The 71,535-nt window shown below is 38.4% G+C and overlaps 5 protein-coding genes and 1 non-coding gene across 9 annotated transcripts in view; 4 read left to right on the top strand and 2 right to left on the bottom strand.

Annotated features, from left to right (window-relative positions):
• POL (Protein phosphatase 2C family protein) overlaps positions 1 to 6,026 on the top strand; it is a 16,344-nt gene extending 10,318 nt beyond the window's left edge. Inside the window, exons 3-4 of the mRNA XM_077365696.1 lie at positions 5,186 to 5,450; positions 5,789 to 6,026. Coding sequence (XP_077221811.1) covers positions 5,186 to 5,450; positions 5,789 to 5,904 — 381 coding nt within the window. The 3' untranslated portion in view covers positions 5,905 to 6,026. The remainder of the gene's footprint in view (positions 1 to 5,185; positions 5,451 to 5,788) is intronic.
• A 17,279-nt stretch (positions 6,027 to 23,305) lies between these two features.
• LOC143855461 (germin-like protein 5-1) lies at positions 23,306 to 26,429 on the top strand. Its single transcript, XM_077365596.1, has 3 exons — positions 23,306 to 23,510; positions 25,529 to 25,810; positions 25,950 to 26,429. Exons 1-3 carry the CDS (start codon positions 23,405 to 23,407, stop codon positions 26,210 to 26,212), a joined length of 651 nt encoding a protein of 216 aa, XP_077221711.1. The 5' UTR covers positions 23,306 to 23,404; the 3' UTR covers positions 26,213 to 26,429.
• A 1,114-nt stretch (positions 26,430 to 27,543) lies between these two features.
• On the bottom strand, positions 27,544 to 38,151 carry LOC143855322 (phytochrome A1-like). 2 transcript variants are annotated; one of them, XM_077365501.1, is made up of 5 exons: positions 37,690 to 38,151; positions 31,816 to 33,873; positions 30,612 to 31,428; positions 29,204 to 29,494; positions 27,544 to 27,975 (listed from the first exon to the last, which is right to left on the bottom strand). In XM_077365501.1, exons 2-5 carry the CDS (start codon positions 33,866 to 33,868, stop codon positions 27,684 to 27,686), a joined length of 3,453 nt encoding a protein of 1,150 aa, XP_077221616.1. In that variant the 5' UTR covers positions 33,869 to 33,873; positions 37,690 to 38,151; the 3' UTR covers positions 27,544 to 27,683. The 2 variants fall into 2 exon arrangements, with proteins under 2 accessions (XP_077221616.1, XP_077221655.1); XM_077365540.1 differs by lacking the exon at positions 37,690 to 38,151 and having other exon boundaries at positions 31,816 to 37,664.
• A 1,246-nt stretch (positions 38,152 to 39,397) lies between these two features.
• Positions 39,398 to 56,472, top strand: LOC143855109 (DEA(D/H)-box RNA helicase family protein). 3 transcript variants are annotated; one of them, XM_077365331.1, is made up of 8 exons: positions 39,398 to 40,061; positions 42,855 to 43,489; positions 48,050 to 48,244; positions 48,883 to 49,070; positions 52,006 to 52,219; positions 52,687 to 52,818; positions 53,704 to 53,876; positions 55,962 to 56,472. In XM_077365331.1, the coding sequence occupies exons 1-8, from the start codon at positions 39,692 to 39,694 to the stop codon at positions 56,197 to 56,199; spliced, it is 2,145 nt and encodes a 714-aa protein (XP_077221446.1). In that variant the 5' UTR covers positions 39,398 to 39,691; the 3' UTR covers positions 56,200 to 56,472. The 3 variants fall into 3 exon arrangements, with proteins under 3 accessions (XP_077221446.1, XP_077221517.1, XP_077221583.1); XM_077365402.1 differs by having other exon boundaries at positions 39,408 to 40,061; positions 42,873 to 43,489; XM_077365468.1 differs by having other exon boundaries at positions 39,780 to 40,061; positions 42,848 to 43,489.
• Positions 40,321 to 40,393, bottom strand: TRNAT-UGU (transfer RNA threonine (anticodon UGU)). Its single transcript has one exon. It is a non-coding gene; the product is annotated as a tRNA-Thr (tRNA).
• Positions 56,473 to 59,748: 3,276 nt separating the features above from the next.
• On the top strand, positions 59,749 to 69,973 carry LOC143855032 (VAMP-like protein YKT61). The gene is made up of 6 exons (XM_077365226.1): positions 59,749 to 60,101; positions 62,157 to 62,254; positions 63,099 to 63,203; positions 63,405 to 63,470; positions 67,504 to 67,590; positions 69,661 to 69,973. The coding sequence occupies exons 1-6, from the start codon at positions 59,912 to 59,914 to the stop codon at positions 69,709 to 69,711; spliced, it is 597 nt and encodes a 198-aa protein (XP_077221341.1). The 5' UTR covers positions 59,749 to 59,911; the 3' UTR covers positions 69,712 to 69,973.
• Positions 69,974 to 71,535: the final 1,562 nt, after the last annotated feature.

Below are 71,535 nucleotides of genomic sequence, written 5' to 3'. Positions count from 1 at the left end.
TGCTTTAGCAGTTTTGGTAAGAAAACCCACAAAAGTTTTCAGTTTCAAATCTGTTCTTCATGATTACAAGTAGTCCTCCCTTTGTAGTCATATTCCATAATCCTAAAACTGATCACAAGCCTTTATTTTCTTTTTTCTTTTTTTTTTTTTTGAATGTTATGCCTTTATTTTCTTCTAATCTCAGCAGTTCAATTATATATAAAGACTACCTTATTGAAAGCACTTAAGTAATAGGCCCCCACCTTTATAACTTAAGTGACATAAGTTTTAAAGTAGGCTATAGTCTCAAGTCTCAACCACTTAAATAACATACAACCAAACAAAACTCAATGAATGGCAATTATGAGAACCTTCCCTCAACCAAACAAAACTCCAATACAACCAAACCACTTAAATAACATACGGCGTAGGAGTGCATTGACCATCTATTCATTCAATGCCCCTACGCGTATAGTGTATGGATGGCAATTATGAGAACCTTCCATTGCCAATGGGTGTTTCAGGGATGCATCACTGATATACTGCTGAACTGGCGTGGAAATTTCAATGGATGCCTGCGTCAATCATTATGGAAAGCAATTCCTATTGCTATGGTGTGGCACTTATGGCGGGAGAGGAATAATCGAATCTTCCTCAACAAAAGTAGGGGTTCCCTCTATATTGCATCGGATGTCAAATTATCTGTGATTAGTTGGATGAAGGCTAAGAATGGCCTACCATATCCTGTTAGTACAATTATCAGAAATTGGTACCAGGTGATGTCGGAAAAAAAGGGAACTCTGCCATCAGGCCCATCTGGTCCCCTCCCCCTTGTGGATGGCTGAAACTAAACTTCGACGGGAGCTCATTAGGAAATCCGGGGATGGCGGGTTTTGGTGGGATTATCAGAGACTCGGATGGCAGCATCATTATGACTTACGAGAGCTCTGCAGGTAGTTGCGACGCTAACAAAGCTGAAGCAAAGGGTCTGCTGTTCGGACTTAAATGGTACACCAAGAACAATCTAGGGCCGCTGCTGGTTGAGGGAGACTCAACCAACGTTATATCGTGGGCTTTGGGAAAATGCGGCGGACCCTGGCGCCTATATCAGACAATTGATGAGATCAGGGACCTTATCCGTCTATTAAACCTCCAGCATAGGCATAAGCACAGAACTGCGAATTATTATGCAGACTCTTTGGCCAAGGCTGGCGTCTTCCTAAATGAGCCGAGAATTGTATTCCCGTTCGTGGCGCAGTTGTAATTTTTGGTTGCTTCATGGGGCTACCATTGGCTGGCAATGGTTTCTGTATTGTTATGAACTGTGGGACATCTTGTCCCCTCCTTTTCTTCTCTAATAAAATTCATTACTAAAAAAAATAAAAAAAACAAAAAAAAAACTCAATGAACAGAGTTAAAACCCAAGCAATTCCATGACCGAAATAAGATAAAAGAAATCTATTTCAGGTCTTTTTCTTCGTGGGGTAAAGGCCAACTCCATCAAACCCTCCATGATGAAAAGAGCTCAATTTTGACAAGAAGGTTTGCTGATATCATCTGCAAGTAGCAGGGTCCATCCGCTTTAGTTCATCTTCATTTATCCAAGTAATCTTGCTTGTTGGCTTGTCCAGCCTCTTGATGAGGAAGCATTCGTACTGATTTCTATGCTTGCGACATGTCTCCTTCATGTCAATTTATCTTCAATTATATCCAGAGGCTTCTTTAGAAGTTTCTTATCCCATGGACTTTTTTTCGTCTGCCTAACCACCATGATCGAACCCATAGAAGTCATATAAGTCAGCCACGTTGAAATCAGATTGATATGAAGACGATCCGACAAGTCAATCATGTATCCATTAGATTAGAGCTAATCTTCCGAACAACCGTACACAGCTCAACCTTTCTCGCTTTCAGCTTGTGATATGCGCCATGTGGAAATCTTTCTTTTCGAAGGTACTACATAACCTGGTCTTCCTGTTTAAACTCCATCAAATGCATAGGTGACATTCGATATGTTGCTTGGTTCGGTAAAGTAGCTCTCATCGCCAAGTCAATGGAGTGTTGGATAGACCTCATGGGTGGTAATCCATGGGGTAACTCATCTGGCACCAGTTTCTCGGTAAATGTCAGTAATTCCACATTTTCGTGTGGTTGTTCTGTGTTGTTTTCTTCTCCTTCGCTAGTAGGTGTGCTAACTAGCGCATATACAATTGCCATCTCCTTACTTTCGTCTTCAAGTTGTCACGTAAAACGTACAGTGACAGATTTATTACTTGACAGATTATTACTGCTGCCCTTTGAGCTAGTCGGCACCTCTCATGGGATTTAAAATTACTTTCTTTCCCTTCCACCGAAAGATCTAAGTGTTCAGTATACTTTGGTGGGTCGTACCATGGTCGTATAGCCATATTCTACCTAATAGGATATGACAAGCATCCATGGATGCCATGTCACACCAAACTTCGTCTTTGTATTATTTTTCTCATTGAAAATTTAACTAAACATCTCGAGGTGATGGGAACTTCAATACCTTTTTGAAACCATGCAACTTTATAGGGATGCAAATACTTTCCATTGGCAATTGTAGATTTTCTACCATATCTTTCAACACGATGCTCTTGTTGCTTCCTCCGTGTAGATTAACATTGCAGGCCCTTTTTGCCACATGAGACCCTTGTGGGATATGGTGCTCCTTCGTCAGTCTTCTTCCTCGAGTTTAGTGGCTGTCTTTAGTCATTGCACCACAGGACTTTCCTCCTGCACGGGCAACAAGTATTTCTTCCTCATCATCATAGAGGCCATAAATTGGTTGAGGTTCTTCCCATAATTCTTATTCCTTGTCACCCTAGATCAAGTTGACACGCTTCTAAGGGCGAGCATAGGAAAAAGGAGAACTCTATGGGATCGACACAGCCTAACACAAAGAGGAAGGCTTTATGAAAGCCTTGGAGCATCCAAAAGCTTTGAGGAGATCAACAAGGTTGAGAAACAAGTCCACATAACTCTTTTTAGAGGGAGACACACCATATGGTATGGTGCATCACCATGGCCGATTGGTGCCTACTTGCATTCATCGACTTCTTCCTTGCATGGGGGCGTGAAATGCACTTATGCAACATTACAATTGTGAACTCTTTTGAATATAGCTATCGGTTAGAGCTAGTCTTGCAATTTTTGCACGAACTTTTGAAGGAAAATCTCGCCTGAGACTTCCATAAATATTACAAGATCATTTCCTGAAGAAATCTTCCAAGATTTCTCAAGAAATCCCAGTCCCATTGCCTTGGCCGAATTCTTTAAAACGCCTACAACACAGTCCTAATGCCTTAGAACTTCATAAACACCTATGATTCTAGGCCTTTGCTAGTTGAATTTCTATTGCTTCAGTGAACTTCTCTTCTCTATTCCCTTCCATGACGCGCCTCCTACATCAACTCATTCTCCACATGAAAAACACTTTGATGTTACCGGTTTTCTCTTTTAGTCGTGCTACTGTTTGCGTGACTATCATAGGTGTCTCGCGTCAATCACTTCCATGTATCCACCACTATCGCCATTGGCCGATTCATTGATGAATGATTTCAATCATTCATATACGAGATCTGATCAATCTGATCATTTCAATCTGCACCAAAACTCTGCGTACTTCCTGCTGTTCTTGTGTGATTTGGCAGGTTTCTCCCGTTCATAAATCATGGCATGCTTTTTCCTAGCGTGAAGCGCATTTTGATATGAGTCTTCAAGGTTGAAGACTCGGAATATCCCCATCTCATCCCTAATAATCGCATCCTTTAGCCCTGAAATGTATCGTGTTGTCAACTGCTCATTGGTTTTGCTCAAGCCCATGTAGATGGACAAATTATTGAATTCAGATGTGTACTCATGTATGCATCCCTCTATTAAAATTTGGTACCTCTATCTAAACCCTTCCAGACTTAAAGTCCAACACCCTACCCAACCATTATTCAAGGCATCCGTGCTCAGGATAAGCACGATATACAAGCTCATGAAAGGGTTTTTCCCATTCGTGACTATCCTCTCTGTCGTTGCCTTTCAGATGGTCAATGGGTTCTACGTTGTAGTTGATTTTTTTAAATCTCTATATGGGGTGCCACTCGCTCACACTACGCCGTTGGTTCTGCAACTCAAGTGTTAAATTTATTACAATTCTCTGTAACTTTTGTATTTCTTCTTGTTGCCTTTCAGGAGGTTGGGGGAAGGGGGCATACCAAAATAGGGTATTTTTGCTGCTCTAGCAGTTTCAAAGAGAAAACCTACGAAAAGTTTCAGTTTCTAATCTGGTCTCCATGATTACAGGCAGTCCCCCTTTTGTAGTTACATTCCATAAACCTAAAACTGATTCTAGCACTTTATTTTCTTATAATCTCAGCCTTCCAAATAGAAATAGATGCTACCTTATTAAAAGCACTTAAGTGATAGATCTCACCTCATTATAAGTTAAGTGATTTAAGTTATGAAGTTTAATAATGGTCCCCAACTTTATAACTTAAAGTGACTTTTAAGTTATAAAATGGGCTGATGGTCGCCACCACTTAAATAACATCCAGCCAACAAAATCCTACCAACAGAACTGAAATAAGATAAAAGAAAGCTCTTTCAGGTCGTCTTCTTCATGAGGTGAAGTCTCGCTCTTGCATCACAAGGTTTGAGATTGTTTGCATCAGAAGAGGCATTGGATATTTGCATGACCCCATGTGTTTCTTAAGCTTGAAGTGTGTTTTTCCACACTTTGATGTGACAAGATATTCAATTTTCATGTCCCTGGCAATAATTTCTAATGTTTTTTTTTTTAAGATAAAAGCATTTATTGATAGCTGAATGAGAAATACATCGTAGGGGACGAGAAGTCCCACCCAATACTTTTTAAGGTTGTTGCATACAACATGTTGGGTGGCAGCAATTTCAATGGTTGTATCTTATTTTGGGTGGCAGCAGCTATTCAGTTGTTCATGTATATTTGCTTTTTGGGCCTGTATCAGTTAAAGTTATCTGCCTATCAGAAGAATGGAGAAGTGGTTGCTGCATGTGAAACCTGTAGTTTGTCATCAAGCACTGCATTTTCTTAGCTTTTGCATTCTTTGATTTAGCATATGCTTTAATGTTACTGATGCAATTAGCTATGTAGAGGACTTGCTTCCTTTTATTTGGAACTAATATGGCCTTATGTTTGATTTGTTTGGTGCAGCCGAAATGCAATGAAACTTTACTGGAGATGTTTCGGATTGATTACATTGGAAACTCTCCATATGTAAGCTGCATTCCTTTTGTTGTTCACCACAGGCTCCGCTCAAATGATCGTTTCTTAGTCCTTTCATCCGATGGACTTTACCAGTACTTCAGCAATGAAGAGGTGGTTTCCCATGTTGCTTGGTTTATGGATAATGTCCCCGAAGGTGACCCTGCACAGTACCTAATTGCTGAACTTCTCTTTCGTGCTGCCAAGAAAAATGGTCAGTTATTGTTATTTTCATAATTTTTTTTTCGATCTTCATTTTGATATTTTCATAAAAGATGCCTGCCTAGGTTACTCGCTTTAATACCCAGATTTGAATCCATCGATGCGGACTTGGTTTGTCCAAAAACCTGATCAAGACCCAACATCATTGTTATGTTGTTATAAACTTTTTGTTGCAGCACTGATATTTTGTGACAATATTTATCTTTTCTTCCAACCCAAATGCCTCTTATTTGTTTGATTATTTTTAGAATATTTTCAGTTTTGGAAATCCATGACTAATTTCTCACTTCAGTATACAGTCTCTGAAGCACTTCTTTTCATATTTTGTAGGGATGGATTTTCACGAGTTGCTGGACATTCCTCATGGTGATCGCCGAAAATATCACGATGATGTTTCAGTTATGGTAATTTCTCTTGAAGGAAGGATTTGGAGGTCATCAGGGTGATTGTTTCCACTGTGGATCTGTCTTGCCTTATCGAGATGTAACAATTTTCAGTAACGAGAAAATCATCCATGTTCTTCCAATTCGAAATATCTCAGCATCTCTATAAACATTCTATTGTTCTTTCTCTTGTCCTTAGGATTTTCTAATGTTCTCCATGCATCTCTTCTTTGAAGTTCTTGATGGAAAACAAAATCTCCCTCAAGGGATAAATATGACAAATAAGTACACATTACAAAGAGTTGAAGCTCATAATTTCAAGAGAAATGCTATATATTTCTCTGATCTTAATCTCCACTGAGCTATATCAGTTTGAGGAGTTGAAATCTATATTTGTTGTTTTCTTCTATGGTACTTATAGGCAAAAATTAGAGGGCGAGCCTTGCCACAATGGTAAGGTTGCTACATTGTGACCTGGTGGTCACGGTTTCGAGTCACGGAAACAGCCTCTCTGCAAAGCAGGGGTAAGGCTGTGTACATCTCGCCCTCCCCAGACCCCGCAATGGCGGGAGCCTCGTGCACTGGGCCGCCTTTTTTTAAACTTAAAGGCAAAATATGACTAGCTGAAGAATTGGTTTCCATTAAGGTTGCATTTGGCAACCCTTTATTGAAGGGGTTATGTGGAGTTTTTGCTGCGGAAATTGAAAACAAAATCAAAAGAAATTAATTCCTCGCGTTTGGTAAACCTGACCTGCAATGCCTATTTCTGAATAATTCATAAAAGGTGAAGAATTGAATTTTTTGAAGCTATGAAGAGTCTTTTGTGAGATTTTGATTCTCCTATTTTTGCCTGTTTCTTCAGTGAATTTGAATGGATGGAGCACTGCTTAAGTTATCAATCTCTGCAACTTTCGTTCAACATTACCCTATAGTCCACTGATAATTTGAATGGTTGAGCTAACTGTTTGGACCCGGGTAGATGTCACCTTTAAAAGCTAGCCATTAAGGAGAGGGTACCCAAGTCCTTATAAGCCCATTCCACATCCATTCACTTTTCTGATGTGGGATCCTTGCTTTTGTAATGAACCCCAATAATAACTAACCCATAGTACAGCTCACTAGTATTATGAAGATGGAGTACACTAAATTTCTCGGTGCCAAAACGTTTTAGGCCACTAAAATCATTGTTACAGGCTGTGGTGAAAGAGATAGTGTGGACTGTTTTGAGAAGGAAAGCTGTAAAAAACTCACTAGTATTATGAAGATGGAGTACACTAAATTTCTCGGTGCCAAAACGTTTTAGGCCATTAAATCATTGTTACAGGCTGTGGTGAAAGAGATAGTGTGGACTGTTTTGAGAAGGAAAGCTATAAAAAACTCACTAGTATTATGAAGATGGAGTACACTAAATTTCTCGGTGCCAAAACGTTTTAGGCCATTAAAATCATTGTTACAGGCTGTGGTGAAAGAGATAGTGTGGACTGTTTTGAGAAGGAAAGCTGTAAAAAACCATAAGAAAAGGATTAAATGTTGGTGTAGCTGCTCTTCACATGAGTGGGGCACTAAATGTAGGACATGTCTAAAACTGCTGCTGGCACCCTTTGCTCAAACAGGTGGGGGGTTAGGTATTTTTTTTCTGTGGCGCATTTTCTCAAACAGGTTGGGTGGGTATTTTATCAAACACGTAGGGTGTGAATTATCAAAAAGGCGGGGGTTCAATTGAGTCTAGCCCTGAGGGCATTATTGGGAACGAGGCACACAAACTCGTTGTCCTTCTACCGTTGAGAGCGGGAGGTAATCGCTGCTCTGTGAGACCAGCCTGGCGCGTTGCCCTCCACTCTAGGAACCCAGTAACTCAAGCCTTCGCTCGAGTCACATGACTCAGCTACCCAACTTAGAACGGGTGAGTCAGATATAAGAACCAAGTCCCAGCCAAACAGGACCAGGAATAATTATCCCACCACCTTAAAGCCCTCCACATGGAGTTACAAGCCCTCGTGACTGAGCTCGGCGTTCTAAACTCTGTTTGGGAGCCTTATAAATGCGTATATCTTTTATGTTCTCTCCGATGTGGGACTAAAAAGAATAGCTCTGTTTTGATGATTCTTTAGTAAAATTACTAAAAACCCCTCCTCCTATGACTAAAGAGGAAGATTGAAACTGGTGTCAATGGATCCATACGGTCCGATGGATCGTCCGAATCCGAACGTTAATGAACGGGATCTAAACATATGAATAGGATCCATGGGCATATTTCGGATCATCAAATCTAGGATCCAAAAAATTTCGGATTGGATATGGGCACCCCATAGATGCCCATTAGATAGTCACGATCCGAAATGTTTTGTAAAAATATCCTCCAAATTTTGTTAATGCTAACTGTTCTATGAAGGGTATTTTGGTCAAAACTTCTCTTATCACTTAATGAAATATTATTTAGAAATGATTTAGAAGAGCAATACTATTTTTGGATGGTTCCATGTCAGGTTGATGAGGATTGTCATGGTGAGTCTTTTTTTCTTGATTCATTTTCTGAGTTTTTACTTTCATTATGCTAGTCTATTGAACATATATGCCGTCATCAATATATTATTAGTTCATCATTTTTTTATTACTGAGTGTTATTGTTATGCATCATATTCTTTGATATACAAGTATTATTTTACACATAGATTAAACATAGATAAATTTTTAATTTAGTTGAAGAAAATGCATAGAGACACTAAAAGTTGACTGCCGTTCTAACTCTTTTTTAAAAAAAATAATTGTTTAGTTAGCTTAGTGGGGCATAATAGGACACTCCGATGGACGGTCCGAATTAAAATAGATCGTGATCATGACGTGGAAAGTAGGATCCGAAGAGCAATCCGGATCTGACTTGACCGATAAGGAATTTGAATGGATCGTAACTGGGACATAGGTGGATCCGACCCAAAGTCGATACGTTGACACCCCTACTTTCAGTTTTCCTCTTTAGTCACAAAGCTCACACGCTTTAGGGAAATGATATCACCACTACCGTATTTTGATGATCGCACTCCTCACATTATTAAAAAAGTGCAGTATGGCCCACACCATAGGATGATCCAAACCGTCCATTAGATGGACACACAGCCTAAATAGGTTGTGCCCCAAAAATCATTTCCACAGGTTGATCCTAACCCTCCGATCTATAGAGGTACCGAATTGATCCTAACACACAGTTTTTTGACTATTTCTTTATGTCAAAGAACTCATATATGAAATGATTTGAAGTAAATGAATATTATTCGAATTTGAGACAAAATAAAGCACCCCCCTTTGATCAATCAATTATTTCCCTTCACCCCAGTACTTGAAAAGGTCCCACATGTGTTTAGCTTCGTTCCATATATAGACACCTTCGTTAGTGGCCTCGAATTTGCACTCGTTATGGCACTTTTCATGATCAACCAAGTATACATAAATAAGCATTGGAGTGGGACTCAACATGGCTTGCCATTGAACTGAACAGATAGTAGATTCTGGGGTCTGAGATTCCGGTGAAAAATTCAAGGAAATACTTTGCTCGAAAGCGAGGAGGTGCGACGAGATGGATGCACTTTCACAAGACACAATAAGGAACTCATTGGCTCTTATTTCGTTATTGACAGTCATCAAATCACAAGAACCCATTTCATAGAGTGAGAATAAGAGGAGGAGAGCAATGGTGGAGGGAAGAAACTTCATGACTCTTGTCTGTGTATAGGACTGTGTGTTCTTCTCCTTCTATGTCTTTGTGCATTTCTCTTAGCTATATATATAAATGGATTCTTAATGCATAGCATTTAGATGAAAAGTGTAAGATAAAGAACGCGTTAAAAACACGTATATTGATGGATGATAAAGAAGGCATTCAAAACACGTATCTTGATGGAAGGTTTTTGGGGTTGCATCCACGTATTCATTTTGATTTGGTAACTATTTAGGCAGGTTTGTCTGGCATTGATCCTTTCCTAACATGGGTCGCCATCAAAAAAAAGTATTCAATAGAATATTTGTGGCATTTTCCTAAACTTTCACAAATAGAATATTTGTGGCACTTGTATTGGATTGATGAACCTGCCGAAAGCCACAGCCTAATAGATCAAAAGTTACCAGCCGTGATAGAGGACCCAGACATTACATCACACCACATCTGCCTTCTATGGTAGTTCACTTTGTAGCGGTTTCTACTGTCACTTTTTTTGTTTTTTACTCAAAGTAGCCCTTTCCATAGGCCACCACCCCCTCTACGGTGGCCCATTCTGTGATAACTTCGCTCTGGCTTTTCTGTTGGGGATTCCAGCGACATACATTGGGAAATGGTATGGATGTGAAGGACTTGGGCACTCTCTCCTTACCCTCCTTACCTACTTAGCTTTAATTTTAAGGTTGAGTTCTACTTGGTATCGGAACCAAGACGTAGAGGCCCTAGTGCACCTTTTCCTGAGGGAAGATCTTGAGTAAACTAAGTGTACACTCCACGAGAAATATCCTTGAGGAAGATTGCATAGTTCTGTTGGTGCTTCGGGCATGTGTGAGCTAGGGTGTGTATGTGCAAGAGTGGCAGGCTCTCTCGAGGCAAGAAACCGGAAACTCAATTCGATGGGGTCAGAGACCGAAACCTTTCCGTCTCCTAGGATTGGATTTCAGGCAATTGAGAAGAAGAGGGGAACGACACTTCTTCCTTGGGTTCCTCTACCTTTGATGGAAGGACATTTTAAGTGTGAAGCGCTACATTGAAAGGAAAAGAAAGAAAGGGGCTCCCACACGCGCGAGGCGTGGAAGACACTCAGGATCGACAGACTCTCCAACTCAAACCAAATGACAAAACAAGCACAAACCAGACGCCAGTTTGAGTGATAAAACAAACTAAAGAGACAGAGTCGCTTGGGAAGATGAATTCATTACTTCCTTAATCCAAGTACAAGCTACAGCTACAGAAATGTAAAGGGGGGCGATAGTGGAATCGAATGAGCTAGTAGAAACCATCCCCCAGTAAAGGGAAAGGCCCACCTCAACCAATAAGAAAGAGGCTGTGTAGCATTGGAACTGCTATGTAGGCTTTTGTTTATCGAGGGTTCGAATCCTCTCTCTCTCTCTCTCTCTCTCTCTCTCTCTCTCTCTCTCTCTCTCTCTCTCTCTCTCTCTCTCTCTCTCTCTCCCCATACCTTCAACTAAGATAAAATGCTCATACATGTTTGGATTGATTCTGGAACCTCTTATTTGGAGACAGATGACTCATATAGTTTTATTCGGGTAACCGCTGCTCATTACCCCACGTACTGCTTGGAGGGAAACTTTTTGGTAACTACGCATAATGGGTTACCTTATTTTCATTTCCTCCATAGTCCGCGTGGTTATCTTCCACCTTGTCACGATTGGCAACAACCATGCCACATCATTGAGTCGGCCCAAACAGGTTGCATCGTGCTGATTCGGTCTAACTTGACCGATTGTCTTTCTTAAGATGAATGTGGCCTAGTGAAATCTTCAATAACTGTCCACCTCCATGGGTTCTGGTACATGCACGTTCTCCTATATGTCAATCAAGTGCCACCGTGGCATACAATCCTATTGACTCAGTCCTTGTGGATTGTTACTTGTTAATTCGGTGGACTGACTAAATCCCCAAAATGGGTGTAAACAAGTTCTCACTTTGCCGCCGTGTGGAGGGGCGAGATTGTCCACATTGCTTCTGCGTGGAGGCGTAGATTGTTGGGGTTCCATGCGAAAGCAGAGATCCCACATGGCCACATCAGAAAATTAATGGATGTGGATGGGAAAGGGTAGAACTCACACTTAAAAGCTAGACACTAAGGTGAGGATGCCCAAGTCATTCTAAGACCAATCCACATCCATTCACTTTTCTGTGGGATCTTTGCTTTCGCAATGAACCCCAATACTAACCCACCCTGAGAGCAGCTCTCCAGTATTATGCTGTAAGATGGAGCAAACCCAATTTCTGGGTGCCAAAATGTTTCAGTCCAAATAAGAAAAATAAAATCAGGAGCCATAAATTATAACGTAGGTGCACTATGAGCCCTTGCAGAATAGGAGAATTTTTGGTAGCTTTCCCAAACCTTGCTCTCGTCCTTTATCGGTTTATGGGGGGTTAGTGGGGGCGGATTTAGGGGGTATTTGGCGGATTCTTGAAATCCGCCGTTAGTCGTAGGCGCTTTTTTTGGGGAACTATGAAATGCACCGTTAGTGGAAATTTCGTGATGTCACGACCTTTCCCCGGGCGCGCGAACTTGAAGTACCCACTTATAAGAAAAAAAACCCCATTCAATGTTCAGCCTACCGAGGTGAAACTTGAAGTCCATGCCTTCTCATCGTGTATCACGGAAAAAAAACCATAGAAATGGATTATGAGGTATGCTCCTCTCTCTCTCTCTCTCTCTCTCATTCATTTTTTTCCATCCCCATCCCTGTCATTTTCCCTTCTCCATCTCTCATTTTTTACCTTTTCATTCTTCAAAAACCAATCAGATTGGTTTCGTTCATGGCCTCACTAGAGAAGACGAACTTTCATTTCTGAAACCCCAAACCCTTTATCTTTCCTTCTCTGAAACCCAGCACCATCCCTTTCTCTTCCCTTACCTCTAAACTGGAAACCCCATTTTCTGTATTTGTATATAAAACCACAACCAAACCCCTTTCCTCTCTCTCTCTCTCTCTCTCTCTCTGAAACCCAAAACCTCCGTTCCAGCCCATCCTTCTCCTGTTTTCCGGTTTTCCACAATGGGGTAGGGTTTTCTGAACAATGCTCTTCCAAAATTGCCTTTTCTCATTCATCTTGTCTTTTTCTTTAAAAAATCCTATGCAAAGTCCACTTCTATGCTCTGGTTGAATTGGATTCCCATCTGCTTACTACTCTCGAAGTCATTTTTCTCACCATTTCTAGCAATTGAAGAACCTAAATTAGGTGTTCTGTGCATAGAAACGACTGCTTTAGTTCAGGTTGGTGTTTCAGGCCTTTTCATTAATGGAAATGGAGTGCATCTTAGATGTTTGCTCAAAGTCTTGTGAATTGAGTCCTAAGGATTTTAAGTAGAAAGCTAATCCAAGCTATACTATCCAGTTGGCTATTTAAATACTTGGTTCAGCTTGACTTGTTTGGGGAATTAAGTCCTAAGGATTTAGATTTCAATTGCAGAGGCTAAAATTTAAATCCGAGAACGCAATATGTTTGAATAATTGTCAAAACCATAGCTATGGTGGAATTGGATTGGGATATGTGTTTTTCGCTCTTAACATACTGCCATAACTCCCTGGGCCTGTTTGTGTTTTGGTTACTTGATAAATTTCAGAGATTAGCACATAAGGCCTCTTGAAAAATCTCTAAAATTTGCTGCCAACTTGTTTCCAAAATTTCTATGACAAGTTTGACTTTACTCTCAGTTTCAATGGTTGTCGAGTTGTCCAATATTAGTTAGTCTTTTTGAATAGTGGAAATCTAATCGGTCAGTTCTATTATAAATGCATAATGAAGTCCCAGAGTCCCAAGTGTCCGCACATTCAAGTCCAAGTCCCCAAAGAGTTATGGACATTTTGTCAAAGTCCGCATATTAAAGTCCGCATATTAAAATCCCGTACGACTAAACGCCCCTTAATGAATTCTAAATCACATGCAGCTTCATTAGGAGTTAGCAAGTAAGCTCCTTCCACCTAATTTTATCAAAATAAATATGCATATAACTTGCATAGGAAACTCATTTCCAATTTCCCATCAATCAAAGGAGGCCAATTCTAAAAAGGAGTTTTTATATTCTTTCTATAGTAAAATTACTTAAAAACCCACCTCCCCATCCTTTGAAGACGGGGATGCTCAATTGATGAAAAAGAGGGCATTCTCGTCATTTAGAGGAAGACTGGGAGATGTATTAAGAGATCTTTAGCCACAAACCTCACACGCTGTCGATTTCTAGCCAAAGAAGATGAAAAGACTGATATAATTTTTGATATGATATCTCAGATATATCACCTGTATTGCTGAGAAATTAATGATTTGTGGCCGCGTGAAACCGTAATTTTCAAAAAGTATGGTACGGCTCACACCATATGATGATCCGAACCGTCCATTTGATGGGCCACAACGTAAATAGGTTGTGCCCAAAAAAGTCAATTCCATAGGATGATCCTAACCCTCCGATCTAAGAGGGACTGCACAATTTGGAAACTTCTATAGATCAGAAGGTTATGATAATCATATGGAAGTGATTTCTGGGGCACAACCTATTTACGTTGTGGCCCATCAAATGGATGCTTTGGACCATCCTATGGTGTGGGATGTACCGTACTTTTGAAAAATATGGGTTTGTACGGCCACTCATCATATAATTTCACCAGTATTGCCAATCTTGTGCACCAAAATGTAGTGTATATTTTTGTTTTTCACGAGATGTGCTAGTTCCAAGTTACCACCGTAAATCTAAAATATGGAGTTTACAATCCTAAAAATGTACAAACCAGGTTTTAGCTCATAAAAATCATGTTTTAGCTTATAAAATCCAGCTTTTAGCTTATAACATGCCTTACTCTAATGAAAGGTAAGACATGATGGACATAATGTAAGAAACCATCTACCATATTTCTTCCAGGAATGCATGCCCTGATCCAAAATCCTTGTGATATGGTAACTGAGAATAGGCCGATGGGAGAAACCAACAATTAGAATGCGCCATGTGTACATAATATAACCTTTTTGTGGGCTTCCTGAAACAAAGGATGAGTATTATGTCAGTTGTCACTTGTGATATGGTGGCATGAACTGATTTGTTCTGTTTTCTCCTTGGTTTTAAAACCGGTTTCCCTATCATTACTCTTGTTACATTTGAGAAGTAATGAGACGAGATCATGCATGTTGTTGGACCGAAAATCGGTAACAGGTACGACAGTGACGTAAGAACTGAGCTGGGTGACCAGAGGAGCTGAGTCCTGAGGGACCGGAGTGAAGGGGAGCGAAGTGGCTGAGTCCTGCTATGAGGGCTGAGTCCTGCACAAGGCAAACGAGGTCAGAAGACCAACCCGGGTTTTACTCCGGACAGGCCCTTCGACACTCAAGTCAGTTTTGGATGGAGAGAGGGTTTTTCCTATTACCCGTTGGTTTGAGCTTTGAACCCCTATTTATAGGGAAAAACCTGGTGAGGTGTCCAGGACAGGTGTCCTGGACAGGTGGCGGCCTGTGAGAGGCTGGAGCTCACCTACTCTGGGACAGGTGGCGGCCTGTGAGAGGCTGGAGTTCACCTGCTCCAGGACAGGTGGCGGCTTGTGAGAGGCTGGAATTTTTACACCCCATCACATGTTATCAGAGACTGATCTTCGGTTGGACAGAATTGATGTTTAATACGTCCAATCCTGTAATGAGAGAACCAACCTATTTGAGATCGATGTATACCTAATGTCCCACAAATGCAGTCATGGACTTACATTGAATGTGGCGAATTATGAAAATAACATCCACTAAACAATCCTAACAATTTGATTGCTAGAATTATTCCTATATAATCTGGGCCCAAATGACTCATTTTGCTTTATTTCATTCATCTAAATGCTAGAAATAATTAGATGGCTAAGATCGTCCAACAATAGTATTTTGTTTTTTTTTTATGATCACGGGTTCAAGTCACAGAAACAGCCTCTCTGCAAAGCAGAGGTAAATTAAGCTGCGTACATTTAGCCTTCTTCAGACCCTGTAATGGCGGGAGCCTCGTGCACTGGGTGATCCTTTAGGTACGCCGGAATCGCCGGAATCGAACGTGAGACCTGAAGGTTGAAATACAAAGACGTCCATTGAGCTACAGGCCCAACCATTGTCCAACAACAGATATTTGTAACATAGCCATTCGACATCAAGGCCCGCTTAGATCGGGTATACTGCAGCGAATTGGCGAATTCACCGTTAGATCCAGTGGGTTAGACAATTTCTTCTTGGTGTCCTGAAATGGGTGAGGTAAGTATAGACTGTACTTGTGTGTGAATTGCTAGTGGTTTAGATCGATCAAGTCTCAGCTGGAGATAGATTGGCACATGTTTATATAGTGGTCTCAGCTGGAGATAGAATGGCACATGTTTATGTAGTGCAAGGGATTAAAGCTAGGAAATGGGTTATGTAACTTTTGAGTTGCAAACACCTTACCCTAATTGTATAGCAAGAAAAACATTTTTTGAAAGGAAAAATTTGCTCAGAAATTTTTTTCCTTCCATAATTTAGAGGAAAATAATGATACTTGCCTAGATAGATGGGTCCACTTGGAGGAATAAATTAGAATTTAGCAATATCTAAATTGGTTTTTGATATTAATGTGTCTGCTAGAATATTCTTAATACTTATCTATATTCGGTAGGATATGGAGATTTGATAGGACTCTTAGCATATTGGCTACTCTTAGAATAGTAAGCTATTATTTAATTATGAAATGGTTATGATTCTTATTAAGTAGAAAAGTTGCATAGGATCTGTGAGTCTTAAATAAATTATAATCTTCTATTTCATTAATGAGGAAATCATCTTAGAATTGTGTCTTTTTGCCCAAAGGGAATTGATCATTCCCTCGAAGTAGATCCAGAGGCTGATATTCCCTCTAAGAAATCAAAATCATAAGCTGATATTCCCTCTAAGAAATAAAAATCGTTACTAACTGAATTAGATTTGTAACAAATAATATGAATATGGTTGATTTAGAGGGACATCATCATGAATTGAAGGTCCCTCTAAATAAAAATTGAATAGGGTTGGTCGAAGTTGTATTTCTTCGAGTGTAGAAATGTAAGGAACTTTTAGAAATACTTTTCCTTCTTTTGTTGGGTAGGTAAGCTGGATCGAACATGCGGCCTCAGTTTGAGAAACAAAGCCTCAACCATTGAGCTACAAGCCCAACCCCTAGAAATATTTTTCCTTTCCAAATATATGGAAGAAGGTCCAGGGCCTAAAGAATAATCCATTTCAAATGGAATTTGTCCATTCCAACCGCTTGGGTTTCTTTTTTTGACACAAAAGCCCTTAGATCATAACAAATTCACCATTGGATCCGCTCGGACGATTTCTTTATGCCCATCAAGGGACACTCAGAGGAGGTAATCCGGAAAAAAAAAAAAAAAAACCACACAAGAAATGCCAAAGAACTCATATATGAAATGACGAAGTAATGAATATTATTCGGATTTTGAGACAAGAAAAACAGTCCAAATAACTCATATACCAAATGACTTGAAGTAATGAATATTATTCAGATTTTGAGACAAGAAAAACAAACACCCCCCTCCCCTCTCTGATCAATCAATTATTTCCCTTGACCCCAGTACTTAAACAGGTTCCACATGCCTTTAGCTTCATTCCATTTATATACACCGTCGGAAGTGGCCTGAAATTTACACTCGTTGTGGCACTCTTGGTGATCAATCAAGTATGCATAAATAAGCATGGGAGTAGGCTTCAACATGGCTTGCCATTGAACTGTGCAGATAGTAGATTCTGGGGTCTGAGATTCTGGTGGAAAATTCAAGGAAATACTTTGCTTGAAAGCGAGGAGATGCGAGGAGGTGGATGCACTTTCACAGGACACAATAAGGAACTCATTGGGTCTTATTTCGTTCCTGACAGTAATCAAATCACAAGAACCCATTTCATAGAGTGAGAATAAGAGGAGGAGAACAATGGTGGAGGAGAGAAAATTCATGACTCTTACTTGTATGTGTACAGGACTATGTTCTTCTTCTTCTATGTCTTCGTGCATGTGTCTTAAAGGGTGGTGTTGCTATATATGGATTCTGGACAAATAGAGAGAAAAACTCGTGTCTTGGTGGAAAATTTTCAGGGCGTTACTATTTACTATTTGGGAATCCACGTGCTCATCTGATTTGGTTACTATTTAGGCAGGTTTGGTTGGCATTGATAGTTCTTTCCTTTCATAACAAGCCTTCTTAGCTGAAAATTGGTGAGACTTAACCTTGATCTCTCGGCACCTCTACAATCCCTCTTCACGGCACTCCTATTCGCCATCAGATTGATGAACATGGTGAAAGCCATGGCCTCAGGTATCTCATTGTCAACAAGAAATTCAAATCAGAGGGTGTCTCGGTGATGGGACAAGTTTAAAGGGCCTACTCTAACACATTCCGTCAGCTCTGGAGCTTTTGGTGTATTCGTTAGCTAGGTACTCAACAACCACCATGTCACGGAAGGGGCAATATTCTGTCAAGAGAACCACATGAAAAGGGCTACTTGGTAAAAAGCCAAAGTGAAAACCGTCAAAGTGAAATTACCACAGGGTGGGGCCATCATGAAAGGAGCGACCTGTGGAAAAGGCTGCCTGGGAAAAAGTCCCGAGTGAAAGCCACCACAAAGTGCATGTTTGGCGTACCGTTTAAAACACCGTTTGGCGTTTGAAACACCGTTTTGGGGCCAAATGGCCGTTTGGGAGTGTTTGGGTGTGCAGCCACCATTTGAAACACCTTTTTGAACCCTCAAAACGGCGTTTTGCAAACGGAGGGGGGGTCCGTTTGCAAAACGCCGTTTTGAACGGAGTTTTTGGGCTGTGGGTTTTTACGTGTTTGCCCTCACCAAAACCCATTTTTACGTATATGCTTGCAATTTTATGCGTTACGTCAAATACCAAAAAAGTGGGGGTGTTAATATCATTCTTGAGGACACAAATTTGTTAAATTGTTAATATTTAATTCAAAACAAGGGGCTGCTGATATCATTATATGATCACTTAATTTTGATTTTTTAAAGACAAAAGAATTAAAAGAAACCCTAGTTTCTTACTTTCTTCATCTACTTTGCAAAGTTGCAAACCCTCTCACGCCTCAGCGCCTCCACTCGTCCGTCAAATCCGGCAAATCCAGCCGTTAAGAAGAAGAAGGAGAAGAACCCCAAAGGTATAGCCATTTTTTTTTTGGCAATGATGTTTAATTTTAGTAGTGTTTGAATGAGATCCTAATGACCTTTTAATATTGGGCCTAATGACAAAGTAGTTGAGTTACATTGAGGCCAACCAAACAATGCCCTTTTGGTCATTTTACCACTAAAACTCTGTTTTGGGGCATTTGCAATCAAACACACAATACCTCCGTTTGCCGTTTAATATGCCGTTTTGATCTGGCCAACCAAACATGAAAACGCCGTTTGGCAAAACACCGTTTTTTACCAAAACACCGTTTTGCAAAACGGCGTTTTAAACGCTATTTCAAACGGTACTTCAAACACACCCAAAGTGGGATACCGAGGATGACGTATGTGAAACCATGGTGGAATCTTGCGATCCTAAGTAGGGGCCTGTCAAGATATGTAGGGGTGGCCAGAACCGAACCAGACCCGAAGAACCGAACCGGAACCGAACTGTTTAAAAATACTTTGGGTCCGGTTCGGTTCCACTGATGAAGAACCGAACTTATTCGGTTCGGTTCCGGGTCTAATGTTCTTGGTTCGGTTCTGGAACCGAAGAACCGAACTTTTGAATATATATATATATATATATATATATATATATATATATATATATATATATATATATGAGAGAACATTTCCTACACACTTGTGTAGATAAGTTACCTGCACACTACCTTAAAATACAGTGGGGGCCCACATTATTTGGGTGATCCAAACAATTCATTTGAATGGTCCTCACATAGATAGGGTGTCCACAAAAAATCAGATCCATAGGATCATCCCAACACTACGATTTGTGGAGGTAAAATGGACGTGTATAATACTTCACAAATTAGTCCATTTTTTGCCTCCATAGTTTGAATGGTTAGGATGATCCTATGGATCTGATTTTTTGTGGACACCCTATCTATGTGAGGATCATTCAAATGAATGGTTTGGATCACCCAAACAATGTGAGCCCCCACTGTATTTTAAGGTAGTGTGTAGGTAACTTACCTACACAAGTGTGTAGGAAATGTTCTCTCATATATATATATATATATATATATATATATATATATATATATATATATATATATATATATATATATATATATGAGGAAAGTGAAGCTACACCACCGGTGTAGCTAACTTAGCTACACCGCCGGCTTAAAATACAATGGGCCCACATTGTTTTGGTGATCCAAAGAACTCATTTGATTGGCCCTCACATAGATAGGGTGTCCACCAAAAATCAGCTCCATAGGATCATCCCAACCCTACGATTTGTGGAGGCAAAAATGAACGTGTAAAAACCTTCACAAATTTGTCCATTTTTGCCTCCACAGTTTGAAGGGTTGGGATGATCCTATGGAGCTGATTTTTGGTGGACACCCTATCTATGTGAGGGCCAATCAAATGAATGTTTTGGATCACCAAAACAATGTGGGCCCATTGTATTTTAAGCTATTTTTTATATTTATATTATACATATACTTAATAATATAAATTACTTATAATATTAATAAGTAATAGTTAATACTATTCTTATAATAAGAAAGTAACTTATATTATAACTATAATTAAAAGTTTTTATAAATTATAATTAATAATTAGTAATTAGCCATTAAAACCGGAGAACCGGACCGAACCGATTATGTTCGGTCCGGTTCGGTTCGATCCTATTATGTACTAAGGTTCGGTTCGGTTCTTATGGTTCATGGAACCGGGAACCGAGAACCGAAACAAAAAGTAACCAAGGACTGAGAACCGAACCGGTTGGCCACCCCTAAAGATATGGGATTACGGGAACCCATTCTGGTTTGCTACAGGTTTGTCAGGCCTACTCCACTTTGTTTCGGGCTATTGTGTGAAGCTTTGTCTCTAACGCACTAGAGCAGAAGTCTATAGAGGTCGACCTGCTGAACTATTTGTATCCTCATTTTTTTCTAAAAATGGTTTTCTGCATCCCGTGCCCTCCACGCTGCACCAAAGATTCAGTTAACCGGGCATTGATTGTACAAGTTCGGGAAGAAGGTTGAACGAGGGGAATGAGGGAGAGCACCTATCGACAAAAAATAAGAGTTTAGAGATGGCCAGAACAGATTCTTCAGACCGAGTCCCAGTGGACCTGAGCTGTTCTTAGCTAGGGAAATAGCGACCTCTAGGAGGGATGAACAATGATCCAGAGCTCTGATTCAAATTATAAGGATTCATGCCCCCACAAGGAGTTGGTGCTTTTGGTGTATTCGCGGTTGAAGGACTTCACACTCTTGGAGTGGGACTGGATGAGGTTCGAAGATGGAGGGCAAGGTCCTTGAGTTTGACAACCATCATCAACAAAAAAAACGATGAGGTTGTCAATGACTTCTCCCTTCTTCAATTTCCTTAATTCCTCCAAATTCAAAGTGAAAAGCCATTAGTTTCATCCAAGATCTCTTTGTAGGAGAAACATTTCCAAACCCAAAGCCATTGGTTTAATCATGATCCTTTGCACTGTTGCATACAACATGTTATTTGTATATGCCATTCTCAAGGTGAAATGAGTGCAAGTGAAAAACCTCAAGAAACTGTTCTCGTGTAGGGTTGTGTTCATGAATCTCGAGTGTTTTCATCGGAAAAGCGGACCTGCCACTATGGTCGGAGATCCCGGATGGAGAGGGGGATTTATCAATGGCCTTATTTTTTGATGCTGACACCCTTTTCAACGTCATGCATTGAGTGGGATCCACTATTTTACACATCATGTTTTCTAAATCTATGGGCCCGGTATAAGGGTGGGACCCACCATCTTACCGCTCCTGTTTTGATGATAGCACCCACGCCGTCACAATCTCAACCCAACCTATGCATGACATAGCCCCTGAATCACGACTTGGGTCGGGTTTTTGCCCGACCCGCATCTACCCGACTTGAAAATAACATGGGTCGGGTTTAGAAATCAAAGGTCTTGGCTAGGGTCGGGTTTTAAATTGAAAAACTCAACTCAATCTTGGGTAGGGTTGGGTTTAAAGGAAAAAAAAACCTAAAACCCGACCCGATTAATATGGGTGTAAATGTGTAATGTGCCTTTTTTAAATATCTCTTGAATAACATAGTAAATTATTTTACAATATATTGATACAATTGTTTTTATTGAGGTGATCATGTCTGTTATGTGAAAATATAGTGTCGTTCTTAAATTTATACACTTAATAACATAAATTTAGAGATTTTTGGCGGAAAGATTGGTTTTTTTCCATGTACAATCTTTAAACTTAGTCACTATCGTACGCTAAAATGTGAAAACCCGACCTGACCCGACCCAACCCAAGAAACTATCTTGGGGAGGGTAGGGTTTACGAATCTCGTGTTTTCTTGCTTCTTTTGTTTGCAGAAAAGGTTGATAGCCGTCGAAATTTGGTTGGGATTTGGCATGCCATTCCATGTTTGGTTGCCAAAATAGCACTGAACTCCCTTGGATGTCTCCCATGTAATAATTACTCGTGTGATGATGTGGATTTTGTCTCCTCTAAAAGCAAATCCTTCAAAAACTAAAGAATTTTGGTTGGATTTTCTAGGAAATGAAGCTCTCTCTTTCTCTCTCTTCCATCTATCCTTATATTAGTAATGACACCCCTACTTATTCTCCTATTTTCTGACGATATGTCGTGCAATCAAATACTGCTTCACTATTCTTCGAGGTAATTCTAGACAAATCAAAATGTTAGGCTCCTCCTGTTTGACTTCTTATGACTTCATATTCCACTACTTTCTGAGCCACCCCGAGCAACCAAATGGAGTAAAAATTTGACCTGGCCTGAACCGAGATAATTCTTGGGTAGGATAGGGTACGGTTTTGGAAACCACCACACCCCCCCACCCCGCGGAGTTGCACCCCTAAGCGTAAAGCCTGTCTAAGTGAAGGTTGCTTGCAAAACCGGATCCCGTGAGCACGGGATAATTTACCGTGTGACAGGTGCACATGAAACTAAAAAGTGGGGGGCTTATCTCAAGTAACACATTAAGTATGACAAATCCATACGCTTGAGTAGGCTTTGAAGATAAGATAAACTTTCAAGTCATTGACTTTCAAATTTGGAAAACACTTTGAAAAAGGGATTCCGTTTTTAAAATAAAAACGGGATGGACATCGCAGTTGCTTTTATGGGGATTTGAACTCCCTTCCTTTGTCTTTTAACAGACGTGGCTCGTTGATTGATGCCTGGTTTTTTTTCCCCAAAACGGATTCCCGTTTTCCTAGCAAATCTCTTCAAATTTTTAAACGTAGTTCTTGTGGGGCCCACAGTAGATGTCTCGCTTTATGCCCTTCTATAACAAAGTCAACCCTAGTCAATTCAAACGTTTCTAGATATTCGAATTTAGAACTTACCATCAAGGCATCGACTACAATTTCCTCCAAAATGAACGGTCCAGATGACGTACACCAATATCATGTGGTTAACCACTTGACCCCGATCAAGGTTCCCATGTGCATCAAGTTCCAAGAAGCCTAGAAAGCCATCTGGTCAATGTCTATCTCTCTACCTTATTTTATTTTTCCTTCTTACAAGCTTCCAAAATACAAACCAACTCCTTTATAAATACACCCCTAACTGCTTTATAAATACACCCCTCCCTCACCTTCCTCTCTTCCCTCTTCTCAAAGATCTGTTATATACCTCTTTTGTCTTGTCTTATCTTCCAACCATGGCAGTTTCAATTGCTCTCTGTTTCCTCTTCGCCTTTGTCTCTGTCACTAATGCTGGAGATCCAGACATGCTCCAAGATCTTTGTGTCGCTGACCCTTTCGCAGGTGAGCAGAAAGCTCTTTCATTTCATCATGCTACACATTTCAGAGTCTAAATGTCGATAAATTATATATATGTTAGACCTTACAACAATAAGGCCCTTGTACTGTGAATTGAAATCAACCCAACGTGATCTGATTTTAAGGTAAAAGCTCAACCCGAATTTCAAAAAATTGACCCTAGTGGCACCCCTGGATACCACCCTTGATATTTGATCAAACGGTAGAAGGGGGTTCTTCAAATGTTATTTCTTGGGTTCAAGGCAGGAGCATTGGTCCATGGAGATTAGTTCATATCCCTAGGTGTGCCAATGATGTGAATATGTAATCTCTTTTTTTTTTACTCTTAATATAGCTATCTTTTACTCAAAATATAGCAGCTTCTCAAAAAGTGGGCTATTGTTGGATCAAATATCAAGGGTGGTGTGGTACCTCAACCGTATTGTTATATGGCCTTACACCACATGAAAACTCAAGAAGGAGTAAAAGATTGAGAAGGCTATTGATATTCGCACTACCATGTTTTAATTATCACACAACCTTAGTTTGTCTTTTCTTTTTAATTTAGGTTCTGACCATTTTTTGGGAACTGTAATAATCTTTGACATCCATTTAAATAATAAGAGACAAGTTGGGTTAGTGTAATTATAAAAACATGGTAGTGCAAAAATCATTAGCCATTGAGAATTTCAAATGAAAAATCTTTCAATTTCTTCAAAATCGAACACGATTTATGAGTTCATTGACGAATTACAGTAGTAAAAATCACAATATCATTTCCATGTGAAAAATTTCTGTCTCTCCTCAAACACTGAATGAAAGTCAAACTAATTGAAAAGAAATTACATCTGGTTCTCTTAAGGTCGTTGATTGCTATTACAGTTCTACAAAACATTTAGAGAAATGATACCCCCCCCCCCCCCCCCTATAAAATCTCCCCCTTTAACGTTTTTCGTTAGATTTTAAAGGCGAAGAAAAACGTTAAAAAGGGTGAATTTATCCTCAAGCAGTGAACCACGCTCACAGAAACCGTTAGGGGGGGGGGGGGATTTTATCCGTTTAGGGAGGGCGTGGGAGAGGGGGAATATCAGCGCCCAACATTTAATGGCTTTTTGCAAAAGAAGTCTTCTACTTCGATTTATTTGTAAAACGAGTCTTCTACTTTGACAATCTGCAGATAAAGTCATCACATTTGAGTAAATTTTGCAAAACAGGTCATGCCACCAATTTCCGACCATGTAAAAAGACCAAAATACCCTTGACAGGTCAATTATATGTTTTGAATCAAGGGTGTGAGAAAATCATTTCTATACATACACTAGCATTGTTTCCCATGCTATGCATGAATATAAGGGGATAAAAAAAAAGAAGAAAGGCCCACCGGATCAAAACATGGGGTGTAAAATGGTGAGCTCCACTCTATACATGGGCTTAGGTGGAGATTGTGGGACCTACCCCATGGGTTTGAGCTGAGTTGGTGGGAGCCGCCCTATCAAAGCATATCACTAAGCACCAATTATTTTGGTTTTTTACAAAGTAATTTTCATCTTTTCATATACAAGGACATTTTTTTTCTTTTTATGACTTCAGAAAATCTAACATCGGTATTTTGGTCACAAATTGATGGCATTTATTTGCAAAATTCACTCAACTGTGATGACTCTATTTGCAAATAATCAAACTAGAGGCTGCTTTTGCAAATAAAGCAAAGTAGAAGATTTTTTTTGTTTTTTTTGCAAAAACCCCAATATTTAATTCTGCTCTTACTGCAAAAACCCAACACGATTGTTACACGCCTAGATGGGTCCCACTTAGAGTGGAATGCAAAAAACCAATACGATTGTTACATGCCTAGATGGGTCCCACTTAGAGTGGAATGAATTAGTTTGGTTTTTTATATTAGTTGTTTGGTATGAGTTAGAGAATAAGATCGGATCACATCAAGTTAGAGAAATAGGTTTAATACTTAGGATAGATTAGGATACTAATTTCATAACAATTAATGACTTTATGACAAATTACAGGAGTAAAAATGAACGGATTTGCCTGCAAGGATTCCACCAAAGTAGATGAAACAGATTTCTTCTTTTCCGGCCTAGCAAAACCAGGAGCCACCAACACCACATTTGGGTCTATAGTAACAACGGGGAACGTCGAGAAAATCCCCGGCCTTAACACGCTTGGAGTTTCCATGTCTCGCGTAGATTATGCTCCGGGCGGGCTAAACCCTCCCCACACGCACCCGCGAGCCACCGAAATCGCGTTCGTCCTCGAAGGCCAATTGGACGTCGGATTTATCACCACCGGTAATGTTTGATCATCTTGGGTTAGATTGGGCTGGTTAGTCAGCTTTGACTATATGTTTATCACATAAGTTCTCTGTATAAGCACTGTTTGATTCTCTATAAATCATCTAAGATTAATCAAATCTCTCGATTTTATCAGGTAATGTTCTCATCTCAAAAACGGTTAGTAAGGGGGAGATCTTTGTGTTCCCAAGGGGTTTGGTTCACTTCCAGAAGAATAATGGTGATGTACCAGCGGCGGTGATAGCCGCGTTCAACAGCCAATTGCCGGGGACTCAGTCGATCGGCGCGGCTCTGTTTGCGGCGACCCCGCCGGTACCAGATAATGTTTTGAGTATGGCATTCCAGGTTGGGACTAAAGAGGTGGAGGAGATCAAGAGTAGGTTTGTGACTAAGAAGTGAGAGAGGTTTGTGATGTTGCTTGTCTGGATTTGTTGATGATTTTTTGGAAAAAGATGGTGGACTTTTGAGGCATTGGGAAATAATTTAACTGTGTAAAAATTGCTACCATTATTGCTCAATCAAGTTCTAATTTCCTTTGGACACTAATATTTGCACTACCATGTTTTCGATTCTTCTTTTACTATAATAATGCAGGATCATTCAATGATTTCTTCTTTTTTTTTGTATGTTTCCTTTGTCAAATATTTAAAAGTATATAGAATTTTATAGTTCTCACAGCAATAATATATATATATATATATATATATATATATATATATATATATATATATATATATATATATATAGAGAGAGAGAGAGAGAGAGAGAGAGAGAGAGAATTTCGTTAATTAGAGTCTATCTTTAATCGGAAGTGCATTGGTTGAGAAACCAAATGATCCACTACATACAAGGTTTAAAATTTCGATTTCGGTACCGGTTTCGGACTTCCGGAAGACCAAAATTTCAACCGGCCGAAATTTTGTTACACTTTTTTTTTATTATTAAATAATTTCATTAAATCAAAATTTCAGACTGAAATTTGGTATATGGCGAAAAAAATTTCGGAAAATTTCGGTTTCGGTCCCCACCGAAATTTAAAACCATGACTACATATACCAAATAGATGCCTCCTGTCTCTCCTTTGCTTTATTTTCCAGGAAGCATGGAGATAATGTTAAGTTTTTATAAGGAAGTACCTATGGATATTTTACATTTGCAAAATGAGGATAGTCGACAGAGATAATGGTCTTTTTGGAATTGCTGTAAAAAGAAGGTCTTGGTTATAATTTCCTAAATCATGAGGATGTTGTTACACTATAGAAGGTTTGCGGTGTCTTCCTCATCGCCCTGTTTGGATTGCTGAAATTTTCGGAAAATTTGGAAAAGAGAAACTTTTTCCGAAATTTCATGTTTTTCCATCGTTTGATTACACATGAAAAAAGAAATTTCAACCATGGCAGTTCATGCTTTTTTTACAGGGACCTTCAACTTCTAATGATATCCCTAAAATGTATCACTTCCCTCTAAATTGTGGAAACAAAAAAAAATTCCTCATCCTATTAAAACAATATTGCTTAGGGAAATGATATCAGCAGATTCAGCACAGCCATTCTTTAATTATTGCACAAACACAGCTTGTCTTTTCCTTTTTAATTGGTTTGTAAGAGCTTTTTGGGAACTGTAATAACCCTTGACAGTTCTTTAAACAATAAACGACGAGATGGGTTAGTGCAATTATAAAAATATAGTTGTACTGATATCATTTCCCTATTACTTAACAAGAGAATAACTTCATGTTCAAGAGCTCATTTATGGTTGGAGAAAGTTTATACCAATATGTACAATAGAAGCAGAGGCACAACACAACAGAAGCAAAAGAAACAAGAAAGAACACACAACACAACAGAAGCAAAAGAAACAAAGAAAAAGCTCAAGATTGCATGGTGGCATGCGAGGTAGAGTTTACGCTTAAACGGTCCATAGCTGCAGACAAGACATCTCTCGAGATTTGGGTGCGTCCAGATTTCTGAGCAGAAGTGAGTTCGGCCGAAAGTACGAAGGTTGATTGGTCTTCTTCGTTGAGATAACGAACGTCTCCGTTCATGAGGGTCAGTAGTTTCCTGCAAATGAGAAGGCTAATCCCTCCCTCAGTAATATCTCCACCATTTTCAAACATCTGTGAGAGCAATTCTATTGGGATTCCCACACCCGAATGGCTGATCCTGCAGTAGAACAACGAACGTTGATCAGGAATAACATTTTGCATCTAAAAGAAAAGAAATTGAGAACAGAAACACAGTTTTTTCAAGAAGATATCAGGAATGCAGTTTTTTCAACGACATGTCTACGGGTGCCCATGGAGAAAGAAGCCAACCTCAGCCAAGATTAAAATGACATCAGTTTTTCCAAGATAGAGACTGTTAGATGAGTTATATTATACTAAGGGTATGTTGGGCATTTCACTTATTTAATAACGGGGTATTCCCTTATTCACATGTAAATCTTAAGTGCAATTACTTAAATGACTTTGCATGTAAATACCCAGTTCCCTATATTCTTCATCAGGGATCTGAGAGGCGAGAGGAAGAACGGGACGGTACGAAATCCAACGATTCTAAAAAGCCCGAAAAGTGAATTCCTACGGACCCGACACGAGCTTCCCCAAACACAGAGACGTGTTTCCCAAGAAGTGGGTTTTGGAAATGTGCTTCCCTACATTTTGGGAAGTGTGTCATTTCCCGCTTGAAAAACGAGCCCCCCCCCCCCCCCCCCCCCCCCCCCCAAACGCCCAAAAAGGTGTTTTCGGCACAACCATCCATAATGGTTTAATAATATCGAATACCTAGTGATTCATTACATACCACATTTCAGATGTATTTCAGATAAATATTTATATATAATACACCCACCCCATTTTACTTATAATTAATATAAATATAATTATATAATACACACTATTATAACGAACAACTAATGCACTTACGATTTTGGTTTTCAATATGTGTTTCGGTTTCAATATTGTTCCTGTAGGGACAAAAACGGAAACATTTTGGTAGTTTCATGTCGGTTTCGGTGGAAATTTAAAACCATGGATATTGATGTTAAGACATAGATTATTGTCCTTGACGAGTATCACTCCTCTTTTTTTTATTTTTATGTTTTCACTTCTGTTTGTTAGTTGTTGTGACTTGTGACTTGTGACTTTGTGTGGTTTTTTGATGTGGGAAATATGGGATGTAATGTAAACTTATTTAAAGAGGGAAAACGCCTTGCCTTGCACCTCCACCTTTGAAAATACTGGCATAGACATTTCTAAGAATTCTTATATCTGAATGATAAAAAAGTCATGCTAACAACCACACTAGGGGTCAGAATCCTCATTCCTTCAAAACTCAAGCAAAACCTATATAGGAAAAAGAGCAAAATGTCGATGATTTAAGTTGGCAGTACCTGAGTTCCAAATGAACAAGATGCACCCTTTCACCCAACGGATCTTTGGTTAAACTACCACTAATTTCAATCTGTCCTCCTCTTGGTGTGTATTTCACAGTAACAAACAAGAAAGCAGCCACGATCTGTTGAAGCCTCAGATTGTCTCCATATATACATTCATTCATGAATTCCTCTGAAGGATCGCAGACAATTTGAATTCCCTTTCTTTTGCTTGTAATCATGACTTGACTTACAGCAGTAATCAACACATCTTGCAGAGTAAACTCGGCAATTTCCAGATTCAAATTGCTTGCAGGCAGTCAAGAGGAAAAAAACGGATATCAGATTATGCAAAAACCCAAGGGAATACAGTAAAAATACACAAATTCTGGTCTTGACTGGCAGGGAAACATATATAACTTCAGTGAAAAATCTAAAAGTACAAGAAAATCATAGCATTGTAGAATGGACTTGGAATTCAGCCAAGTTAACCAGCTAGCCACAGATCAAAGCACTGCTCCCAAAATTCAATGTTATGTTGAATTTTGATTTCCTACGCCTTGTTTTCATAAAATCACCCAAAGGTTTTGAAAGGTAGAAACAAAGAGCTCATGTTTTGCTCAAACTACTAATCAATTTCTCATCTATCTTGCATCAGTGCAGATACAGGTATCAGAATCCGACACAAGTATCGAGCGTCGGATTCGCCATACCTCAAAAAGAAAGATTCGTGGATTTGCAAAAATATTTTAATCAATTCTGAAGTTTTATTTTTTTACATAATAATATGAGTATATAACAGGTAACATATTGAAAATTATAATATTTTAAGTAGACACGATATTTTATTTCCATTTAAGAAACTTAATATTAGGATGAGTAAAACTTATTTGTGGTAGTGGTATTCAGAAAAAAAGAAAGATAAAAGAGACCTAGAAGTGTCAAAGAATCCTGAAGTATTGGCATCCGAGACATGTCCCACATGGATTCTTCTACATTTAGAAGAATCCATGTAACATGGTTTCTCATTGATGAGGGTGTTGTGGAGTAACTTCAAGTAGTTCTTCAAAATGTTGGGAAATTATGGAGTGTTCAAAATGTTCCTCATCCTTCAAAAGAAACTAAGTAAATTACTTTTACTCTACCTTTTCTGAACATCATAGCTCCTCCCTAATCTCTCTCCTATAGATCACCTTGCATAGTAGTTTTTAATCTATTCATTGTCTGGTGTGTCTTTACAATCACGTGGCAAAAAGAGAACAAAAACAGAACTGTCCAAATTTTAACAAAAAAAAAACAGAGAAAACAAGGGAAAGTAAGAATTCCACATAATCTAACACAAGATTCTTGTAGGATAAATAGTTCAGCAATTCCAGACAGGATAATATAATAAAGTGAATGCGACAAATAAGCAATTTTAGAGTACCCGTTTGTGATATTTTCGAGATCCAAGTCATCGAGAATTTTGTTCAGCTGGTGTTGGCACTGTGTGCTAGCATATATAAGCTGTTTCTGTTCTTCACTCAAGCCGGTACCCTCCAACAGTTTCCCGGAAAATATAATGCCGGATAGAGGATTCTTGATCTCCTGCCTTATGTAAGCCAATTCTTTCACTCTATTCAATGCAGTTTGCTCTGATAATCGTTGTACATGATGTGCTTGTTGCAGCTCTTGACTATGAATACTCAAGAAGCAAAAAATACCTGTGACCACACCCTCTCCATTCACTTTCTTGTTTATGGAAAGTAGACAGTCCACATACTTACCATTGCGGCTGAAAAACGCAAATGGAATCTTCTCACATTCCTGTCCCATCATCGCATTATTGATTGCAACACCAAGGTTTACGAATGCATCTTGATTCTTCAGGCGACAACACGCCATCTGGGTCCCAAAAACCTCACCCAAGAGCATTTTATCAATAATATCATCCCTCTCCCACCCCGTCAACTTTGTCATTGCTGTGTTCCACTCAGAGCACCAGCCAAATTCATCTGCTCCGAATAATGGGGGGATTAGTGGGCTTGGATTCTGTACTATTGCTTTGTAATCACATTCAATACGAGTGAATTTGTCCATCACAATCTTATGACTCGTCATATCTTGTGCCACAAAATACACTCCCACTACATTTTCATGAAGGTCCCTAATTGCACAAGCATTAACAACTAAAATGATAGGCCCACTATCATCCAGAGAACTGTCGGTTTTCATCTCAAATTGGACATTTTGCTCCTCTTGGCCTGATCAAGAAAAAATTATTAAAAAAAAGAAGGAAAAGCATGTCAAGCAGATAACGACCAACAGAAACCAAGAAACAGCTTCCTTTAACCTGAGTTAGAAAGGATATCAAAGATGGATAACGTTATAGAAAATGAAATTAAAACCAATAAAGCCATGGTTTTAAATTTCGGCCGAAATTTAGAAATTTCAGTTTTCGGTTGGGACAGAAACCAAAATCACCAAAATCTGAAATTTCGGCCGAGATTTCGGGAAAATGTCATTTTTTTAATTTTTTCCATAGCACATTAATAAAATTAGCTTTTTTTTACCAAAATTTCGGTTTCGGCTAGGTCCGAAACCAAAACCAAAATTTTAAACCTTTGTTAAAGCAAGCCATAGCTCCATACCCTCCAGCGCCAAGTTAAGCATCCTCTTGACAGTGTCAACAGAGCTATCTTCTATAAATGTAAGCAAATGTTCTCCCATGACTTGATCAACTGACAGACCTGTTACTTCAGCGATCTTTGTATTCCACCCATTAACAAGTCCATTTACATCAACTGCCAAAATTGGTACCGTGGCCGTATAAATCAATCGGACCATCTCATTTGTCACTGCTTGCAATTCCTCTATCCCTTCAAGCTTGAGGTCACTAACCTGTGAATGTATCATGGTCTTTGTGTCAACTTTCTCGGCATCTTTGAAAGACCCCCTTAGGATAAGTTGCAAAGAATGAATGGCATCCATCTCAAAATCTAACCAAGGTAAACTCTTTGTCCTAACCACTTCGAGGAATGCCTTGAATGATGACCTTGGGTGCATTCTCCTGCCATCATCCTTCTGATTTGGATCGTGCTTTGCACCACCCCATCTAACATCGGCCACAGTATGTGATCTGAACCAGAAAAGTTTGTCCTTAGAGTTTATTCTCACAGCTGCCATCCCACAAAGTGCGTCACTGAGAGAGAGAGCCCCCGGATAGCCGGCATCATGCAGGCTCTCTGTACTCAAACCAGTAGAATCCATATGAAACTCTGAGAGCCATAGGGCAATATCATGTATCTGGGACTCGGATGGAGCCACACCAAGTCGCCAAATCTGATTTTGGTATAGGAGAGCAGCACCATCACACTTCACCAGATCAATTATACTAGGGCTCTGGGTCACTATACCCAGAGGCGCAGCCCTCATAAGCATGTCACAAAGTAGTGTCTGTATACGTAAAATGTTTTTTTTTTGTATTTGATTCTCTAATTGTAACTCCCTACTAACATGGATAGCAAACACTTGTGTCAGAAATTCACAGGCATATCGCAGAGGGAAAGGAACAAACCTTGGAGTCGTGTGATGGCAGACCACGAGCCCCCACAGCCTCTTCCTCCTGTGTTGTTGTTGTTTTGCAAGCTCTAAGTTTTCGTCTTGTTCTTCCCCTTCATTAATAACCACCGCCATAACCAGAGAAGCAATAGAGCCCATGTTCGCCATAAACTGTACGTGACAGCTATGTGGTGCTCTCAGAGTCGAACCACATAAGGTCAAATCAAATGTAAGCTTCTCATCTTGATAGACCTCGGTGGGTTTTGCATTGCAATCACATATCATTCGAACTATATTCTTCATAAACAAAAACCTAGCTGCCTGTGGAATATCCGTGGCTGGATAATGTAGACCAAGATAAGGTTCTAGACCCGGCTTTGTAACCTCCGATATGACCTCCCCATGATCGTCTTCATGGAACTTATATGCCATTACCCTGTCATACCCGGTAAGTTCATAAACCTCTTGGACAACAGTATCAACCAATCTCTTCATACTTCCACCTGGCAAAGATTGCAACCGAGCTATCGCCTTTGCCGCGAGTTTATAAGATTGAAGGGTGATATCAGAGGTCATGTGGGCTTCATAAGGCTTCACTGGTTCAAAGTCAATGATGAGACCACCAGTCACCCTATGGATGATTGCATAAAATGGCTTGTTGGAAGTTTTACAGTGGACTAAAATGGGATTCAACAGTGAAATCTCACCAAAACCAAAGGCCTTTTCCAGCGCAGCGGCACTAGGGGGTGTAAAGATAGTCCTCACATCAGTTCTGATGCCAAGAACTGGATGGTCGCTGACACTTGGAATGGCATGGTTAACCATGGTTAGCATTTCCGGGGCATTCTCACTGTAGGCTATGACCCTAAAAGTCTTCTCATCTATTGCTAACAAGCACCCAAATGGCTGAATAAGCTTCCCTTTCTGTATCTGTTGCAGGTATTCTGCAACTTTTTCTGACCTAGGTTGATCGGCCAAAACTGAGGTGCTAATGGAAACTGACCTCAAGTAATCAAAGGAACTCTCGGATTCCTCAAATTCTGCATTGAGCTTTGCATCTACATTGGTTTGAGCTATAACCCTATCACTCTGTTTGGTTCTGCCAGAACTGCTAGCAGAAGATGTGGCTTTTGAAGTAGACATGTTTACTAAAACATAAAAACAGTAAAACCCAAATCTTAAAATCTCTGATTATAAAAAGATGTATTCTACACCAAAAGTTGAGAAAACTCAAGTTAGTCTGATCAAATATTATCTTGGTGTCTAATGCATAAAGCTCTTTCTAGCAGGAACAGGAAAAAAATATCCCATTGCTTGTAGAAGAATATACACAAATAAGCTAAAAAGCACTCTAATGTTCCGACCCATATAGTTTCTCTAATGGTGCAACCGCCAAAGCCCAAAAACATAATCTACTCCTTACTATAAACATCTAAGATGAAAATTGTTACGTGCAAAAGAGTTGCAGTTTTGGGTCAGATTCTGCTGAGTAGATGTGCTGTTAGTTGCTGTTTTGGGTCTCCAAAGATATCTCATGGGTACCTTTGGGTTAGCTGCTGTTTTGGGATAGGTTAGCAGTTGTTTTGGGTAAGTAGGAGTCTCCAAAGATATTTCATTGATATCTTTGGATAGTTGCTGTTTTAGGTTGGATTACTACTGTTTTAGAAGCCTCATCTCTCACGGGTATCTTGGGTGAGTTGCTGTTTTGGGATTGGGTTATTGTAGGAGAGTCCAAATTTGGTGAAGAAATGAAAAAAAGTGAATAACGTGAATGTCATGGGGACTTTTGAAATACAACAAACAGTTTTAAGAGGGTCCCCCAGACATGGGATAAGTCTTGATATTTTGTATTCTTCTCCTTATAGTTCCTATAGTCTCTTATCATTTGGTATCAGAGTAGGAATCTTGACCGGTGAAGAAGGTGATAATGCCAAAAGGGATTAGAGAAGAAACTAGAGCACAGGATGATAGACGCAGATGCCTGGAGGAATTGATCAAACAACTTCAGAAGAGGGAGGAAAAACAAGCCGAAGCTATAACGGAGCTTAGGCAACTGGTGGCTGCCACGGACATGAAATATGATCAACTGGTAATGAAATTTTCTTCACCAGGGGACAATAACTACGTTGACTCCTCATGTCCATCATGCAAATCATCATCTTCATTTAATGGACATTACCTACCCAATTTGCAAACATTGAATTTCCTCGTTTTAATGGAGAAGTTTCCAAGGGTTGGGCATATCAATGTAAGAGATTCTTTGACTTCAGTCAAATAGATGAAGCTCACAAGGTACAATTGGCCTCCATTCAATTGGAGGAAAAAGCCCTACATTGGTTCCGTTGGCTCGAGAAAATCAAAGGATCAGTTGGATGGGTAGAGTTTGTACTTTGTACAATACTTATGCCTCCATTTCGGGCAAACGGCATATGAAGATTCAGTCAAATAATGGACCAAGTTGAGGGAGATCCGCTTAGTCAAGACATATCAGGAGAAGTTCGAAGAGCTCGCTAACTACACCCACAGGTTACAAGAGACTTTTTTGTGAGTTGCTTTGGTTGTGGTCTTAAACACAAAATTAGGGTTGGGGTCCGCATGTTCGAACCAACAATAATAAACCAAGGCATTGGCCTAGCACGATGCAGGAAGGCGGGAATATTCTAGGACACATTACTATGCTCAAAGAGCTTGTGGATCATCTCTACAAGGTTGATGAAAAGTTCAAGGAAGAAGACAAGGCCATTTTGCTCTTCATTTCACTTCGTGATTCGTATAACAACCTGATGACAACTTTATTGTATGGCAAATATATGGTAAAGTTAGAGGAAGAATCTAGTGTCGTATGTCCCAAAGATACGGAAAAATCTAGTGTCGCTTGGCTAGTTGGACTCCAAGGGTTGTAAATATTCAGTTGCATGTGAAGCCATGAACATCACAAACGGTTGTATGGTTCTGATGAAAGGAGAGAATTGTGGTGGATTATATCGTCTAGTCAAGACACGGTGACTAGTGTTCTTATGATCTCGAGTGCTGGTTGGAAATAGAGTAGTGGCGTGCGATTACATGAGGTCTCTTTCCCAGTTGGTACGAAGACAGGTTTCTAGGTTGCAGGCGAAGGTGAGGAGGTGACGGAACCTACGTTGGGGAGGATAGATCGAGATCCCTCTCCAAGGTTGATTGGCTGAGTCAACGGGTTGGCAACTACGCATGCATGTGCATTGGTCATGTTGATCGAGTCAGGTAGAGTCATGACCAGGATGATTCGACGGTGTGTAGCTGGTACTTCGGAAGGCCAATGGTGGTTTGCGGCGACGGTGGATCGGCGACGACATCAATGGAAAATCTTCAGGTGGTTAGGAAACAAGCCAAGGTGGTGACTGTTCGAAAAGTTGTCTTGTTTCACAAAGTGGTATGGTTACCTGTTTTGGTGGGAAACCAAATAACAAAGGATTCTTTCTTTAGGTTTTAAAAAGCTTGGATATAAAAGTCCCAAAAACTCTTGGGTGAAGAGCGTGGCGCCGACAGGAGCTTGGGTGTGAGGGGAGAGAAAGAGCGAGAAAAATAAAGAGGAAGAGGGTTTCTTTTTGGGTTTTTCTCATGTTGCTCTTAGGTGTGCGGTCTTGATTGAGAACAAAGGGAAAGGGTTGCGGGTTTGTGGGTCTCGGGTTAATCCCTTGTAATCCTTGTAATTTTGCTTTCTCATAGTGAGATCGTGTTCTAACTCGTGGATCTATGCATCTTGGCCACGCAAAATCTTGGTGTCCATCTTGTGTTTTGCCTCTTGTTTACTTTCCCGTTATTTGTGTACGATCGGGTCGGATTTGCCTGGCTACTTGACTGTAAAAGAAAAGGAACAAGAACCCCCATACCATCCATTTCCAAGAGGGCACTTTATGAAAAAAACACACATACACACACATCTATCACCCGAGAGAGAAAAGAAACTCGAATCCAGACCCTAATTCCCAGACCTAGAGCCCAATTTTCTCAGGCCAATCCTCTTTCACCTGTGCAATGTTAGGATCCCAAAAATCTCTCCTTCCCTTATCTCTCCCTTATCTTTTTTTTTCAAGATTTTTATCTTTCTTGTTTAAAATACTCCTGTTTCATTATCTTATACTAAATTTAAGTTATTTGCTATTAAATAATAGCCATAAGCTTATGGCCTGTAAAGAGAGAAGTTTCTTTCAATGAAACTTATCATGCAATAACAGCTCCAACAACTTCAAAACCAAAAACCCATATCTTTCCATGATCCCAAAGCAGTTTAAAAAAAAAACCCATCTCAAATCTCAAGTTGAATAATTTCAATTTATATAAAAGTTGCAGGTACCACAAAAAACAGGTCTAATTTCAAAGGATTTAGAATTTGGACATACAACTATGAGATTGCAAATACCATTCTCAGCTCCAATAACTTCAAAACCAAAAACCCATCTCTTTTCACAATCCCAAAGCAGTTAAAAAAAAAAAAAACCATCTCAAATCTCAAGTTGAATAATTTCAATTTATACAAAACTTGCAGGTACCACAAAAAACAGGTCTAATTTCAAAGGGTTTAGAATTTGGACATACAACTATGAGATTGCAAATACCATTCTCAGCTCCAATAACTTCAAAACCAAAAACCCATCTCTTTTCACAATCCCAAAGCAGTTAAAAAAAAAAAAAACCATCTCAAATCTCAAGTTGAATAATTTCAATTTATACAAAACTTGCAGGTACCACAAAAAACAGGTCTAATTTCAAAGGGTTTAGAATTTGGACATACAACTATGAGATTGCAAATACCATTCTCAGCTCCAATAACTTCAAAACCAAAAACCCATCTCTTTTCACAATCCCAAAGCAGTTAAAAAAAAAAACCTTCTCAAATCTCAAGTTGAATAATTTCAATTTATACAAAACTTGCAGGTACCACAAAAAACAGGTCTAATTTCAAAGGGTTTGGAATTTGGGCATACCTCTATGAGATTGCAAATACCATTATCCAGTATGTGGGTTCGAGAGACCGAAGGGTAATTAAGAAAATTACCAGAGTGAGTTATTTTTGTCTACTGTAAATTTAGGGCATGGCACCTGTTTATTTCTCTGTTGACGTGGCCTTTTGTTGAATTTTTGGGTTTTCATGGTAAATAATAAGGAAAGAATAAGGAAAAAGACCCAATTTCGAGGGTATGAATGTGTAGAATGCTCTAGATGTAGCATGAGATGAGAGCCCATTTGCTGAAAGAGAAAGTACCAATTGAAATTTAGACAGGATGAGGAGAGATAATTTCAACACAACTCCAAAGAATCACTATAAAGACTTCTTTTCGAGGCTTTTTTATACTTGTGTAACGATTGGGCAAGTAGAAGAGAATAAGAGAAGATTAAAAAAATGGAGTAAGAACTTAGGAAGAAATAAAAGGGAGAAATTATGAAGATGTTGGGTTGTATTTCTAAAATATTTGATGACTATAAGTGTATATTTCTTGGAGTGAAGAGTGAGCTTAGGATGAAAAAGACCAAAATGCCCCTCTTCTCTTCATAGTGCGACTAAGAGGAAGAAGGATTGAGGGCGGAAAATGGAAGGCACCAAAAAAATTAGAAAAGAAAGGGAATAAAGGAGATTTTATTTGATGAGTGACCACATAAACTTGTTTTTTCATGCATAACAAAAATTGTTGTTCATTCCCCCCCCCCCAAGGGTTGAGATTTATTAAGATGTTATCTCACTTTTAGAAAATATAGAGAGCAGGCCGTTTGGATACGCGGATTTTGAATCCAGGTTTTTAGTTCGAAAACAGTGTAGAAGAGGGTTCATGATCAAACTGTTGTATGCTGTCTTGACAGCGTTTTGAGAAACTCAGGTTTTAAAAATCTCTCCTGCGTCCTAAGATTTCTAAAACCTGAAAATATGGGAGGATCTGCTACTCTCTTGCTAACGGAAAGAATGGCGAGGAGTAAAAAACGACGGCCTGTCCACTTCTTCTCTTGTCTCTTAGCTACAATTTTTAAGAAATCCCAAATTCTAAAATCTGCATATCCAAACAGCCCCTAACGTAAAGTACTCGGCTACAAAATTCTTCTGCAAAAAGGAGGAGAAGAGAGAGGCATTTGTAGAGAAAGTACTTCTCAATCTAAACCCAGCATTTTCAAAGAAAAATATTGGCAAATGTGAACACTAAAAGGCTGACGAATCATATAAATAAACGGTATGAAGAATAATTGGTTGTTTAGTACCTTGTACCTCATATACCATCCATTCCCAAATTGCCGCCAAACCAATATAGTGAAATTTTTGGGAGGGAAATGGGATTTCGAAAAACTTTTCCAAAATTTCATGCTTTTCCATTGTTTGATTACACATGAAAAAAGTGCGTTGCAGCACCCTAGTTTAAGTTTTATTTACTGGGACCTCTAATTTATAGTGTTTGCCTTAAAATTTATCATTTCCGATACAGTGGAAAATTTTAAAAAAATCTTAGGTCTTGCAATCCAAACAGTCTGTCATCATTTTCGCCCTTTTTTGAACCAAACACCTGAAACGGAATAGGATACCGATTCCACGGCCTGATTCCAGGCAATCCAAACGATTAAAAAACTCCCCCTCAAAAGTCACAGATACAGAAGGGAGATGATTTTTCCACCCCAGTAGGATTATGCGCCCACTGTGTTAACGTGATTTGACGTCAGAAAGGTTACTCATAAATTCGCACCCCCTAGGATTATTCGCACCCTTCTAACGTGACTTGCCGTCAAAATGGAGGACCCTCCGGCGGGGCGAATTTATATTCCTACATGAGGTGAATAATCCCGTCAGAAAGCATTAAAGTCTGCCCCCAATTCCGTTGCAAGGGAGGCGGATAATCCTACAGAGGGGGGTTTGAAACAATGATCTCCCAAACAGAATAGTATCTTATCCAAGAGAGTTTTAGTACAAAACCCTAGTTCAGTAACCAAGTAAAAAGGAAGAACAAAATCATGCTCATAAAATCTCCTCTTCACTTCCCCTCATACCTAAATTCTCATTCTCATGGCAAAATCTCACAACCCTATTCTTCCCTTTTCCATAATCATCAACTCTTCTGCTCAAAATCCGTTCGCCTGAGCCGGAAAAAATGGCCGGAAAAGAGGTTTTCCGTCAAGGCCGGTTATACTCGAAAGATGACGGGAACTCCCGGAGCTTATCATCTGATCGACGATGAGACCGGCGAGAAATTCATCGTTTGGGGAGGAATTGAAGACGAAAATGCTGATTTTCAGATCCCTTCTAAGGAAGTTTTGTTATGGAATTCTGGTAGAGGTAGATCAGAGGGAAAAAATCAGAAAAATGGTGGTAGATTTGAAGGAGGTATGATTTTTTGAATGTTGCTTTGCTTTGGTTGAATTTGTTAAATTAGAGATTTGTGTTAATTTTGATTGCTTACAATTAGCCCTAAAACAGTGCTTATATAGGACACTTAGATGAGTCCCACTTATATTCCTTGGTCTCAATTAGCCCTAAAACAGTGCTTATATTCCTTGATTGCTTACAATTAGCCCTAAAACAGTGCTTATATTCCTTGGTCTCAAGGAAAGATGATCAATCCTGATAAAAAAAAAATAGAGAAAGCCGACTATCGGAATCGAACCGATGACCATCACATTACAAATGCGATGCTCTAACCTCTGAGCTAAGCGGGCTCATATAACAGAAATAGTGCGTGAATAGGAATTCGGGAAACTATTGGGATCTTAGTTAGCTATTAGCTATTAATAATTATTAATATTAATTATTATAACATATTAATAATTATTAATATAATATGAATTCTGATTTTATTTTTTATTATTTTCTATTTTATTATTTATTATTTATTATTTCATTTATCAGTAGTCACTAGCACTAGAATTTTGTTTTTCATTCAAATCAAATTTAAAAAAAGCAAAATAATACTATATGTTAAACTACCGTTCCTCCAAAAGCTTAAGCTGTTAGAGAAAGGCGTTATTAATCTTTTATACCTTAACACTCCCCCTCACGTGTGGCCCACTTGGCAAACACGTGGCACATGTGGTCCCACTTTGGGCCAACCATCGCATGTGGATTTTTGCTATCCGGGAGGTTTGAACTCGAGACCTTTGGCTCTGATACCAAGTTAACTTACCAACTTCTCCACAAGCTTAAGCTTTTGGAGAAAGGCGTTATTAATCTTTTATACCTTAACACTCCCCCTCACGTGTGGCCCACTTGGCAAACACGTGGCACATGTGGTCCCACTTTGGGCCAACCATCGCATGTGGATTTTTGCTATCTGGGAGGTTTGAACTCGAGACCTTTGGCTCTGATACCAAGTTAACTTACCAACTTCTCCACAAGCTTAAGCTTTTGGAGAAAGGCGTTATTAATCTTTTATACCTTAACACTATATACATATGAAATAATTATATATTATATATTGTATATAGAATATGACTATAACTATTAGTTATAGCAGTTATACACGAATCACTTTAAATACAAGAAGCCACGTAGGTGGATTAGTCCGAGTGGAGAGAACAAAAAAGGATTGAACTGGAAATCTTTTCTGGAGATATCCATTTTCTTGGAGAGACAAATAAGATCTCCCAGCACAGCGGCATCTTGATACCACCAGGAACGGGAAAAGAATAAAAAAAAAAAAAAAAAATTGGATCTACGTCCAACGGATCACACTTACCAAGAAAAAGTATTTTGTTTCAGTTCGATCCGTAGTCACATATGGAATAGCTGATGGCATCAATTTAGCAACGCTTCTTCCCCAGGATCTGTTGCAAGAAAGGGATAATGTGAAATTGTCGAAATTTAAAACCTTGCATACAAGTAGTCTTTTTGAAATTATTGAAAAATTTTATGATAGAAATTGTGTCTTTGAACAAGGACTGACCCTTCCCTCAAAGTGGGTTGAAAGGCTGATCTTCCATCTAAGAAGATCCATCACGTTGCGAACCTATTCAGGTTTGTAATAACATTAACTTAGAAAGATAAAGATGGGAATGGAAACATCCTAATCTTGCCTAACTACCACATTTACTTAGTTGCCTAATCAACCAAAATGACTCAATCTGCCAAATCTAACACACTAACAAGTTAATGGTGAGATTTCATTTCTCACACTCTAACAGAATTGTTGGAATAGAAATCATATAATTTGGTCTGAGAAGCTAAGCTTCTCGCTTGAATTTGTGTGAAGTGCGTGTGTTGGGTGATTGAAGAGAGCTGGTTCGATTTTTTAGGTGATTTGTTTTGTGAGTGTTCAATGCTATTAAAAATGAGAAGCCCGTATTAGATGATTTAATTGTGAGTGTTCAATGCTATTAAAAATAAGAAGCTCCTGAAATGATGACTGGCTCTCGATTCGTTCGGTTTTCAGCCTGGAAATCGTGACTGTGGCGAGCTAAATTGTGACTTGTGCAACTGCATTATCACTATTTATCTTTTTGAATCAGTGAATTTGAAAACCAATGGAAAAAGATTCATAACTGCAAGAGGTCTTATAAGGATTTTGCATCACAGTGTCGTTTTCGTTAGTGGCTTCATTGGAAAGAAAAGCAACAAAAATCAATAATGCTTTAATAATCAAGAGTCTCGTAAATTTCTTTCTGTTATTCAGTTTCTTGTTTGAAGGTTGATATCTGTGCCTAAGTCATAGTTCCAAAGGGTCTTGGAAGTTTTTTTTTCCTAAATAGAGAATCACTCCCACGGTGCAGATAATCTAGATAACTCGCCCAAGTCAAAAGATTTCGTAAGGAATTGTTTAAACCTGATTATTTATGGCCGATCTAATGCTACTCTTTTAAGAACAAGTCATGACTTTTTATGGCTTGTTTTCTGGAATATCTTGTTTGATTCGGATAATTCCTGTGTCCACCCAGTGATTCTGATAACCTTGATTTTGAGTTCAGATAATTCCTGTGTCAAGCCAGTGATTCTGATAACCTTGATTTTGAGTCAGAAATGCAAAGGCGAAAGTATGGAAACAATGATGAATATTTCCCTTGTGTGTTTGTAGATTAATAGGCTATTAGCATCAAGATGTAGCTTTCTTATCTTTCAGTCACCTGTAGTGTTAGTAAATTCAGGTTATTCTGATTATCTTTTCGCATTCATTTCCTAAGGTTGCAGAGGTTTTTGATACCACAGGAGTCAAACCAACCACGGCTGTTGCCAACAGCGGTAAACCCACATCAAATAGAAGCATCTATGCGGCAAGTTTTGGTAAATTAAAGGCCCAGCGTGTGAGAGCACTTATTAAAAAATCCTCTGGAATTAAGAAAGAAAATGCTGATGCCGGTAGGGAACTAGATTTGGAGCCTTCACAAGTTGCCTCGGATGCTTCTGATTCAGAAGTTGAATTCGTTGTGAGAAGGACAAATGCGGGCTTGCTTGGATATAAGGGAAAAATGTTGGGAGTGGCCCGCCCAAAAGATGCAAAAGATACTGTGCAAAATAGAAAGATAACTCGGGAAACAAATTCCAAGGATCTTTCTAATGCCCAAGTCACGTTGCCAAAACCTCATGAAGGAGTTACTGAATTGAATGTTTCTGTTCCAAGAGCCGCATCCTCCTTAAGGGGATGGAGTAATGCCAGTTCCACTCAGAGGACTGCCGTTGATTCAACAAACCTTTTAAAGCAGCGGAAGAAACCATTCTCGGATGGTGGATTTTTTAGTAGGAAGTCATTTAAAGATTTGGGATGTGGTGATGATATGATTGAATCATTGAAGGCACAACTTTTCCACCGTCCTTCTCATATTCAGGTACATTTTATGAAAATTTCTCTCCAAGAACATGTCACATACTCATGTGATAGCATGGTAACTATTCCACGGATTAATGGATTAACCATATATTTGCTGACCGACTTATTCTCTGATAGTGATATTCATTCTCATTATTTTATGTGCTCTCATTCATTGAGACATTGAGAGCACATTGCATTTTCTGTAGGGATTAATTTACTCTACTTGACTTTTGACCCTGCATCAAACACCACTATATTTTCATTAAGATACTTTTGTTTATCTTTTTCCCCTTCATCTGGTATTGTTTCCATACTATTCATAAACTTCTAGTGAACTCCTTACTTGGATATATTTTCTTTAATCTTATGCTGTAGCTACAATAATACCCTTCAGTAAAATATACATCACTTATATGTATAAAGGTTTTTGATTGGATCTGCTAAAACCAAATTGCAAATTAAGCTATATGTTCAACTGAAACCCTTTTGCATTCCTTTGTAGGGAATCATTATTCTCTTTCATTATTGTTATTGTGCCGCAGAAATAAAATAATAACCACAAGCTTCAAACTTGAATTGAACCCAAAACAAAACCAAGTACCTATCATAATAAATGACAAGAAGGGAGAGTAAGATATGATGTTGTCTCAGAGAAAAGGTGAAACTACTCGTGTTAATTTCAATTTTCGTACTGTTACAAATAAAAGTACAAAGAGCCCTTATTTGGGCATTATATTTGCCCTTTAATGACTCCAAAACTTTATGAAGTAAAGACATCTAATCATGGTGACTTACAACTTTAAAACAGATCAAAAGACTTCTACTCAGATTCTAATCACACTTATATCTTAATAAATGACAAGAAGGGAAAGTAAGATATGATGCTGTCTCAAATAGAAAAGGCAAAACCACTTGCGTTAGTTTCAATTTTCGTACGGTTACAAAACTAAGTACAAAGAGCCCTATTTGCCCCTAGTTTCATTATATTTTCCCCTCTATGACTCCAAAACTTTCTGAAGTAAAGATTACTAATCGTGGTGACGTACAACTCTAAAACAGATCAAAAGACTTCTACTCAGATTCTAATCACACTTCGTAATAGAAACTCTCCAAAGAAAACTAAACAAAACTCCTTTAGAAATATAACATCATATCCTAAGTTCCTAACTTTCTATCAATGAACCAGTCCTAATTCAATCTTCCTACTTCAACTTATACACCCTCAATTTAAATATAAACTCTAGAATCTTTGAACAGTCTCGTTTTTTTCCAAAACATAGCCTTCCTAAAACCAAAACAATATTCTGAAAATTCAAATAAAAATCATCAAAATTCATATAGCTTTCTTTCCTCAATGGCCATCGTTCCTTTTCCAGTTTATGGTTTGAAGGACTTATGTGTTTGCGCTGCATCAATCCCCTTTCCCAACCACACCCCTTTGTTTGGAGAAAATTTGACTCTAGAAAATTGATAATTGTATTGGATCATCTTAAAATTTTCGAATGAAGTTGTTGTAACCGCTTCCATCGAATGAGGTATTTAGGATACAACTTTATACATTTCTTAATAAATAGTCCATAAATGAACATGTTGAAACCCCTTACATCGAATGAGGTATTTGGTATAGAACTTTATACCTTTCTTTCTTTCTGAATGGTGAGAACTATATTAAGATAAAGATTGGAAATTGCGGCCGAGTTTGTTGGAACATAAGGGGAACAGAAGACGGAATACAAGCAAAAACACAAAGGCCCTAAAGGGAGTAGGAAATCAAAGATATCTAGAGTCTCTCTGCTCACCCATGCCCTAGCTAATCTATTCGTGTCATCATTGGCTGATCTCCGCATGGTGAAAAGTGAAAACGAACATGAGAGCCTGCTGTTTGCTCCTGGATCTCATCTACCATTTCATCAAACCTCCAATGGTGAGTACGGCTGCGATCCAGCCAACTGATTTCATTGAACGAGTCTCCCTCTTCTTGACTAATTTGATGCCCTGCAAGACTAATCTCATCTTCGCTTCATTGGAATCTGCGATCTCAATGGGGCTAGAGAAAGCCCACCTAGTCATGCCCTGATAGTCCGTAAATACATCTTTCTTATCTGCAGGTCTTGGAATGCCTAGACTTGATCCATCGAAGTTTAGTTTTATTCACCTTTGATCAAGAGGAGACCATTGCAGCGATGGAGCTTTCATGCTCTCCCCCGAGTAGCATATCTCTCTCTAGCATCTCCGTAAAGTAGGAACTGGAGATAAACCTGAAACTAAGAAGAATATTAACCCAAGCAATGGTTAGCGATATGATTTTTGTGAATAAGTAATGTGGGATTTTAACCATGCCCCGAATATCCTGTCATTTCTTTCCTTTCAAATAGCCCATATCAAGGCCAATAGCACAACTCTCCATAATATCCTCCCTCTGCTCCTCTAAGGATCTAACATCCAACAATCTAGGAGATCTACCAACTGCTCAAGGAAGACCCACTATAAACCAAATCTCCCAAGAATGCGACACCAGATCTCTTTGGCAAACTTGCAATGTAAGAATGTAAGATCAACCGACTCTCTTTCCTCTATACATAAGGCACAATTATCAATGATAAGCATCTAACAATTACAAAAATGATCCACCGTCTGAATCTTGTTTTACACTATAGTCCATCTGAACGTGCATACCCTAGGAGGAACTGGAATGCTTCACACTCTGGCAAGCTGCGAGGAGAGAGGATGAGGGTCAAGATGGGCAGTAGAAGGATTCGATGATGGATACCCCGTACGAGCTCCAGACTCAAATCCTTTTGTCTTTTCTTGATTTCTTTATGTACCCATATTCCAATAGATTCAGAAGATGACTAATGCCATCTATTTCAACTCTAAACTTAATTTTTCAGGACATCCGACCCTCCCACTGAAAGCACTCCATGAAAAAGGCATCCTTATATGATGCCACCACATACAAATGAGGGAACTTTGTAGCCAAAATTAACTCCTCGCACCATTTGTCATGCCAAAACTTTATCCTATCCCCCTAATAAGCTCTGTGTCTAATCCCTTCCTCAAACTTATGTTTAATCTTTAAGATATCTCTCCAAATTGTCAGCCCCTTACTTCTAAATTGATCATCAGAAATCCTCCTGCATGGATAGGAACTTTATACTTTCTTCACAAATAGTCCATTCAAAAAAAAAAAAAGGGCGGCCCAGTGCACGAGGCTCCCGCCATTGCGGGGTCTGGGGAGGGCTAGATGTACGCAGCCTTACCCCTGCTTTGCAGAGAGGCTGTTTCCGTGACTCGAACCCGTGACCACCAGGTCACAAATAGTCCATTCATATACTTCAAAAATTCTGGGTTTTACAAAAGCATATTCTTGTTAAGTCACGAGATCATTATGAATGCCGAGTTCAAAAGCCTTATCTTCTTTGAGAAATCGACTGATTTAAATTGATTCTTGCATATCAAAATTAGAAATCAAATGTAACCTGCAAAATTATTAACTAGACACCATCATCAATGTAGCCTTCATCCTCTTTCACAGATTTAGCAATATCTTCATCATAAATTGTCTCATCGAATGCTGTTTATAGATCCTCTTGTTCATCATTCATCAAACTTGGTGCCCTATAAAACTCATGAATCATTCACCTTCTCTTCCAAATACTCATTGTAGTCTGAATCATGACTTCTGGAAAAATTCTTTATTACTTTATCTTCGATTGCGTGTTGGATGAATTTGAACTCTTCTTCGTCGAAGGCATCATTTTCCATTTTGCATTTAAGTTTGGTTCTCGAAACTCTCCTGTGCTGATTTTCTCCAAATTGAACTCCACACTTCTCAGGTTTATTTGGGCTTGATTTCCATGTTGGACTCCTTTTGATTGATCGATGGAATTTTCTAAAGGATGCCTGCCTCCTTCACTGTAGCATCGGAAAATCCCTCAATGAATGAAAATATGGAAATTAAGATATAGTGTTGTCTCAAAGAGAAACAACAGAGAGAAGGAAAAACAACTTTCTTTGATTTCAATTTCCCTACAATCATACTTTACCCTTATATGACCCCAACACTTCCCAAAGTAAGGACTTCTAATCCTGGATACTTTCCAGCTTTAAAACAGACCAATAAACTTCTTTTTAACTCAGATTCATAATTTAATATCACACTTTAAAATAGAAACTTTCCAAAGAACCAAATGTCCTCTAAAAATATAAGTTCATACTATAACTTTCTAACTATAAACTAGCCCAATTCAACCTTCTTACTTCAATTTAAGCCTCCTCAATTCAGAATAGAAGCTACAGAAGCTTCAAATTATATCACATTTTTTTTTGAAAGATGGACTTCCTAAAACCCAATAAATATATTTCCCAAAAAAATGCAATAACAATCTCCAAAATTCTGATAGTTTTTTTTTCCTTCAAAGGTCATCCTTCTCCAATTTCTAGTTCAAGGATCTATATATTTGTGCCACACCACATTACTTCTTTTCTAACGTGTGTAATGATTCTTACTCAGTTGAAGTGTTTGATGGCGAGCATGAGTTAAGTAGTGACTGAAAGTTTTAATACATAACTGTAGGCCATGTCTTATATACCTGTTTTGGAAGGAAAAAGTTGCATTATAGCCGATCAAAGTGGATCTGGGAAGACATTAGCGTACCTTGCCCCAGTTATACAATGTCTAAGGGAAGAAGAGCTCCAAGGACTTGGTAAATCCTCATCAGGAAGCCCTCGGGTAGTTGTATTGGTGCCAACTGCTGAATTAGCTTCTCAGGTTGGTAGGCCGTGCACAATTAGTTATTTTCTCATAATTATTTTTTTCATAGATTTCCTTTTTTGAATGGCTTTTTTCATAATTTTCCTTCTAATTATCTCTATTTGGAAATTGTTATTTACGAGCAAATGATTTTCTTGTTATAGAAGTCTTTAGTTGTGTATCCTCTATTTTGCTTCTTTTTTATTCTTTTGAAAAATGTAACTTTCACTCTTGAAAATTGCAAATGCATCTACTGTGGAACATTTTCTCTCGAACAGTTATAAATTTCTTCAAACTTTTTTTTTTGACTTACCTTTCAAGTTGATTACTGTTTTTAATCATCACTTGCACGGAAAAATTTATAGGTTCTCAAAATTGTAAGGATGATCCAGGGCAATTTTGAAAATGTTAAGAACATTTCAGTAGTGTAATAATATATGAATAACATTCCCTAACAAGAGTGCAAAAACGATTTAGGTAAATAATTTGTGAACTGTTAAAGATATTGCACACTCTGTGTCTTTGTCGTACTTCTGGACTGAAATGTAGAAGCTAAATTGTTGGGTTTTTTTTTTTTTAGCTAACTTCATTCATATGGACCATGCATGATGCCTTTAGATTGCTTTTATCTCATGCAATACCTTTAACTTCTGCAGCTGTTAAATAATTGCCGCTCCATAGCAAAATTTGGGGTCCCGTTCAGGTCTATGGTGGCAACTGGTGGTTTTCGACAGAAAACTCAATTGGAAAACCTTCAGGAGAGCTTAGATGTTCTTATAGCAACACCTGGTCGTTTCAAATACCTACTTCAAGAAGGCTTTTTGCAATTGACCAACCTTAAATGGTAAGGTATCCCAATTAGCAACAACTGCATGATCTTGTAGTTCCAGTTTTAGACAAGATAAAATGTAACCTAAAGCTAAAGGTTTGTGATACACTGTTACATATTGAAGTTGGTTGTCACATTACCTTCTTTCTGCATCCTTCTATCTATTAATGTCATTGGCTGACTAAAAAATTCATCCCAAATGAAATTATGCTATACTTTTTGAAAGATCAAAAGAACATGAGAATATAAATTTGTTCCCTATCCCACACTACTTTGCAATCATTCCCAGATGCTAAATATTTCCGTCATTGAAACCATAACTTTTGTGATTCTGATTTACTAACATTTCGTGAGCTTTACTGTTGTAAATTTTGAGGCTTCAATTTTACAAGTGGGAAGTTATATATTAGTTTCACAAAACAACACAACTTTCACTCTTCTGAGGATAGTATTATTTCATCCTAAAGTGGTATCACTCATAAAATGAAATAGCTCTTAGACTCAGTGCAGAAATGAAATATTATTTCATCCTAAAGTGGTATCACTCATAAAATGAGTAGCCTTGGTCTCAGTGCAGAAATGAAAGTGAACTTGCATCACTGGAAATTCCAGAAGAACTGAAACTAATGCCACATTTTACCTTCCCAAATAAGACTATGACCATGTTATAGACTTATAGGATTGAAATACACCAAATATCCTTAGGGTCATGAACAAGTGCGACAGGTTCACATGACAATGATAAGAAAGTGCTAGCAACTCACCAAGTGTCTTTCAATGTATCAATTGGTTAGGGTTACCAATATCAAATTGTGGGTAGAAAGTTTCTGACGTTCCCTAACTATTATTGAATCAAGAATTAATTATATTTTGGAAGTAGTGAAAGGATCAAGGGTTTGGAAGTGTCATCCTGTTTACAGCCATTTTTTGAATTTCTTGAGCAATCATACACCAATAGATGAATGTTGGTGGTTATTTTCAAATGTGGTGACCTGTTCAAAGTGGAAGTTATAAGTAGTGGTGACATGTGCAAAGTGGAAGTTACAAGCAGTGGTGACATGTGCAAAGTGGAAGTTACAAGTAGCGGTGACATGTGCAAAGTGGAGTTACAAATAGTGGTGACATGTTCAAAGAGGAAGTTGTTGTTGGGAAAAACTGCATAAGGAGACTATACAAGGAGATGGCTGCATCAAGGGAAGAAGTCCCAGAACCAACATCAAACATTTCTTGGCATTTACAGTTATCTTTACCCTATCCAAGTTGCACCCCTAGTTGGCTTTCGTTACCTCTTCATGATTTTCTATTATTATTAGATGGATTAGAACTTTAAAATTGGCAATGACAATAGTATAGTATTAGAAAATGTATCCCCATATCCTAGGTTTTAAGGATCCCTGGCCATGCACCCAAAAAAAACAGATTGGATCCTTGCGTTACCTGTATGCTAAGGTTTTGGGGTTTAGGGATCTTGGACCCTATCCCTTGCCATAGGTTACCAGTATCAATATCCATTTAATGTATGTAAACGTGCGATTTGACATTGCTATATACTTTCATGTGCCCCTTGAACATCTCAGTCAGCTATTCTTGCTTCTTCCTGATGTAAAAGCTTAACCACATGAAAATGCGTAAGTTCTTTGGTTCAGCAAGGTATGTAATGAAAATTATTTTCTTTCAATAATGTGTTTCCTTGGTTTTTTTTTTTTTTTTTGAATGGTCATAGTAGTGTTTCCTTGTTAATTGTCTCTAAAAATAGGATTAGCTATCTTTTTTCTTTACCAACTTTTTTTGTCTTTTCTCTGACTGGCACACTCATATGTGGTTTTGAATTACTCCATGAGCAACCTTGGGGAATGTACATTATGTCGTTTAGTGTGACTGGTGCTATCATTGGTCTTTAATTACAGTTTCAATTTTTTTACTGCTGAAGAATAAAAAATCAAAACTATGGTCATGATCCAATGATGGAACAGTTCACAGAGATTACAATATGGTTCTTATAGAGCATCCTCTACAAGGTTATAAAAATTTTTGTTAGCTTTGTATATAATGAGAGTTGACTGATTTCATCGTAAGATTTTTAATGATATGGTTGCCACTTACAGATGAAACATCTTATTGGACACAAAGGTACCACATAGGAGATTTCCTTTGCTTATGTTGGTGAAATAAGCTACCCCAGATAGGAGATTTCATTTGCTTAATGCTTTAACTGTCATTTTCACAAAATGAAGATTTATGTAGGCATTGTAATAGGAAGAAAAGCAAGGTTAGCTAGGCCACTGAATGTGTGACTACCATAGAAGTGGGGAGAAAGGGGTTTTGTGAAAAGTTAACATGGAAAAGGCCTTTGATAGAGTTGAATGGAGTTGTTTGAATCACATCACGAGTAAAGTAGGCTTTGGAGAAAGATGGATGGGATGGATCAGCAGATGTGTCACGTCTACTTGGTGCTCGGTTTTAGTTAACAGGTCACCCCATGATGCTTCCATTATCCCTAGGCCAATTTTCAAAGGGTTAAAGGAGGGTGGTCTGCCAGACCACCAAATTATATTTGGCCTTCTTGGTTCCTGTTGATGGAATAACGTGATGGGAACCCACCCAGTTATAGCGTGGGTCCCCAACTGAACATATATGTTTCCCATCTATTCCATCAACGATATCCAAGGGGGGATAAGAAATCTGGTGGTTCATAAACTCCAAAATGAACCTCTTAATTTTTGTAGACAGGGGGAAAGACTTCCTTTCTATAGTTATGGTGCTTCTGACTAATTTATTTTCAAAATTAAAATTACTGAGAAAATGACATGCTTATCAATAATTACTTTTTAATGATATTATCAATAATTACTTTTTTAGTCAGTTTAGTAATTTCATTCTATCACAGGTTACTATACAATGAGAAGTACCTTATGAGATACTAACATGCGTATTACTCTATATGCTGTAGTGTTGTGTTTGATGAGGTAGATATACTCTTTGGCGATGAAGGCTTCAAACAAGTGTTGCAAAACTTAATTAATTCTGCACCCGTAACCACTCAATATCTTTTTGCCACTGCAACTTTACCAGTGGACATCTACAACAAGCTTGTTGAATTGTTTCCTGACTGTGAAGTTGTCATGGGACCCGGCATGCATCGGACAAGCTCTGGCCTTGAAGAGGTTGGTTCATCCAATGTTTCGTTATTCATTTCTGAGGATGTTTTTAGCCTTACCAGTGTCATTATACAATAATATAGGCAGATATTAATTCATATAATTTAGATCAATAAATATTTTTAATTTGAGGTATGTTAGAGCTGTATAAAAAAATTGTACATAGTTATAACACTAAAGGAACTAAATGAGTAAATAAATTTAGGTGTTATCTAAATCATCATGCTGACATGTCTTTTTTTTTTTAAATGGTAAAATATAAAAAAGTTTTAACACGTCATGTAGGCCTAGTCAGCATGATTGACATGTTAAAACTTAAAACGTTAATGAAATTAAGTATAAGTTTTGGCCTAGCATGACCCTTCTGTGATACAGTAAGAGATGCTTCATAGACTTGGGAGTATGGACATTTGCTGTTTGATGTGATTGATTTAAAACTGTAACTGGTTTTGACTTTACGGTTACACATGCAGGTTCTTGTAGATTGTAGTGGAGGCGATGGAGAGGAGAGATCCCCAGATACAGCTTTCATCAATAAAAGATCTGCTCTACTGCAACTTGTGGAGGAAAATCCAGTTCCTAAAACTATTGTTTTTTGCAATAAGGTTTGTCAGTAGATTATGTACCAACTTGTGTAATCAGTTATGGTTTTCTATCAGAAGTTTAGGCTCGGCAGATTTGAGTTGACTATATTTAAGTTTAGTAGAAAAGGTAAAAGAACAACAAAGAATTACAAATGAACACTTAATGAAGATAACAATTTTTCCCTTGTGTTGTTTGGAACTTACGTGGTACCTATCCAAGATTCCATTCCCTTTTTTTTTAGATATCCCTTTGATATCTCAAATAATCAGCCTTTCACCAAAAAATGCATCTTAAATTCCATTCCTCATTTTCTTAGATATATCTTTTTTACACTTTGTTTGGATTGCAGGACTTTTTTTGAAAGTTTGGAAACAAAAAAAATTTCTGTAACTTTTCTGATTTTCAATTGTTTGATTACAACACATGAAAAGGTAACTTAAACCGGCATCGTTCAAGTTTTATTTAGAGGGCCCTTCAATTTGTGATGATATCTTTCTAAATGAGTCATAATTATATCATTTCCTTCTAAATCGTGGAAAGGAAAACAAATTTCTATTCAAACATTTTCCCCAAGAAATGTTTTTCCTGCAACCCAAACAGGGCCTTATAGTTTATTACATTTTGTTTTTGTTTTTTTATTTTTGGAGTTCTGGTCAAATTCAAACAGTATGTTGTGTTTCATTTTATCCTTGATAGATCTTCTGTTGCCAAATCTTCCCCTTTGGATTATCTGCCTGTACGTTTTTTAGTTTTTTACAAATTATGATGCAAATTCAATATTAAAGCTGCTAAAACTAGCACTGGGTCGATTTTCCTTATTATTTTTCTAAACTTTGATGCTTATTCTAATTCTTTCCCTTCTACTTTGGTTGCTTATGCTGATGCTATTGCTTCTACTTCTGCAGATAGAAACATGTAGAAAAGTTGAGAATGTATTAAAACGTTTTGATAGGAAAGGAGTTCGTATTCAAGTGTTGCCATTCCATGCTGCTTTAGCGCAGGATTCCCGTCTTGCTAATATGAAGGAGTTCCTTGATTCACAATCTAAAGATTCTTTGTTTCTGATTTGCACTGATAGGTATTTTTATAATCTACCATTTTTACTATAGAAAAAATTTGGCAGTTATTCATGTCTTCCTTTTTGCCGAAATGGAAAAATAGCTTATTCATGTCTTCCTTTTTATGAAAAAGAAATAGAAATACAGAGAAGTGGGGCTTAGATGACCCCAACAAGACCATAATGTACAAACAAGAAAGCAAAAAATAGAAGAATACATCAAACTACAGTACCCTACTTGAAGAGAAGCCAAGGTTTCATGTTTCGGTTTCAATGTGTTTCTGTCGCGACATAAATGGAAACATGTCAGTTTTAGATGAACATTTCGGTAAAAATCCTGTAAATTATGGAAACGCATGGAAACATATGAAAATGCTGGATAATTAAGAACATATCAGTTACGGATGAAAAATTAAGACGTGTCAGTTACAGATGAAAAATTTGCTAAAATTCTTGTAAAATTATGGAGACATATGGAAGCATATGAAAATGATGGATAAATAAGATGAAACTTTAGGAAGTGCTAGAATAAGAAGAAATTCATACTGTAAAACCATCACATAAGTGAAATAAACAAAATAATCATATTGGTTTAATAACATCGAACACCTATTAACCCGTACAGGTGTGGCTCTTTAGCTTAAAGTCTTGGGTATGCTCCCCAGAGACGAGAGTTCGAATCCCCCTGGGCTTACCTGATGCGTGTGGTTTACGGGTGATTGCGCTCATCCGGAGGGAATTAGTCCCACTTTACAAAGTGGCGTGGGGACACCTGTACGTCATAAAAAAAAAACATCGAACACCTATTGACATGCACTGTCGTGCATGTTTGATAAGTCAGTACATATCACATTTCGCATGTAATCATATAAATATGTATACATTATACGTATGACACATTTCACGTGTAATTCATATAAATATAATTATGTAACACATATTGGTATAGTATACTAGTAGTATACTTATGGTTTTGGTGGGGATGGAAATAGAAACATGTTGCTCATTTCGTGTTAGTTTCTATGAAAATTTAAAACCATGAGGGGAGCACATTCTAGATACTTAAAGCTTATCTACCAACTCCCCGTCTAGTTAAAGAATCCACGGCTAGTTGGCAACTCTGGCCATCTGTATGTAAGATGGCGATAGAAGTCTTCAAGCCTAAGGTTTACAATGAAACCCACAGTCTTCACTTTAGTGTGATCTCCTTTTAGTTTTACACAAAGAGAACTGCATAGCTCCTTTTTGAAAATACAGAAATCTGCAAGAACTGCGTTGACTTTAATTTCATGGGAGTCTGCTACACCAATTGGACTATAGAATCATTTAATGACCTCACCCTTTTCATTCATACATTTTACTAATACTAGCATGCCTTGTTACCTCTTGAGCTACTATCGAAATTTAAGACAATTTGGGGAGGTGGAAGCCATCTAGCCTGGGGTTTATCCACAGTAGGAGAATCAGCGTCTAACCTTAATTCCCCCCAAAGAATTCCCTACGACTTAAAACATTATATAGACTCATATAGAATCTGACAACTAAAATAGAGTCACTTTGTTATTAAGGATGTGCCTCTTATGTGTAAAAACTTTGCCTGGGAACAATAGCGTTTCCCTTACCCGCTACTGAATGATTGCCCTCTGATCCAAGAGCATTCTTGGCTTATATAACCGGTCCAATTCTGGGTTATGAGCAATTCACATCTTAGCTCTTTGCATAGGCTTTAACAACCTTTGGTTGGTCTATCCTTCACACATGTTTCCACTTTACCAACCTTAATATGATATTGTAGTACATCAAAAACAACTGATGGATTTCACTCTAACCCAAATCCTTAGCTCTCTTTTGTGTCTGTGTTTGATTTTTGCCGGTGACTAAGTGGAGGCATATGATATTTGATTTATTACAAATTGTTAATTTACTAATTTAGCTTGATGGAGTTGCTCCTTTTGTTCATTTTTCCATTCCTTTCGAAATGCTCTCCGCATCCAAATAATCTTTTCGTAGATTAATGTGTCTTATTATTGTGGATGAAAACACCAAAACTTAAAAAAAAAAAACATTCAAGAGTTGTGACTGACTTGCTCAAAACTTTTGTTTCAGAGCATCACGAGGTATTGACTTCACTAACGTGGATCATGTGGTCCTCTTTGATTTCCCACGGGATCCAAGTGAGTATGTCCGCCGTGTTGGAAGAACTGCTAGGGGTGCTGGAGGTAAGGGAAAGGCATTTGTGTTTGTAGTTGGGAAGCAGGTTTCTCTAGCACAAAGGATCATGGAAAGAAACTTAAAAGGCCATCCATTGCATGATGTACCATCTTCATATGAACTGGTAAGATAGGCTCTGTAAATTCATACACTCAGCCCTTTTTATACTCTTGAAATGTACATTCTCCCAGGAATCTGATAGAAAGTACAAAAAGGGCATGCAAAGTTGCTATGTATCCATCTTGCCTGAAACTTTGAAACAGGTGAGATTTCATGAGGTTTCTTCTAACTTCAAAGGGGTGATCAGAAAATTTAGTTGAAATTACAAAAATAGGAAAAGCAAATCATTTTTCCTGTACATGGCTTTCACTGCATTTGTTTTAGTTGAAGTTGGTTGGTTTTGGTATTTGCTTCAACTTCTTTTCAAGAAACAATCTGTTCTTTAATGTGTATGGGTAGTTAGATAATCACTGTTGGCCTTCTTTCCTGACCCCACCATGGATGATCAATGGTGCAAATTTTACTCCAATAGAAGATTCTCAACCATCTGATTGGTTCCCTTAAGAGGGGTTGTTAAAATTGTTTTAAGGGATTACCTATGAAGTTACATAGCAAGCTGATTCAAGGGTCCTATGGAGAGAGCATGAGAAATCTGTTTCATATTTTTGTTCATTTGAGCATGTTTATGAGGGGTCTTTACACGGTGGGAGGAGGGGAGGGCATCAAAAAAAAAAAAATTCCGTAATTTTCCATATACTCCTCATGCTCCCCCCTCCATCTCTCACAACTGGCCTCACTATTATTCCATGGAATATTTTTTCATAGTATCCAGACAGGCCCTTAGTGTAGTGTTATTACTAAGACCAAGATGGAACGATGGATCCAAAGGATCCCATCGTTAATGGGCAGGATTTAAGCACAACAGTTGGATCCGTACCATGTCCATTGGACTCGTATTCATATCCATTGGATAGTGCCAATGAAGATATTTAGAATTAATTTTGGGAACTGTTATCAGCACTACTGTATTTTGATGAGGGCACTCCTCATTTTAATAAAAGTAGGTATGGCCCGCACCATAGGATGATCCAAACCGTCCATTAGATGGGCCACAGCCTAAATAGGTTGTGCCCCAAAAGCCATTTCCATACGCTGATCGTATTCCTCCAATCTGGATGTTAGAGGGTTGATCCTAACCCTCTATAGATTGAGGGTTAGAATCAACCTATGGAAATAATTTTTGGGGGACAACCTATTCAGGCTATGGCCCATCTAATGGACGGTTTGGATCATCCTATGGTGCAGGCCATACCGTTGTTTTCCGAGTTTTTTAGGATCTTTTCATGCTCCCTCACCCCCACCCTCTCAAATCCCTCCATATCCAGGCTGTCTCTCACCTCGACAAATATTTCAGGGAATATTTTTTCATGGTGGCCAAACATGGCAAAAAGTCCTAATCTGTACAATATAAATAGAACCCAGAAAGCTCCAATTCGAAATAGAGATTTGCTAGGGACCATTGGAGAAGGCATTTCGCAGGCTGGCTGTTGCATGAGAGAGCAACCACCTCAGATGAATCAAATGAATAAGACAAAATCTGTTGAAAAGTGAGCATATGTGGCTGCTCTCTCATGCAACAGCCAGCCCGCGAAATGCCATCTACGATGGTCTCTAGCAAATCCCTTGAAATAGAACTTGACCCAGACACAAAGTAGGAAAAGGACCTAATAGGATCGTAACCAGGACTTAGCCACAAAGGTAGGTTCGACCCAAAGTGGATTCCTTGACACCCCTATCTACTGAGTCTTAACTCTATTCCCAACCACATATGAAAAAAAAGAGGATTCTCTTTCGGGTGAAGATAGGGGAAATGTTATCCGCACTACTGTATTTTGATGAGGGCACTCCTCACTTTATTAAAAGTACGGTATAGCCCGCACCATATGATCCAAACCGTCAATTAGATGGGCCACAACCTAAATAGGTTGTGCCCCGAAAATCATTTCAATAGGTTGATCCTAATTCCCCTATATATAGAGGGGATCAGTCTGAAGCATCATCAAGCATCTTTGAGACCATAAACAAGGTCTTAGCAAGGGGCTCCGGATTTGTTTTTCCACACTTGAATCAGCTCCTACAAATTGTATTTTTTCTTCTTTGTTTTTGGGATGGGGGGGGGGGGGGGGGGGAGGGATCAACACTTTGGAGGTGTCCATCTGATGAAGATTTATATTCCCATGGATGCCACTTGTTTAAGACAACCAAACCTCGAGTATGAATTGTTTCAGTCCAGCGAGCGGCCCTTTTTCCTCAAATTCCATGATTGAAAAGCGGAAAAGGCTGAAGACAAAAAATTTGCTCAATTACAAGAGGTCTTTGAGCCATATCCGGTAGATTTTCTCTAAGACTTGCATTCTAACTAAGAAGAATAGGATGGACTACCCACAGTTCCCAGGATAGAAACCTAGCTCTGATATAGAGAAAAGGCTTCAAAACCACTCACCTTTTCACACCGCAGTGGATGCCTCCCCCCGAAGGATGGTTAAAGTTTAATTTTGATGGGAGTTCTCGGATCAACCCTATAACATTCAGATTGGAGGGCTAGGCTCAACCTATTGAAATGATTTTTGGGGCACAACCTATTTAGGCTGTGGCCCATCTAATGGACGGTTTGGATCATCCTACGGTGCGGTCCATACCGTACTATTAATAAAGTGAGGAGTGCCCTCATCAAATACAGTAGTGCTGATAACATTTCCCTTCTTTAGCATTGATACCTCTTTTTATTCATAGTGGTTTTGTCGCTGTTGAACTTTTCTTCTCGTTGGTCAAAAACACCATTGAAATGGAGGCGTGTCTATTAAGTAAGGAGTCATATTTTTCACGATGCGCCTCATTATAATATAGTGTGGTGCACCTACTGCAACATTGTGGGTCCCACCCAAAATTGATCTAAACCGTTCATCTAAGAGACTTTGCTCTACCTTTGCTTGATCTGATCCATTCATTTAATAGCTTTTGCTCTAGATTTCATATGCCCAAATCACGCCACTCAAGCAAACCTAGAATCGAAAGCATGATCTGCCAAATGAAGGGTCAGGATCAAACCAATATGGGACCCACTATGCCTTAGTAATCACCCTACTCAAGCATTCTTCTAGTAGTGACACTGATCCTCCACGAATCTAGTTATCTATCACAAATCTTGCACTTTTACCTAGGTCCCACAACCTCATTAGAAGATCCTAGACCGTTGGATCAAAGGCAATGGATCCAAAGCCATTGCTTCTTTTTTTTGTTTTGTTCAGAATGTGACCTGGACCCAGTGGCGTGCCCTTGTGGTGGGCCATCAGATCAACATTCCTGATTCACCCACCGTCCATTTGATGGTGTAAGCCTGTATAGCGGAGCATTTTTCAAAATATACAGTATACGGCTTACACCATAGGATGATCCAAACCGTCCATTTGATGGGCCACAACGTAAATAGGTTATGACCAAACACCAATTTCCATAGGATTATCCTAGCCCTCCGATCTCGAGAGGTAAGTTCCTGTACAGATCAGAGGGTTGGGATCATCCTATGGTATAACGTATAAGCCCATACAGTACATTTTAAAAATACTATACTATACGTACTTACACCGTATAAATACTTGACTATACGAACTTACAAAATCTTCTCTAAACCTACTCTCTTTTTCAACATTTTCCCCTTTCTTGTTTTCCTTTCTCCTCTCTGTTCTGTTTTTCACTCGGATCTGCGTATAACCAAAGCGATCTCACAGATCTACCTCTTTAATATCTCCATTAAAATCTCGAAGTTCAGAAAGAGAAAGAAAGAAATGAAGATCACAGCTCTTTTAGTTATGAAATGCAATTCAGGATCTGATCCCATCATTCTCGCAAACGCATCAGATCTTACCCAATTCGGATATTTCCAAAGAACAGGTGCCAAAGAATTCATCCTCTTTGTTAGCCGTACTGTTGCTCAAAGAACTCCCCCAGGCCAACGCTATTCCGTCCAGCACGAAGGTTAATCAGATCTTTCTAGGGTTTCAATTTTCATATTCTTGTTGTTCAGTTTCTTTTAATTATGTTTTTTTTATGTGTATGGAATTGTTATTGTTTTGGAGAAATTCTTGATGTTCTCGTTTGATTCGGGGAATATAACCCTAACCCTAACCCCTTTTTTGTTGCATTCCAGTAATTGGAGATTTTTAAATTGGGATTGTGTGGTTTTATTTGATTTTATGTTGAATCCTGGCTTTTTTTCTGCTGATTCATAGGTTTTTTTATTTTTTATTCTTTTTCTTAGGATACACAAATGTAATTGTTATTGTTTTAGAGAAATTCTTGATGGTTCTCGTTTGATTCGGGGAAGATAACCCTAACCCTAACTCTAACCTCTTTTTTGTTGCATTCTGGTAATTGGGGATTTTTAAATGGGGATTGTGTGGTTTTACTTGATTTTATCTTGAATCCTGTCCATTTTCTGTTAATTCATAGATTGCTACCTGCCTAATTGGCAGTAATACAAATAAAAAAGGAAAAAAGATGGAAAAAGAAAAGGTTCAATTGGATCTCCTATCGGTTCAATTCGAGAGGAGCTATAACTCTCTTGAAACAGAAATTTCTGTTTTGGTTGCAAATTCGCTACATTTTCATTGCAATTTAACTACTTAAATGCAAGCACAAAGGTAGATACACATCATCAACCAATTTGCCCACTTACAAGACACATCATCAACAACTAAAACCCACAAGCCTAAATCATGTAACCCATAACCATATAATAGGAAGAGAAAGCCATTTGTATACAACTAACCATCGAAAATGAGTTGAAAGAGCTCAAAAAAGCACTCTTAAGCTCGACCTTTCAGTTTTCCTCGATGTACTGATCTTGGATTCTAAAACCAAATAAATCGGGTAAAATGCGACCCATTAAACAGCCAAACAAGGCAGACGTTATTGTCATGGATGCACTCTCTAACCCTATATACACCACTAACATGCACATATCAAACACCCGCAAATCTAAAATGCATAATCCTACAATTACTGCTTTATAGCTACATCATATACGCCATAACATGTATGTATGATAGATGTTTTTCTTTGGATACACAAATGTAATTAGGTGAGAGAACTCTGTACAACTTTACATAAATGCATTTGTACTGCATACAAATGTTGTCTGGATTGAGAATTGGATGAAATGTAAACTCACCATTTTCTTGTAAGTTTATGGATATGGAAGATTTTTTTTAACCATTCAAAAAAAAAGGAAGATTTATTTTTATTAGTATTTTCAGGTGATGGAGTTCTTTATTTGAGTTGATCTTTGATGCACTCCTTACACATAGAATCCCTTAAAGTATAAGCACTTGAGAAGATCACTGAACATTCAGCCGAGGTTTTAAATTTCGACCGAAATCCGAAATTTCGGGTTTCAGTTGACACAGAAACCGAAATGCAACAAATCCGAAACAGTAATATATTTCACCGAAATGTAGGGCGAAATTACCGAAATTTTGGGAAATCCCCAAAATTTCGGGAAAATTACCGAAATTTCTTATCAAAATATTGCACACCTAAAATTTCAGCAAAGCTCACCAAAATTTCAGAAATTGAAGACGAACGGTAATTTCGGACGAAATTTCGTGCCAACTTTTTTAAAATTTCGATTCAAAGTCCTGATTTTTCGGTTCGAGTATCTGATTTCGGCCGAAATTTCGGGATTTCGGGTTGAAATTTCGTTTTCCCGTAGGACCGAAACGGGATTCGAAACCGAAATTTGAAACCTTGCATTCAGCTACCTATTTAGTTTCATTCACTCTTTCTATCATATTTGGTTTGGAATTTTTTAGTGACCAGAGTTCAAGTTGCATTTGGATATCATGAGTTGTGATTCTTGATGCATAACCTGCATAACCCTTTACTTTATCTTTACTACAAATGATTGTTGGGTCTGCTATACATGGCTAGATAGACATATAGATAGATATTTCTTTCTTTCATGGCATTGTTTCTATGTTTTAGATGAGAAGGTCAACCCATAATTATTTTTTTCTTCCAATTTGTGTTCAGAATACAAGGTGCATGCTTACAACAGAAATGGTCTCTGTGCTTTGGCCTTTATGGATGACCATTATCCCGTGCGAAGTGCATTCTCTCTTCTCAACCAGGTAATTCAGGTTCCAGTAGCGTTGAATTTTCACTATTTCATATATTATGGAATCTGCAGCTGTAGTGTCAGTTGGCTGCATAACTGAAGGTGTATATTGCAGTTGTATACATTTATTTATTGGATGTAGATTGCTGTTGCATAAATTTATTTATTGGCTATCCAATTCCTGTTTAGTGTTTTCTTTATCTGCCACCATTGCATCTTTAGAATTTGGCTTTGTTTTACTTGGTACTGAACCCTACTTTCCTGCGTCGGAATCGTTTTTAGTGCTTCTTCCTCAGAATTCTTCTTGCATTTCTGTTTCGGATCTTCCTTTAACTCTAATCACCAACTTGCATTATTAAAATGCTACACATCTACCCATAACTTTTTTTTTAATGGTACACCGTACACATCTATCCATAAGTTGATTTTTAATTTTTATTTTTAAATATGACTTGATTAACGTTCTGTTGTAATTTTCTTTTTTTTAATGAAGATTTCCATGTTGCTTGCGATTTTGACACTGATATGTCACCTAATGACTTGTTGGTTTTGTACCTAAAAATCGGAATTCATTGGGACACAGTCACAAGACGAATTCTGCCATGTCCTATGCGAATCCATGTCAACGTATGTGCAACACAGCTTGGTGTTGACCTTTAAACAACAGATTGTTTAGCGATTCCATTGATAATTATTGATAAGTTTAGTTTTGCTTGCCTTACTATTACAAGCCTGTATACTTGCATTCTAATTCATTTTCATAGTGTTTTATGCTTTAATTATGCCATAAAAAATTGCGCGAAGGTTTTTTTCAACTGATATTATGGAATGCTGATTTAATTAAAATATTTTGGCAGGTGCTAGATGAGTATCAGAAGAATTTTAGGGAATCTTGGAGAACAGTACAGCAAGATGCTGCTCAACCATGGCCCTATTTGAATGAAGCTCTCACAAAATTTCAGGTATATGTCTTGTTTCTTGTTTCTCATTGCACTGGCTAGTGGCTACGACTATAGATGTGAATACTGGTAAGGATCAGTTTGTTCATTTTTCACTTACATTTCATCCCGTTAAACCTTTGTTATGGATCAAATCTGTCTCAAATATGACTGCTTTTTTCACAAGAAGTAACAAGAAAAATACTTCTCTAATTTTTCTTTCAGGACCCTGCAGAAGCTGATAAGTTGTTGAAAATTCAGAGGGATTTGGACGAAACAAAAATTATTATCGTGAGTGTGCAATTATAGTTTGCCTGAGCTTAATTCTATTTGTATTATTATTTGTCCTTTCTGTGTGACTTGCTTCCATGTTTTCTTTTGGGTAGAAAATAAAGTAGTTGGTTATACTTTTGTGACCAATGCAAACCTATACTTTTATGTTATGTTCGATGTGGTTCTTTCATCTTTGAATTTCTTCCATATTGGTCTCGAGCTCTCGCTGTTAGTGATATGCCTTGACACATGCATGTTAGTTTCAGAAATCGGGTGTGATTGCTTTCTCTAGAAGTTTGAATTTTTCTATTCATGGGAGAATTGCGTAGCTATCCTTTAATAGTTGTAATGAAGAAGCATGAAATTAGAAACAAATATAAATTACCATTAAAAAAATATAAATTAGAGAAAATTCATAGAAGTACTAAAAAAGGGAGAGAAAAGTGAATAAGTTAAAGAAAAGAGAAATTAACACGTACTCTTGTATGATTCTTCAGAGTTGTATCTACACTTGCATGCATGACAAACAGTCCGACGTGTGACACAAAGCTTGATTCTGAAGGTTTGCAAACACGTCAATAACAAGCAGGATAGGAAGGTATGTCGAAGGCATGGTCAAAACTTTAACTGAACAAAGACATAGTCATTACTCGACAAGATCAAAGGAGATGGCAAAAGGGTTATCATAAGAATGATCCGAGATGCTACTCAAAGTGGCATTCATCCTTGAGGCAGTGTTTGGTTGTTGCACTTGCTGCGGAAAAGGAGGGAAAACAATGACCTTTTCCGTCAAAACCCCTTTGACTGATTGTTTGGTTGCCGCTAGGGGTGGTTATTCGGTTATAACCGAACCGAAATAACCGAAATTTGATAACCGAAATAATTTCGGTTATCAAATTTCGGTAACCGAAACCGAACCGAAATTTTAGAAAACCGAACCGAAACTGAACCGATTAAAATTTTGGTTATTCGGTTATAACCGAATAAACTGAATAACCGAATAGTGGGAGAAAAGCAAAATCTTTGTTTCGATCGGAGGGCTAGGATGATCCAATCGAAATGATTTTTTGAGCACAACCTAATTAAGTTGTGATCAATCAAATGGACGGTTTCGATCATCCTTTGGAGTGCCCATATCACATCTTTTTTTGAAAAAATAATGGTTTTTATCATTAATTCGGTTATTTTGGTTAACCGAAGTTTTTTGGAGATAACCGAAACCGAAACCGAAACCGAATAACCGAATTGCCAAAAAAAAAAACCGAAACCGAACCGAAATGGAAAAAAACCGAACCGAACCGACCGAACCAATTCGGTTTGGTTATTCGGTTTTAACCGAATAATGAACACCCCTAGTTGCCGCCACAGTGCCAAGGTGAAATCTATCGGCTTTCCCCGTCGGTTGACGTGGCAAGCATATTCTTCCATCCCCTTTCCGTCTTTCACAAGTGGCAGAAATCGACGACGGTAAGGCCCTCTCTCTCTCTCTCTCTCTCTCTCTCTCTCTCTCTCTCTCTCATCCGTTAGTAGACCAGTTAACAAAAGTCGCTGTCGAAGCCCAACCCTTCAAGCAGGACTGCACCGAGCTCAAATAAGAAACCAAGAAACTTGCAACCCTCCTCCGGCAAGCCGCACACACGACCTCTTCTTTCTGTCTTCAATCAGTGGGAAACCAAGAAGCTTCCAACCCCTTTCCGTCTTCCATCTGCGACGTCTCTTGGCACCTCTGTGTCTCCACCACCGGTGATGATTGCGAAGATGGATACCTCGGCCTCGTCATTGCCTCCAATGAACTCATCCTTAAACAAATTTGGGAATCGATCACAACTCTCTAGATAGGAAACTTCAACAAGTTTGATGCTACTGCTCCTCTCGCCTCCTTCATAAATCTGGGGTTTCCAATCTCGCTTTTTTTTTTTCGTTCTCTAAATTTGCAACAGAGCGATTTTTTCTTTTATTCTTTCCTTTTTCGTTTTCTTCTCACCACATCGTCTCCGAGGGTTTCTCACCAAAGGGTCATCACTGAACGAAGCCTAAATGATTGCTGAAAAATTGGTAATGATGAATTGCAGATTGCTTCGTAATCTACATGGCCAAAGGCTTTATCCTGCTGGGATAGAAAACTTGAAAGAGCTGGTTCTTTCAGAGATAGAAATATGTAGCACATACCACTTCCTCAATTTCAGCTGTAGGGCTGTTTTATGGAGATGCACCAACCGCAGGTCCTCTTTCAAGGTTGATTACCTAGAAATGGAAAGGTCCCTTCTCTGGAAGATGAGGGCAATGATCCGAAGAGTGACAGTCCCTAAATGTGGGTTGCCTCTCCATGATAACAGTCTGTTTCGTTTAATTTGGCCCCTTCTCCGGAAGATGTGGGTGATGAACTGAAGTGCAGCCACATCAGATGAATTAAATGAAGACAAAATCTGTTGAAAAGTGAGCCTACATGGCTGCTCTCTCATGCAACAGTGAGTGCAAAATGCCTTCTGTGATGTCCGTAGCAAATCCCTCTATGTATGTGAGTGCGGGCGCGCGTGCGTGTGAAGTTTTGATTCACTTTTTAAGAGGTTAATGAATTTCTACGAGTATTACATTTTGGATTTTGGGGTGTACCTTTCTTTGATGATCATCTTCTAATCAAATCTATTGTCGGTTTAATTCTCTAGCATTGTTTTTGAAGACTTGTTTGATTGTTTGTATGATTATTCAATTTTGTAGCAAATTTTCTACTTTTGATGGATTTCTAGTTGTTCACTTGCATCAAATATGAGCCAAAGATTACTTGGCTAATTAGAAATATGGCATCAAAGAGACATAAGGAGATCAGACAGGTTTTTTGGAGTTCCTTATCCCATCCCCATATTGTTTTATCAGTCATTATAGGATTATTGCTGCTGTTTTTGTCCCTCTTTGATAGATTGTCCCCTCCTTGTATCCCTCTCTCTCTATAATAAATTATGCAATATTTGTCAAAAATACAAAGACATGATTTTGATTTCATTTTGAAATTTAATCGGGTAAGGATTTAGGTGGGAAAAGTTCTCAGGTGAGCTTTTACCCTCTGCTTCGGTGCTGTATGTTCCCTGATTTTCTGGTTACATCATGTTTACTCTTACTACTTAGTTCAAAACATGCTGAAGCTTTTACCCTCTTACTACTAGAGAAACAAGAACCCTCCGACACCCCCATCCATTCTCTTAAAAAAAACATGACGTGATATTCTTATGTTGATCATTTATTGTAAAAAATATCGTGATAATATTGCAATAATTTTATGGTATATTTTTAAATATTCTATTTTTCTAGTATTTGCCTGATATAAACCCAAAAGTAAACAAAATTAAATCTCTCGAGATTTACACTTCCTGACATTCCGGAGGCAAATTTTGTCACTATGGTTGCTAGATTCTTACTGTTCTCAATTTAGCATTTTAATTGATGTTTGAGAATGGGCACATTTTAGTACTCATATTGAAGCAGTTGGTTAATATCCGCTCAATTCCTGTTTCCTAGTAATTTTTATGAGAACTGATATATGCAATCTTTGTTTGTTTAAAATTCTGCCATTGATTGTTAAATTTCTCAACGAGTTGACATCCAGTCAAAGAAGTTTAAATAGAGGAGTACAAATATCTAAACTGTGAGATCATATCTGCTCCCATTTTTATTTATTGAGGGTGAGCCTGTGCAATGGTAAGGTTGCTCCATTGTGACCCCGTGGCCACAGGTTCGAGTCACGGAAACAGCCTCTCTGCAAAGCAGGGGTAAGGCTGGTACATCTAGCCCTCTCCAGACGGGAGGCTCGTGCACTGGGCCACCCATATGTGAATTCTGCTTTCATATAACTGATCATTTGTACGTATACTGAAACTGACTTGCAATATTTATTATAAAACATCTCAGATAATTATAAAATATAAAAGAAGAAAACGATATAGGGTTTGTTTGGTTACAGTTTCCTCTTTGGAGGTTCTTGTATTCCTATTTACTGGTTGAGTGGGTAAAGATGTTGAATGTTCTTGTTAATGTATTTTTTATAAATCTGATGCAGCATAAAACCATTGACAGTGTGCTTGCACGAGGTGAGAAGTTGGATAGCTTAGTTGAGAAGAGTTCAGATCTGAGTGCAGCCTCTCAGGTATTTATATGCATATGCATCCATGTCCACTTCCATCCATTACATGCATGCATGCATGCACATATGGGTTTTCTTGAAATACGAGTCAAATTTAGGGCATGTTTCATGTTTGGCAACCATGAAAAATTATTTCAGTGACTATTCATGGGCCAACTGGAAAAGAAGAGCTGAGGAGAGAGAGGGAGAGGGAGAGACTTTGAAGGCCATGAATGGAAAGAGCATGAGGATAACATGAGAAATCCCCGAAAAGCAGTGAAAACAAATACGCTACTTCAAAATGGCTTTTACCCTTTCCTGTTTCTGGGGACTTTTCATGCTCCCCTCACTCCCACTCTCACAAGTCTCTCTACCTGTCTGCCCATCTCTCACAACTGGCCCCATTGATACTCTATGGAATAATTTTCCATGGTTGCCAAACATGCCCTTGTTAAATTGATTAAATATAGGTGACCCCATTGCAAAAAAAGCTACAAGCACATTAATTACACTACACCACAAGCGACTACAAGAGAGGAAAACAGTTTCTAATCCAAAGTTCCAATCGGTCTATTCTCTTGCCAAGGTGTTTGTTTCAGCATTGGCACTTTCATGAGATATGCCTAAGGGTACAAACTCTCTACTATGATCAATGATTTGTAATACAACATAGCTAACTTCCATTGCCCTGGGCTTGATCTCTTAAGCTTAAACAGTCTATTAGAAGAGTCACCTACCTACAAACGATTTTCTTCTCTTAAATTGCTATATAGTTAGTGTCTTGCGGTCTCCTCACATTCTATATAAGTTACACTTAGTATTGACCTTGTGTTAGTGATGGTAATGGGCACATTTGTGTCAGACATGGCAATCCTGGAAAACTGAAGACTGACGCTAGGTAATACCTAAAGATGTATTATATTTTAAATAGGCCACTGATATTGGCTCTGACATGTTTTGATAATTGCAACAACTAACCCTGTATTGCCTTTTTAATTGGATTTTTGAGAGCTTTTTTGCAATTGTAATGACCTTTGACTGTTCATTAAATAATAAAAGACAAGATGAGTGAGTGCAATTATCAAAGCATTGTAGTGCAGATATCAATAACCTTTAAAAATTTGTTTATAAAAGAATGAGATATATGATAAAGTATTTAAGTAAATGGAAAGGTGTTGATACCAAAGAAGGGAGAGGGTTACACGTAGTCTTCTTCCTAATTGTCATGCTGACTTGCCCCGAGATGCATTTCCATTACACGTCACGATAATTTTTTTTGAAAAATAACAATTTTATTCCAAATTAGGGATTACAATCCGTAGGGACAAGATGTCCCCCATGAGATTACATGGAAAGGAAAAACCAAATACACAATCCAAAATCACAGCTATCCCATTGCCTCCACAATCCAAAATCACAGCTATCCCATTGCCTCCGTGGTCACATTCACCGTGATCATTGTGTCCGTCCGGGATACACACCCTCTTAAGCCATTGTATTTGCGGAGCATCACGATAATTACATGCTTTCTTTATATAATTTTTTTATATGTTATATGAGATGCTAAGTTTTATATACTACACATGTACTATTAGTATAGCTGGATCCAGTATAGATGTGTCATTTTGCGTATTTATGGCAGTGATAGATGTTCCCCGTGTATGGATTACATCAATGCAAACTCCCTCGCATGTATTTTACACAGTCAAATGATACTTCCACCCCCTTTTCCAGCATTCTACTTGTCTTTTCCAGGAAATGACTTAGTTTTCATGAAAAGTCAGAGGAGTCAAAATGCAGTCATTTGCAAGGAAAGGCAAACAAAATGGGGTGGAACTTCTGGGAAAGGGGGTGGAAATATCATTTCCCATTTACATATCTTGTCCTCTTGCATTCCCCTTTGACAATTACATCTTTACACTTCGAATTTCGATCATTACCATGTTTCTTCTACTTGTGCATTCACAACCGACCGAACAGATGGTTAGAACCATATTAGTGAATGGGTTATCTACAAAAATTAAAACTGTGCTCTTGATTCATCAGACATGCTATACTCATTGATACTGATAAAGTGACCTGTTTCCTGAACAGATGTTTTACAAGCAAGCTAAAAAAACGAACCAGTGCTGTACCATATTATAGGTTTCTGGGGGGAGCAATGATTCTTGTGAGAAATTTCTTATTAATGGTGTATTAGAATTGTATGATGAAGAAATTGTGGGTGTAATCTCTTATATCGTTTATTATGAGTGTGGGCTTGTTGGAATTCTTCTGCTTCACTTTATACTATGTCCTCCTTTCATTCATTCTTCTGTTTCGTTTTCCCAAATGGAGAGGCAGGTAATTGATTATTTCGTTCTGTAATACAGAGTTTATGTTAGTGGTAATGTGTATTATTCACGTAGCCCTCTTTGGTTCCCTAGAAACATTATTTGCTGCTAATCTTACTAGCATTACTGGCCCAGGCTATGCGTTAATGCATGGCTGTAAAATGGTGGGCCCCACCATTTTCATGTTTTTAGGTGGAGATGGCTGGACCCAACCCATTGGTGTAAAATGGTGGGCCCTTCCTATGCAGTTTTGTTGCTCACCAAACGGACTAGTCACCGTGAAATTGCCTGGCAACTCTTGTTTTTAATTAGTCTAATTTGCAAATGGAACGCTAAGTCTGTTTGTTTTCTATTTTGAGAACCGATTGTGTGTCCAAAACTGATTGTTTGAATAAAACATAGTCTTGGACTCGCAATCGGTTCTCAAAACACAAAACAACCAGGGTCTAATCCATCTTTGTAAGCCATTAACTATTCATCTTTTCCTGAAACTATTATGAGCATTGCTAGGAGATAATCACATTTAACTTCAATACCTTTTGTGTATATGATTATATGCAAATAATTTTTAGAGGTACCCCCAAGAGGCCAATAGATGATGACTTTATAAGGGTAAGGGTGCCAATATGCCGGATTCGAATTTGATCCACCCATCAGATTCAAATAGGAGAATTCCTCAGACCCTACCCTCATTATTTGAATCCAGGTCAATTAGGATTCGAATTATTTAGTTTATGATCGATTATTTTTAAAAACTTGAGTCCATTAGCATCATCATCATATATATATATATATATATATATATATATATATATATATAGAGAGAGAGAGAGAGAGAAAACGGTTCCTACACACATGTGTAGATGAGTTATCTACACACTAGCTTAAAATACAGTGGGGGGCCATATTATTTGGGTGATCCAAACCATTCATTTTTAAGGCCCTCACATAGATAGGGTGTCCACAAAAAATCAGATTCATAGGATCATCCTAACCATTCGAACTGTGGAGGCAAAAATTGGACTAATTTGTGAAGGTTTAAAGACATCCATTTTACCTCCATAAATCATAGGGTTGGGATGATCCTATGGATCTGATTTTTTGTAGACACCTTATCTATGTGAGGGCCTTTAAAATGGATGGCTTTGATCACCCAAACAATGTGGGCCCCCACTGTATTTTAACCTAGTGTGTAGAGAACTCTCTACACATGTGTAGGAACCGTTTTCTCATATATATATATATATATATATATATATATATATATATATATATATATATATATATATTGGGGAAAGTGATTGTGAGCGGCCCCTCATATAAGCTTATATGAGGTGACCGCTAAAAACATGATGGGCCCACATTTTTGGGGTGATCCGAACCGGTCATTTGATAGGCCCTGACGTAGATAGAGGGTGCCCAAAAAATCAGCTACATAGGATTACCCCAAACCTTCAAACTGTGGAAGTGAAAGAGGGGGAAATGGGCGGGTATAAATTTGCCCACTTACCCATCCATTTTCCCCCTCTTTCACCTCCACAGTACAAAGGGTTGGGATGATTCTATGTAGCTGATTTTTTGGGCACCCCTTATCTATGTTTTTAGCAGTCACCTCATATAAGCTTATATGAGGGGC

The sequence above is a fragment of the Tasmannia lanceolata genome, unplaced genomic scaffold, assembly GCF_043159265.1.
Source record: "Tasmannia lanceolata isolate RefF3 unplaced genomic scaffold, GAP_Taslan_0.1 ptg000002l, whole genome shotgun sequence".
Lineage (NCBI taxonomy): Eukaryota > Viridiplantae > Streptophyta > Magnoliopsida > Canellales > Winteraceae > Tasmannia > Tasmannia lanceolata.
This window is presented reverse-complemented; position numbering and strand designations above follow the sequence as displayed.

Coding starts and splice junctions, on each gene's coding strand:
- LOC143855461 (XM_077365596.1), top strand. CDS start 23,405: ATGGCAGTTTCAATTGCTCTCTGTTTCCTCTTCGCCTTTGTCTCTGTC. Junction 23,511..25,528: donor TGTCGCTGACCCTTTCGCAG/GTGAGCAGAAAG, acceptor GACAAATTACAG/GAGTAAAAATGAACGGATTT. Junction 25,811..25,949: donor CGTCGGATTTATCACCACCG/GTAATGTTTGAT, acceptor CGATTTTATCAG/GTAATGTTCTCATCTCAAAA.
- LOC143855322 (XM_077365501.1), bottom strand. CDS start 33,868: ATGTCTACTTCAAAAGCCACATCTTCTGCTAGCAGTTCTGGCAGAACC. Junction 31,429..31,815: donor GCTTAACTTGGCGCTGGAGG/GTATGGAGCTAT, acceptor TTTCTTGATCAG/GCCAAGAGGAGCAAAATGTC. Junction 29,495..30,611: donor CTCGAAAATATCACAAACGG/GTACTCTAAAAT, acceptor ACTGCCTGCAAG/CAATTTGAATCTGGAAATTG.
- LOC143855109 (XM_077365331.1), top strand. CDS start 39,692: ATGCTCATAAAATCTCCTCTTCACTTCCCCTCATACCTAAATTCTCAT. Junction 48,245..48,882: donor CTGCTGAATTAGCTTCTCAG/GTTGGTAGGCCG, acceptor TAACTTCTGCAG/CTGTTAAATAATTGCCGCTC. Junction 53,877..55,961: donor TTTCTGATTTGCACTGATAG/GTATTTTTATAA, acceptor CTTTTGTTTCAG/AGCATCACGAGGTATTGACT.
- LOC143855032 (XM_077365226.1), top strand. CDS start 59,912: ATGAAGATCACAGCTCTTTTAGTTATGAAATGCAATTCAGGATCTGAT. Junction 62,255..63,098: donor CATTCTCTCTTCTCAACCAG/GTAATTCAGGTT, acceptor ATATTTTGGCAG/GTGCTAGATGAGTATCAGAA. Junction 67,591..69,660: donor ATCTGAGTGCAGCCTCTCAG/GTATTTATATGC, acceptor TTTCCTGAACAG/ATGTTTTACAAGCAAGCTAA.